Below are 72,089 nucleotides of genomic sequence, written 5' to 3' on the forward strand. Positions count from 1 at the left end.
TTAGGATATGGTCAAGAGTAGAGAATCCTCTCCTGAATCCTGCCTGCCCAGTTGCACGTATCCCTTCCCTCTCTGCCCATCTACTCAGCTGTTGCTCCAGAATGGATGCATACAACCGTTCCAGTGTGTGCCCAATCATAATAGTGCGATAATTCCCAGGCTCCATGGGGTCTCCTGATTTGAAGATAGGTACGATCGTAGATAGGCTCCAAGAGTCTGGTAGGCCCTCACACATGGCCCGGTTAAACATAACTGCTAGAAGCTCTGCTAGTAGGTCTTTGGCATGCATGAAATGCTCAGCGACTAGGCCATCATGATCATATGCTCTCCCAGTCTTCATCCTGTCAATAGCTTTCTTCACCATCTCAGCGGTGAAAAAGACACATGCGTGTGGGCATGGATCAGGGGGGTTGGGAAGGGCCGGCTGTCTAGGTACTGTGTACAAAGATGATGCGTATTGCCCCCAGGTCTCTATGGAGGAAATAGCAGGGGGGAGGGGGGGGGGGGGGGGGGGACTGCTCATGAAAGAGCCGCCACGCCTCACGTGAGTCCTGACTCAAGAACAGCTGATATAGATCCCTGATCGGCGGCTATGTTCAGGCTGGGTGTGTGGGTATGCTTCTGCTGCTGCCTCACGTAATGTGTGTGTTAGTATAGTAGTTAGCTCTTCCAGAGGTCGCCCCGGATCCTCAGTGCATAGGCGTCTGTAGATTCCGTCCATGTATACAGAATCCGTCTCCCATGTGAATGTGTAGCGAGTAGGGGTTGCTACTCGTGGCCTGTGTGCTACCCTGAACTGGAAGGAGATGGTCATCGACACCAGAGCATGATCCACTGCCACCCCGATCGGTCTGGGCTCACCTGTGAGATCCTGGATACTAGAGATGAGATTCGGTTGTGCCATGACATAGTCTACTGTGCTGGCTCCATGTCTGTGTGGGAAGCATGTAAAACCTCCCGAAGCAAGAAATCTTTGTAGGCCGTTCAAGATGGCCAATCCATGTGCAGTTCCCATGTCTATCAAGTGTCGCCCATACTCAGTACATTCCACATCGTGTGATAGTCTGGAAAGGCCCGTCTCTACCACATCTAGCTCTCTTAGCATCTCCTCTGAAGTATCATAAAACACTACCTGGTGATGGGCAGTCCTGGCATTGAAGTCCCCTAGGATGATGATGTCACCGTCCCTAGAGAATTCCCATATGTCATCATCTAAAATAGAGAAAGGGGACTGTCCTCTAGGTGATGCATAAACTGATGTACTCGAGGGAAAGTAGCAAATAGCTAGATAGAGGTATCTGCCTATCTCTGCTTTCAGTCTCACCCACATGTACCTAGCCTGCTCGTCCCTGCGGGCTATGTGTATCAGTGGCTGCAGATCCTCTCTAAATAACACTGCCACTTCTCTCGAGCCCTGCCCTCTGTGCTCTGAGCGTGTCTCCTGTCTGTAGGCTGTCTCCCACATGTATCCACTGATGTGAGGCATGGATTTCCCTGGGGCCTGGTGTGTCTCAGAGTAAAAGATGATGTCTCTTCTAGTAAAGCCATCCTCAAAGGCACCCACATCAAGACGCATAGATCCATTGCAGTTCCAGGCAGCTACTTTGAGTTTGGTCCCATAAGTCTCGCACCGTCATGTGGAGCGTCGTTCTAGTATTACCACTTTTCTGTCTCGGTAAAAAGCGATCTTGCCTTTTTCCCTTGCCGCTCTAATCTCTGGCATTACTTCCTGCATATGAGCGATCTACGAGAGGGTGAGATCATCCCCGAGAAAGATGTCAATCTCTTTAAGAGTTGGTCTTTTCTTCAAGAATGACTTCTTTGCTTCCATGGAGGGAAAACGGAGGATGAGTGCTCTTTCTTTTGAGGTTTCTCCACTGCTTCCAGTTTTCTTTATGTTGCCCACTCTCCATGCCCTTGTGTGCGTCAGCTCATGAATCCCCATCAAGGCTGTGAGTTCTTTTACTTCTTCGTCGACATTGCCTTTGTCTTTAAGACTGCAGATTCTCACATGTAAAGCGCGCACCCTTCTCCTCTGCTGCTCCTCTAGTGTCAGATTAATGATGTTGTTGGGTGTGGGCGTGGGCGTTATCTCCTTGCCTTTTCCTTTCTTGGCCACCTTGATCCATTTCTCGGCTTCGTCCGCCTTTTGTTGAGTTTTGGTAAGAACATCCACCCAAGAGGTCGTCATTTCTTAATGCTGCTCTTCTCCTTCTTTGATGGCCCGTACTTGCTCCTTGATCATGTTGATTTCTTTGATTATCGAGGGTTGCAGTTCGCTCTCTTCTAGTGTGTTTCTTGCTCGTGCTTCAGCGAGCTCTTTCTTGAGTGACGCGATCTCTTCCTCTTGGGTCGTCACTCGGCCTCCCAACGTGCTTATCTTGCTCTCTTGGATCAGCACGCGTCCTTCGAGTATGTTTATTGTGCCCCAGAGGTTACGGTTCATCTTGGTCATGATTTTCGTCATCTCCTCTTTGCATTTTTGAATGGCATCCTCTAGAGGGTCGGCTTTATCGTTCATCTTCCTCATGCTTGATTGTCGTCCGCAAGGGAGTTAGGTGTACGTGTGCACCCACCCTAGCAGCGGACGCGGCGGCTGAGAGTCACTGGATGTACGTGTGCACCCACACTGACGGCGATCGCAACGAGTGGTGGAGCGTGAGGCGGTGTGGCCAAGTGCCCTCAATGGAAAAAACGTGATACGAGTGCGGACGAGAAGAGAGAGAGAGAGAGGAGAGAGAGAGAGGGGGGGGGGGGGGGGGGGGGGGGGGGGGGGGGTGGCGGGGGGGAACAGCGCGTGGGGTAGGGGGGAGAGAGAGAGAGAGAGAGAGGGGCAGTATGATAGATAGACTTAAAAAGACTTAAATTTAACAAGCGATAGACTTAACAAAAATGGGGGGTTAAAAGGTTAGTGCGTTAAGAAAATTAAAAGCGCGATAGATAAAGAGAGAGAGAGCGAGAGACATCGCGATAGTCATATGAGAGAGAGAGAGAGAGAGAGAGAGAGAGAGAGAGAGAGATGAAATGAAATGAAATGTTATAATCTTCAAAAGGCCAAAATGACCTATGAGATCAAAAAGTTACAATTGGTGAATCTGATATCATGTATGAGAGAGAGAGAAATGAAATGAAATGAAATGAAATGTTATATTAACGTCTTCAAAAGGCCAAAATGACCTATGAGAGAGAGAGAGAGAGAGAGAGAGAGAGAGAGAGAGAAGTGGCCAATGCAGCCCCATTTAACCAAAAATAGTACATACAATGAAAATCTCTCATATGAGGTTTAGGAAGACTAGCCTAAAGCAAAAAGCCCACAACCAACATAAATTCCTCGCATATGAAGAGACGTGTCTCAATCTAGAGAGCAATGACAAAAGCCGCTGCCTTTATCCTAATCCCAAAAAATAAGGGCAACAAAAAACATGGGAGAAGCTCAAAGCCAATCCACTCTTCATAGACTCCTCACAAGCCGCAAGTTTCTGCATAGCAAAAACTGTGGCTGGAATATCAAAACTGGCTTCCATCAGCAACAAAGCAGAACTTGGTCTCCCTTCACCTTGAATATTTGCAATCCTCTCCCAACGACAGCAACCCGGTAATTCCTCCTGCACTTGATAAACTAAAATTAGCATCTTGGGGGATTGACATGAGCCAACCTATCAGCATGAATCTGTTCACGATTAGAACTTGTCAAATACATAGAATGACTATAATAAAGAGTCATATTGCCCATAATATATACATATCTTTATGTATGTATACATGTATAAATAAATAAATATTCGTGTATATATGTGTGTTGCTATATGTGTATGTACGTATATATCTAAATGAACATACAAAAAGCTGAAGTGCGAGTTATAGACTCACATCCATGAGATTAAAACCATGATCTCCAACATGCATAGCATTGACTAGTACTTGGTATCCTACACAAACAAGCAAAAAGGTCTGCCCACCCAAGTAAACGCTCCGCATGTATCGCTGCAGGTTCCGGAACGTTCATTACAGTTTGACAACACTCAACAAGGGAGGAAGACTGCTTTGAAACTTCGAGTTTCCAAACCCTAAGTCGCTGGTCCAACCCTGTAGTGAAAACAAAAAACCCATCTGTCCAGACACCTGCCATACACAACCAGCAACTATAAGTCAATAGTAACATGATCGCATGATTGAAAGGGAATGCGAGTGCCTGTGTTACCTTTTATGGCTGAGCTATGAGCAGATACTATTGACATTTCAGATACACCAACTGTGTTTGCTCTTGTATTTGTTGAGATGCAATCTGTCTCCATAGTTTTGAAGATGGCTACATGGAGTGCTTGGTCATCACCACCACTCACTACCACCCACAATCGATCATTTTGTTGCATGTGTTCTTCATCCTTCAATGTGCTAACAGACAGCGAATTCACGCCAGACTGATGAGCACATGGCAGTACAAGTTCGGGTTTTAAGACAAGAGGATAAATGAATGCTTGATCAGCAGCCTGCATTGTCTCCACATGAGAATGGCAATCAACGTTGTTCGAAACCTCCTCGCAATGTTTGCTTATATCAGTCTTCGTGCTATGTTCGCCACTGGAAACCTGCTTTTGATCAATATCATGATGTCTCGACAGTTTCCAACGCCTACCACCCTGACTGCCACGCCCACTGGGAGGACGGAACATCCTTTGATTGCCTTGTCCCAACTGCTTGTGACAAAACTCCAAAACAGTGTCTGTCACATCCCAGATTGCAATACTGCCATCCGTTGCTCCACTGAACACCATGAACTTGTCAAGCTCCTCACCTGCACCCATCCCCAAAACCTCACTCACAAATTTTTCGTTGAGCAGAAAGTGTGTCTGGCTCTGATATCTCTTACCTCCACAGTGAGGAATAACCAAATGCTGCAATGTTAGCACGGGAGCTTTATGATAGTTCAGAAAGGACAATTCCACCCTGAAGAAATGTGTAACACGGGTCACAAGTGCAAATTTGGACACAGCAAGAAACACTTACATTATACGTTTACAGCAATCCTAAACCAAACCCCACCATTCTCCTGCAGAGATTTGAAAAGCGTGAAGTAGAACAGTTGCATTTGAGCTTGCTGTGGTAGCAAAGTAAGTCTGAAGCCTGCACCAACGAGGACAATGCTAGATTAGTACTAATATAGATTCACGGGTTTATCACGAATATAGAAAGCGAGAACAATTACACAAAAGACCTTCACACCCAGAAGCTAAAACACTACAAGCATTGAAGGTATTCTACAGTGAACATTGTCACATGTCTTCTCTGGCTTGCTTGACGCTGTTTGATAGAAGCCAACAGCCACTGATGGAACCTGTTTCCAAGTTTCATCCTTACAAGAAGTAAACCCAGTAAGGGAAAACCGAGAAGAAGACAGACAACCCCTGTATTAATGCAATCACTTTTCTGCAAGCAATGTTATCCATGAGGGTTCTTGTATGCACAATTTGAGCAGAGGTTCATCATCTCACGCTGTCACAGGACAGGGGAAAGCAGGATGGATGCAAAAAGAGAGCATGCGCTTCCCTCATAACAAGGTTCACAAAGAATTCCCATCCATGTGACCCACTTTTGGGGAAAAGACAACAAGAGAGAAATTTCTGCAGGAATGTATGTCAAGCATCAGAAAAGCTCAAGAAAAATAATGATCTAGAACGTTGGCTCATGTGACTGCTGTAACTAATACAGACAAAGGATGTTGTGAAACCTACAACTCGCAATTTCAAACACCATGTAGACCTCTTTGCAAAGACTCTCAAGGGGAGAGATTATGGTTTTTAGGCACATTATCCTGACAAACACAGGCAGACCTGATCAGAAAGATCACCTATGACTTTGTGGGTTGGGGAGAGAAGAAGTTTGAACCCCCTGCTTACCTGGAGTCGACCAAAAAGCATATATTCCAAAGGCTCATCCTTGCCCGACTCTGCCAACTAGGATAAACCTTCGTATTGTCTGTGCCGATTGGCATATGCTTCCACAAAGCATATGCAGCAATGCCTGACATTAGGTTCTTGCAGCCCAGCCTGGTCTGGCAGCAACATGTAACAGCAGCCTTACATGGTCATCAAGGCCTAGAGGATAAGTGGACCACAGGCAAAAAAAAGGACAAAAATGTTAAAACTGTTGCACACTAATTGCTTTAGATTGCACAAAGTCTGGGTACAATGATTCTAGCACTCTTTTTGCACAAAGCATCTCAGCATCTAGAATTAGGTGTGTTTTTCAAGTTGCCTTCTCTAAATATGTACTACATATTTTTATTTATTTTATTTTTACTTGTTTTCCCCAGAACCCTTGGAAAGGTGCAAGTGGACATTGCATGGCTAGTGTGAAACGGCTACGGCCGAACAAGTTTCTCACATTGGAAGTCTAGGTCGGTTAGTCTGGGACTGGTCGGGCCAACTAGCATTGAATTCTGATGAAAATGGAAGCCTATGTGCACCAAATGAAATTTGGGCCACTCGGAAAGTCGCTCACAACTTTATAAGTTGGTGGGAACTAGGGAATTAACTGCAAACTGAACACTTGGCAGAAGGAGAGCCACCTACAAGACACCTCAGCAAGAGGGGGCGCCCATTTTGAACTAGGGGCTGATTTTTGCTCCATAAGCGACTTAGTGTGTGTGTGTGTGTGTGTGTGTGTGTGTGTGTGTGTGTGTGAGTAGTGGGTGCAGGTTCACAGCTTTAATGGAAAGCTTGCCTTCTCCTTTGTCCCATGTAGCGCAATAATTTGCTCTCATGCATCTCTCTATCCCCTTTGCACACATGGTAATGCCCCACTAGTTGGGCTACTTAAATGAATATGTACAGTTTTGAGGGCAAGAGCCTTTTGAGTAGGAACCGGATTAGCTAATTGCTAATCCCCCACAGATATGCACAGTTCCATCGCAAATTTGGAGAGTTTTCTTGCGTGAACTATCCCATTGCGTGCGAGAGCCTTTGGGACACGCGTAGGCGTGTTCGCTCCGCTAAAAACGATCCAAAACAGAGAATTACAACCTGTTGTGTTTTTCTGCAGGTTTAGGGCTTCACACCTAAACTGCAAAGGAACACCAAGGGAGCCTTGGGATGCGTGTACAAGATTTTGGGCACCCAACAATGGAAAATTGGGGAATACAGCACGCTGAATTTCTGTTACAGCTCACCAAATAGCTTCTAAATTGCGAGGGAATCCATCCTAAACAGGTACTTTTGACCTACATGGATTCTAGCCTTGTTATGCTGGCAAAATTAAGTCAAAAACCTGCGTTTTCAGCCCTCGCCAGGTTTGGACAGCTTTGTGAGAGTGTGATCTAAGTGTGGGGATCGTCTAATTTCAATTAAATAAAGAAATCCCAAAAGGGGCGCAAGTCTTTGGGGCCTACACGGTGTCAAGTCTCGTATGCGCAATGACATTATGGTCGCTGGACGCAATCTGTATTCTCTTCTCTTCACAGTGCTTTGTGTAAAGTTAGCAAGTAATTGAAATAGTATCGCCCTCTACTATGTACAGGCCGGTTATATGGTTCCATCAACGGGATAGTCACTTTTTCTTCAAAAAGTGCAGCGTGGACTGTTGTGGTGAAAGCAACACAGAGCTTAACGTTATGGCAGAGAAGAGAGACCAAGTACCTGAAGAGGGATCTTTCTCACATGGCACAGAGAAAGTTCCTTCAACTCTTCAAGAAGAGGACAGGTTGTTTAGAGCTCAACTACGTAGCTACATGGAATGTTTCAACAGTTGGCTAGCAACCCAAGGATGCAGAAGTTTTTACAGGCTCCTACACAGGCATTTTAGGCTTCACCACAGGGTTTTCAGCCTCCGACACGGGGCATGACTGAGCCGTTGCAGGAAAAGTCCAATGGTCCAAGGCAATTTGCTTTAGTTGGACAGGAACCGTTTGTGAATAGTCAAGGGAGTAATGAGTAGGCTATGCGTCAGAACTTTCCCTTGCCTACTTCATGCCCTGATTATTTTGGAGGTGGTTCAATGTTCCAAGCTATGCTTCCACAGGTTACATGTCAGGGAATGTGTTTGGATCCAACTAGGTTTTCAGGGTGCCTATGGTCAATTTAGAGTGCCTGGAACACAATTTGGTATGGCTAATTTTTCACAGCCATACGCCCAAAATGCAGATATGACAGGTAAAACAAATGATGCGAGTGCTGGAATGGACAATCACGGAGCACCACTTTTGCGGACACCTATTTATGACAATGTGACTCCTTTGAGTCAGCCTAAAGATTACAAGGAAGGTGGGGTGGGGAGAGAAGTTTGAGACTTTTAGGGAAACTAAGGATCAACTGAAGGCTTTGACCTTCATACAGCAGTTCAATGCAGCTATGCTGTCGGAAACTTCAGAGTCTTCGAAGATACGTAAGGCTGCCACTTTCTTAAAAGGGAATGCGCTTCAATGGTGGACCGCATTGTTGAACCAGGGTCAAGCCCCAACAACATGGATCCAATTCAAATAGCTTTTTGCACCTGCATGGCTTACAAACACTTTTGAAGTGGATGTGATGACAGAATGGCACGAGTTGAATGCTAAACAGTGTGCGAATCTGGAAGAGTACAATAAACAGTTTTGGGCCGCACTGTTGCCAGTAACCTCCCATAGGTTTGTGCCATTGTCAGAACAGATTGAGAAGTATTGTTGCAGATTGCCCAAGAAAATCAAGGACTATCCGCTAAAAACGATCCAAAACAGAGAATTACAGCCTACTGTGTCTTTCTACAGGTTTAGGGTTTTGCACCTAAACTGCAAAGGAACACCAGGGGAGCCTTGGGATGCATGTGCAGGGTTTTGGGCACCCAATAGTGGAAAAACGGGGAATTACAGCACGCTGGATTTCTGTTACAGCTCACCAGAAAGCTTCTGAATTGCAAGGGAATCTGTCCTAGACAGGTACTTTTGACCTACAGGGGTTCTGGCGCTGTTATGCTGCCGAAATCAGGTCGGAAACCTGTGTTTTCAGCCCTCGCCAGGTTTGGACAGCTTTGTGAGAGTGTGATCTAAGTGTGCGGATCGTCTAATTTCAATTGAATAAAGAAATACCGAAAGGGGCACCAGTCTTTGGGGCCTACACAATGTCGGTCTCGTGTGCGCAGTGACATTCTAGTCACTGGACGCAATCTGTATTCTCTTCTCTTCAAAGTGCTCTGTGTCTTGAAATAGTACCGCCCTCTACTGTGTAGAGGCCGGTTATAATTGTACCCAGACTTTGTGCAATCTAAAGCAAATACCTCTCTAGTAATAGAGAGGGGTTTGGGACCCCATCTAGTGTCAATCTTCTCTCTCTATCTCTATCACTCACATCACTTTTCTCTCGCAATTTTCCACTCTCTTTTGTTTTGGTCATTGCACAATCTCTCATGAAGTAGAAAGGGGGGGGCTCTCTCTCCCCTTCAGTAAAAGGAACCTTGAGCACACATTGATCACTCATCCTGAGCATACACCATCATTCACTTTCGCTGCACATTACATTGGTATATGACTTCTTCATCCGAACTCCGATTTGGGTGATCTATAGCCTCAATCGAAGAGCACGACGCTCTCTACGCATTGATGTAAAAAAAGAAATTTTCAGAGTTAAAAGGCTTTTCTACAGCAACATTTCTCAAGTGAACAGGTTCAGAGAAGTTGACTCTCGTCTCTTATTTTACATACAATGTCTTTTGGAACTCGCAAGGTGTCACGGACGGGCACCACATGCCAACGGAAAAGAGCAAACTGAACAAACTTTTAGCACTTCAAATAACACTGAATTGAAAGAGGAAAAAATGAAAAGAAATGAAATGTACCAACGGAGAGCAAACGGGCGTCTGGATCTGCCAAGCTCAGTGGCTCAGTCAAGCAGCGTACCTCTAGTATGAGTAGGCTCTGAGATCTGCTATAATGGCTACTCTGTTGGCTCTCCTCCGGTTGGTGTAAAGAAATCTGTGGTCCGTCTCTGAGACTGTCTTTCCCCTGATGTCCTCAGCAAGCTCTCCCTAAGTCTGCGCAGCTCTAGCAGGAACAATCCGAGACACCTTTGATCCTTGTATCTTATGACTCTAGAAACAGGTCCGAAACCTTCTCTGAACAGGCAGTGGAAGCGGCCGCATATCTCATAGTATGCGGGGCAGTGACATCTGTAGTGCAGCTCTGTCTCTGGCTCTAAGTTACATAGGTGACATATCCTGGTCCCTGCTGGCACCCCTCAAAATCGGTCAGTCTCGATCTGGAGCTGATGTGAGGATGTGTGTATCTGTCCAATAGCGCATCTTATCCCATGAGATAAGTGTGTATCCATGTATACAAGCCTAGTCACAAGTCGCCCTCCGTGAGTTGGAGAAGATGCTCTCTGTAGAAGGCAATCTTCGTGCCCAACTCCTGTGAGAGACGGGGAGTGGCGGAGTTCCGTCCTAAGAGAGCACTTGCCCCAAAACCTTGGCGCCCCTTTCGGTATTTCTTTATATTGCTTGAACTCGATCGTCGGTACTCCATCCTCTGCACCTCACGCGGAGCATGCCAAAGAATGAGCCCTTGGCTCATATTTAAAGGCCCTTGGCCTATGGAAAACAATTTACATGAAAAACTATAAACAAGCGGGTGGCCAAAAGCTGTCAGCGCGTTTTGCGGAAATCCGTACAGATACCACGTGGCAATGTCAACGCGAATTGCGGAATTGTTCGTACAGTTTGCCAAGTCAGCATATGAGTGCGTTTTGCAGGAGTTCCGTACAGCAGCCACATCATCATCTTCACACTTTGTGTGTGTTGGCCCCGCTTTAATTTTAGTGCCTTTAGGTCCCTTGGCCCCAATCGAACGGGGTCCCATAAGTTGGTAGGACTTCTTCTTCTTCTTCTCTTGTTGCTTCGTCTTAGGGTTTAGGCCCCCCCTTCTTGAAAGAAAGTAATCGTCCGCGATTACAGCATATCTGCAAACCAACTCAAGTTAGCTCAAAATTTTCCGAGGGTCCTTCCAAGGGATAATTAGTTTTCTCATTCCAAATCGGAGCTCTTGATATTCTGGGTCGTTGGTTTCCAAGAAGTATCTCATCCAATAAAGAGTCTCATTCCAGATCGGAACTCTTGATATCCTAGGTCGTTGACTTCCCAGAAGCATTTCATCCAATAAGGAATATTCAGTGGTTGACACATCACAATGCAACACAAATGCTCACATATGCATGTTACAAGACATAGACGCATAAAGCCGCCGATGAACACTCCCCCCGTAAATAACCATCTTGGTCCGGGCCATGAGCTGTTCAACGACTCCCTCATCACTCCTCCCGCAAATAACCTAAAAAGATCCAGGCCATGAGATATAGAGGCCTTTTACAACCAAATGCCCCCGATTCCGCAGCCTGCGTCGTTTGGAGGTACTGAGAGTAACCATTGTTCAAACTTCTTAATACTCCCCCTGTAAATAACCATCCATGTCCGGGCCATGAGTAACAACAACAATACTCCCCCCGTAAATAACCACAAGGGTTCGGTCCAGTAAAAACAACACTTTTCAAACATTCAATACTTCCCGCACAAATAACCACAAGGGTCTGGGCCATGAGTATGAACAAGCATTCTCGAACATCATTTCTCAATACTCCACCCGGGAGTAAAATCACTAATCATTGAAACCAGTATTAAAACCAGCGTCAATGTAACAAACTGCTGACGTGTCAAAGCCTAAAGAATGGAGCCAACTTACAGATGCCGGCTGAGGGGCCTAAACCCTAAGAAGCAGTAGAAGAAGTGTCACAGAGTGAGGACGTGGTAACCCTAATTGCTGAAACCCTAATTCTGGAAACCCTAACCCTAAAACCTGCAAACCCTAATTTTTGCCAAAAACCCTAACTGCTGAACCCTAATTCTGGAAACCCTAACCCTAAAACCTGCAAACCCTAATTCTAGAAACCCTAAGAAGAACAAGCAACAGAAGAAGAAGTCCTACCAACTTATGGGGATCCCGTCCGATGGGGTCCCAAGTGGCATAAAGGCATTAAAAATAAAGAAGAACACACTCAAAAGACTTTGCACATCAAAATATGATGATGTGGCACCTGTACGGATATCCCGGAATTCGCGGCGGATTTTTAGGGAAATCCCGAAATTTTAGGAACGTGATTTTTTGGGGTCAGCTTTTCATATTTGATGCTTTAGGCTTTGGGCATTTAAATATGAGCCTTGGGAGCCCTCTCTGGCACTCTTCAGCGCGCAGATTGCAGAGGAGGTGCTCCTCGGCTGTTGTACTTTGCGAATCAGCAGTAAAATAAAGAAATACCGAAAGGGGCGCCAAGGTTTGGGGCCAATACTCTCTGGGGTGGAATTTCGCCACTCCGTGTCGCGTGTCGTCTCTCTCTCTCTCTCTCTCTCTCTCTCTCTCTCTCTCTCTCTCTCTCTCTCTCTCTCTCTCTCTCTCTCTCTCTCTCTCTCTCTCTCAGTTCAGTTGTTATTGAAGTGCTAAAAGTCTGTTCAGTCTGTTCTTTTCTATTGGCACATGGTGCTCGCCTTGTGACAGTGGTATCAGAGCATCAGGCGTGTGCTTTTCTGAAAGCATACCGGTCCTACAAAAGAGCAGACAGAGCTATTGGAATTGAATTATATTTGAGGTATCAGCCACTCCCACCCTTACTTCATCGCGCATCGAGCGCACTCCCGTCTTCACCGCTCATGTCTAACAGGGCATAAGCCAATAAAGATCCCTTGCAAGCGAAGGATCCAGATTTGTTTCAAGTCACTGATTTTCTCAGAAGCAGTGTCATGCAGATGTTGATGTCTATAGCTACCAAGCAGCATACTCCAAGTACTTGGCAAGCTTTCAAGAAAATTTTTGCCCGAAGTTATATGGTTTCTGACATCTTCCTTCGGAGTGCAACTTCTGGCAGAGTGGGGTATCCTGAAATGCTTGCCATGGAACCCTAGCAGATTATAAATTGAAATTTCTCGACATCTCTCAGTAGATGTCTCTTCACGAGCAGATGACCTTGGAGGTTCAGTGTGATTGCTATCTCTTGGGACTACCATCGCCGCCAAAGAAACACTGTCTGTCCAAGAGCTGATGGACCATGTTGTGCTCGGCTACGACCTCATGGAAGGAACCTAACTCTAATTTTTGGTGCAGGTTTCAAGATGGAAAGTCAGTCGACTTTTCGAGCTCGATTGATGTCGAGATTGCTTTCTAAGTTTAAGTTCTGTTTGATCTTGTTTGGTGATCCTGTTTGGAATTTGTTTGAAATGGATGATATCTGTTTTGAACCTGTTTTGGTGCCGATTTGAATTGTTTGACTCTGGTTTGATACTGGTTTCAATGATTGGTGATTTTACTCCTGGGTGGAGAAGTGAGAAATACTGTTTTGGTATTGTTTGAACCTCGGAACGACGTAGGCCAAAGCTTGGGGAGCGTTTCGTTGTATGTTTGAAAACCTCCGAACGACGCAGGCCGATGCCTGGGGAGCGTTTGGTTGTATGCTTGTAAAATAATTGTTGGTGTGACTCCCAACCCGGACCTGGATGGTTATGCGGGAGGAGTATTAAGAAGTCTGAGCAGTGGTTACTCTCAGCACCTCCAAACCACGCAGGCTGCAGTCTGAGGGGCGTTTGGTTGTAAAAGGCCTCTATATCTCCCGGCCCGGACCTTTTTAGGTTATGCGGGAGGAGTGATGAGGGAGTCGTTGAATATCTCCCGGCCCGGACCTTGTTAGGTTATGCGGGAGGAGTGTTCATCGGCGGCTTTATGTTTCTATGTCTTGTAACATGCATATGTGAGCATTTGTGTTGCATTGTGATGTGCCAACCACTGAATATTCCTAATTGGATGAGATTGCATGGGTATGTAATTCTAGTGCATCAAGACACCCGAGGAAGATCAGTACGGTCTGGGTGTGATGGCTAATTTTACTACGCCAGAATATCAAGAGTTCCGATCTGGACGAAAGGAGAAGCTAACTCCTTGATCAAAACAGCCGATAGGAGCAGCTAACTCCTTGATCAAAAGAGCAGAAAGAAGAAGCTAACTCCTTAATAAAAAGAGCAAATTGATTGTCCCTCGGAATGTCCCTCGGAAATTTTTTGAGCTAACTTGAGTTGTTTTGCAGATATGCTGTAATCGCGGACGATTACTCTCTTTCAAGAAGGGGAGATGTAACAAACTGCTGACGTGTCAAAGCCTAAAGAATGGAGCCAACTTACAGATGCCGGCCGAGGGGCCTAAACCCTAAGAAGCAGTAGAAGAAGTGTCACAGAGTGAGGACGTGGTAACCCTAATTGCTGAAACCCTAATTCTGGAAACCCTAACCCTAAAACCTGCAAACCCTAATTTTTGCCAGAATCCCTAACTGCTGAACCCTAATTCTGGAAACCCTAACCCTAAAACCTGCAAACCCTAATTCTGGAAACCCTAACTCTAAAACCTGCAAACCCTAATTCTAGAAACCCTAAGAAGAACAAGCAACAGAAGAAGAAGTCCTACCAACTCATGGGGACCCCGTCCGATGGGGCCACAAGTGACATAAAGGCATTAAAAATAAAGCAGAACACACTCAAAAGACTTTGCACATCAAAATATGATGATGTGGCACCTGTACGGACGTCCCGGAATTCGCGGCGGATTTTTAGGGAAATCCCGAAATTTTAGGAAAGTGATTTTTTGGGGTCAGCTTTTCATATTTGATGCTTTTAGGCTTTGGCCCTTTAAATATGAGCCTTGGGGGCTCTCTCTAGCACTCTTCAGCGCGCAGATTGCAGAGGGGGTGCTCCCCGACTGTTGTACTTTGCGAATCAGCAGTAATATAAAGAAATACCGAAAGGGGCGCCAAGGTTTGGGGCCAATACTCTCTAGGGTGGAATTCCGCCACTCCGTGTCGCGTGTCGTCTCTCTCTCTTACAATTCAGTTGTTATTGACGTGCTAAAAGTCTGTTCAGTCTGTTCTTTTCTATTGGCACGTGGTGCCCGTCGGTGCGATTCGGTGATTCGGTGCGATTGCTATCTTGGGACTACCATCGCCGCCAAAGAAACACTGTCTGTCCAAGAGCTGATGGACCATGTTGTGCTCGGCTACGGCCTTACGGAATGAACCTAACCCTAATTTTTGGTGCAGGTTCCAGGATGGAAAGTCCGTCGACTTTTCGAGCTCGACTGATGTCGAGATTGCGTTTTTAAGTTTGAAATCTGTTTGAGAACTTGTTTGGTGATCCTGTTTGAAATTTGTTTGAAATGGATGGTATCTGTTTTGAACCTGTCTTGGTGCCGATTTGAATTGTTTGACTCTGGTTGGATACTGGTTTCAATGATTGGTGATTTTCCTCCTGGGTGGAGAAGTGAGAAATATTGTTTTGGTATTGTTTGAACCTCGGAACGACGCAGGCCGATGCCTGGGGAGCGTTTCGTTGTATGTTTGAAAACCTCCGAACGACGCAGGCCGATGCCTGGGGAGCGTTTGGTTGTATGCTTGTAAAATAATTGTTGGTGTGACTCCCAACCCGGACCTAGATGGTTATGCGGGAGGAGTATTAAGAAGTCTGAGCAGTGGTTACTCTCAGCACCTCCAAACGACGCAGGCTGCGGTCTGGGGGGCGTTTGGTTGTAAAAGGCCTCTATATCTCCCGGCCCGGACCTTTTTAGGTTATGCGGAAGGAGTGATGAGGGAGTCATTGAATATCTCCCGGCCCGGACCTTGTTAGGTTATGCGGGAGGAGTGTTCATCGGCGGCTTTATGTTTCTATGTCTTGTAACATGCATATGTGAGCATTTGTGTTGCATTGTGATGTGCCAACCACTGAATATTCCTAATTGGATGAGATTGCCTGGGTATGTAATTCTAGTGCATCAAGACACCCGAGGAAGATCAGTACGGTCTGGGTGTGATGGCTAATTTTACTACGCCAGAATATCAAGAGTTCCGATCTGGACAAAAGGAGAAGCTAACTCCTTGATCAAAACAGCCGATAGGAGCAGCTAACTCCTTGATCAAAAGAGCAGAAAGGAGAAGCTAACTCCTTAATAAAAAGAGCAAATTGATTGTCCCTCGGAATGTCCCTCCGAATGTCCCTCGGAAATTTTTTGAGCTAACTTGAGTTTTTTTGCAGATATGCTGTAATCGCGGACGATTACTCTCTTTCAAGAAGGGGAGATGTAACAAACTGCTGGCGTGTCAAAGCCTAAAGAATGGAGCCAACTTACACATGCCGGCCGAGGGGCCTAAACCCTAAGAAGCAGTAGAAGAAGTGTCACAGAGTGAGGACGTGGTAACCCTAATTGCTGAAACCCTAATTCTGGAAACCCTAACCCTAAAACCTGCAAACCCTAATTTTTGCCAAAAACCCTAACTACTGAACCCTAATTCTGGAAACCCTAACCCTAAAACCTGCAAACCCTAATTCTAGAAACCCTAAGAAGAACAAGCAACAGAAGAAGAAGTCCTACCGACTTATGGGGATCCCGTCCGATGGGGTCCCAAGTGGCATAAAGGCATTAAAAATAAAGCAGAACACACTCAAAAGACTTTGCACATCAAAATATGATGATGTGGCACCTGTACGGACATCCCGGAATTCGCGGCGGATTTTTAGGGAAATCCCGAAATTTTAGGAACGTGATTTTTTGGGGTCAGCTTTTCATATTTGATGCTTTTAGGCTTTGGGCCTTTAAATATGAGCCTTGGGAGCCCTCTCTGGCACTCTTCGGCACGCAGATTGCAGAGGAGGTGCTCCCCGGCTGTTGTACTTTGCGAATCAGCAGTAAAATAAAGAAATACCGAAAGGGGCGCCAAGGTTTGGGGCCAATACTCTCTGGGGTGGAATTTCGCCACTCCGTGTCGCGTGTCGTCTCTCTCTCTCTCTCTCTCTCTCTCTCTCTCTCTCTCTCTCTCTCTCTCTCTCTCTCTCTCTCTCTCAGTTCAGTTGTTATTGAACAGTTGTTATTGAAGTGCTAAAAGTCTGTTCTTTTCTATTGGCACGTGGTGCCTGCCTTGTGACAGTCAAACAATTCAAATCGGCACCAAGACAGGTTCAAAACAAATCCTATCCATTTCAAACAAATTCCAAATACGATCACCAAACAAGTTCTCAAACAGAACTCAAACTTAGAAAGCAATCTCGACATCAGTCGAGCTCCAAAAAACAATTGGCTTTCCATCCTGAAACCTGCACCAAGATTAGGATTAAATTTTTTCATAAGGTTGTCATAGACCGCAGCACGGTCCATAAGCTCTTGAATAGTCAAAATAATCCTCAACAGACAATGTTCCTATGGTGGTGATACTTGCCCAAAGCTATAGCAATCACACTAGACCTCCAAGGTTATCAACTCGAGAAGAGACACTTGGTGAGAGATGTCGAGAAATTTCAAGTTATAATCTGCTAGGGCTTCTAAGTTCTGGGGCAAGCCTTTCAGGATACCCCACTCTTGCCAGAAGTTGCAATCTGAAGGAAGATGTTTGAAGGCATGCAACTTCAGGCAAAAAATTTCTTGAAAGCTTGCCAAGTCCTTGAAGTGTACGGCTTGGTAGCTATAGACATCCACCACTGCCTCGCATTGCCTCTGAGAAAAGCAGCGGCTTGAGAAAAAATTGATCCTTCTCTTGCAAGTGATCTTTATGGCTTATGCCCTGTAAGGCACAGCGATGAAGACGGGTGCGCGCCCAAAGCGCCGATGCGCGATGAAGTAAGGGTGGGAGTGGCTAATAATTCCGGGGTCAGGCCACGAAGATTCCTTAATAAAATTTCCACAAAACTTTGGAAGCGCCACCTTGCTCTGTCTGCTCTTTGGTAGGACCGGTATGCTTTTAGAAAAGCACACGCCTGAAGGTTTGATACCACTGTCACGGGACGGGCACCACGTGCCAACGGAAAAGAGCAGACTGAACAAACTTTTAGCACTTCAAATAACACTGAATTGAGAGAGAGAGAGAGAGAGAGAGAGAGAGAGAGAGAGCATGGCACACGAGACGAGGAGTGGCGGAGTTTCACGCCGAGAGAGCACTGGCCCCAAACCTTGGCGCCCCTTTCGGTATTTCTTTATATTGCTTGAACTCAGTACATCACCGTTACGCCATCCTCTGCACCTCACACTGAGCATGCCAAAGAATGAGCCCTTGGCTCATATTTAAAGGCTCTTGGCCTATGAAAAGCATTTACATGAAAAACTATAAACTCAAAAGCATCTGGTCCAAAAGCGAGTGGCCAAAATCTGTCAGCACGTTCTGCGGAAATCCATGCAGCTGCCACGTGGCCTTGTCAGTACGAATTGCAGGACTGTCCGTACAGTTTGCCACATCAGCATGTCAACGCATTTTGCGAGAGTTCTGTACAGCAGCCACGTGGCCCTATCAGAACGAATTGCGGGACTGTCCATACAGTTTGCCACGTCAGCATGTCAACGCGTTTTGCGAAAGTTCCGTACAACAACCACGTCATCATCTTCTACGCTTTGTGTGTGTTGGCACGCGTGCACATCCATACCTCCATGCATCCACTCATCCATCCATCCACTAACTATCCCACTAATGTCATCAATGCCTTAACGTGTGCATATAACTACTATCAATATATCAGAATTGCAGATGCCAGATACCTTGTTTGTGGACACAATATCGAAAAAGATGTTACAGCCAAGTAGCGCAGATCGTCCTCGCCTCCAGTTTCAAGAGCCAAAGCATTGTGTCTTTCTGTTCCACCACCCTGCACGAGAGTGGTCACATCCAGGTCTGTGATTTTCTTTGAGTTCCTATTTCTCACACACCTCTTCGTACTTAGCCACCTGGAAGACATAATTTGTGTTGATTGACCTCTCCTATCTAAGCCTGTTTCCCATTCTAACAACCAGCAAGTCAAAACTTCCTTGGCTCCCACTGATATAAGAATACAAGAAGGTTCTGCCATAACTTTTCCATCTTGTAATGGGCAATGCCCATTACACAAAGAAGATCCTGTAACTAATGTTACTGCCCTTACAGCTGATCCACCAACATGCTCTCCAAGAACTTCAGAGACATCAAAATGCTCAATAGTGTCTTCATTGAACCTGCACAGAGCCCCACTTTGTCAACTCAAAAGTGTCAATGGTGCTAACAGTTTTATCCTTAGCTCTTACCTTAAAATTCGAACAACCCCATCTTCACCACCTGTGGTTATCCAGCTGGTAGAGAATTTGTGGTCCTCAGAAACTAGTGCGTTTGTAATAAACTTCACAGAATGTACCTCTCTTCCATGAAACTGAGGCTGCAGAAAAAGGGAAGATAAAAGTACCCTCCTGTTTGCCATTGGAAGGGACAAAAGGGGAGATGAGACTTTTGGGACCTCAAACCATTTCCGAAGAACGTGTATCATCCCATCCTGTCGCAGATAAATTCAGGTCTAGTGAAATAAATGAGGTAAGATCATCATCACAAGCAAAAATTCATAAACACTAAGCATCATACCTTCACAAAGACCAAACAATGTTGGATCTCAGGAAAAACTCCAATCAGATAAGAATGGGGTCTGCGCCAACCTCCACAAGAAACTCGTGCAATCTGGAAAATCATACAACTACACTTGTCAAATTAATTATGAAAGCATTCCTTCTAGACTCTAGTGAAAAATGGTGGACCTGCAGACTGCACGGATCTGACAGCTATACCTCACAATCATTCTGCTGATCATATATAAGAAAATCCTCTGCTAAAAAACCAGCTACTATTGTTCGCATAGATGCACCGCTGGTTATCCCATTACAAAGTGCACAGCTTTCAACTAATGTGACTGCAGATAATTTCTCAACCCGCAAGCAAAAAAGCCTGGCACCAGATTTTTCCAGAGCAAAAGTACAAATGCAACCATCTCTGCCAGTCTGCAGTTAACCCAAAACGTCCTCATTCTGTCACAAAAGAAAACTCCATTTGTTTCACAACTGCCAGAACAAGGCAAAACCAAACCTCACCGAGCAAATTTTGATCTGCTCCTCATTTCTCTTTCCAATGACACGAACACTTGCAACTGCAGATATGCCATGGGCACCTTTGAAGCTAGCAAGAGGAGAAGATTGCATATTTTGAGGGAGCAATACCATCGAAAGATTGAAAACAGTAAGGTTGCCCCTTTGATCGCCACATACAAGAAACTGTCGTTGCAATTCAAACACCTATTAGACAATTTAGATCTAATGTGATAAGAATTTCAAGTTTCTTATCTTATTATAAAGTTCAAGACTAAAATAATATTACCTCTTCTTCTGGACAGGTATCCAAGCATACAATGCGTGCTTTGAAAGAAGACTGGTAACGAACTGCCAAAGAAGACTCAAACTTGATGGGGCTGTCAGCAGATATGGGAGCGTGTTGAACTCCATTGAATGTAAATTTTCCCTCCAATTTTCTCACTACATTGTGCCTTAAACTCCACATAGATAACGCTCCACATGTATCTGCTGTGAATACAGAACTGAACAGTTTTATCAATGGTATGTATCGACTAATCTGCTAGCTATGACTTGATTTTCTGTATGAAAGATACAAAGCTACCTGAATCCTGACTGGTGTGACCAAAACACACCCAGAAGTTTCCTTTCACCCTCAGCTGGCCAGCTCAAAACAAGGTTTTGGTGAAAGCAATCATCAATCCAGCTCCCACACAATACTGTTACATAACCCTTGCTGTCACCCATTGCAATCCAATCTTCAGAAGCATCAAGACTATCGTTCATCTGCAGCTTTTTCTGTATTTGCAGTGTATCCAGGCATATTATTGGTTCAGGGTTGAAGTTTCTGAATAATTCAAACCAAGTCTCTTCACCTCCTTTCTTGAAATGAGCACATCTAAGGACCCCTTGGTTTGTTGCAACATACACACATGTTGGCCCAACCAATGATAAGCAACGAATGTATTCACTCTTGCTGAGCATTAAAAAAGGGGTAAGATTGATAAACAAGGGTCTTGTAAACTCTCAGAACCAATTCAATGCATTGATTGCTGGCAATGACACTAAAAAAATACTACCTATCCAATTGCTCCACTCTTTTGCTGTAGCTGTCGGCTTCTTGAGATCCCAGACAGAAAACTTCTAATGATGGGGAAGGCTTTGGTACCGTATCTTCACCTTTTTCAACTTCATCGGTGCCTGATAACCAATTTCCCAGCAAGTGTGCTTTTATGGATGAATCGGCTCCGGCAGTAAATAAAACGGCATTTGCTGAATCAAATGCACAGCGCCAAATACCGCGACCCCTTGACCAATCAATATGCAATCACAATTCAGTTACTTGCATTAACTTCATCAATACAGCAAGGTGCTAGCCTTAATACCAACTTACAAATGAGCAGCTTTCTTGATAAGAGGCTTGCCATCAATGGTCCAAATGCGATATGTGCAATCCTCACTGACTGTAATCAGGAACTGTTCAAAAAGGCCAGGTAAAGCAAACATATTTAGAGCTTGTTGCTGGCATTAAACCTTCTCAAAGTACTGCATGTATGGACAAATGGCCCATTACATCTTGTAGACCTTGGAATCAAGGTGGCAATCCCATATGCGAGCTGTATGACCGTACATTCGAGAAACCAACTGAAAACCGTCTGTCTGTATACTGGTAGACACCAACGGAACATCACAGGGCTCCTTCTGGATGTTCCAAACCATCACGCTTACAGACACAGACATAATCATATGATCAGAATATCATTAAGTTAAAGACTGACAGCTTGTTATCTGGCACAGATGTCCTTCACAAGTCAAAAGACAATTACAATCATAAGACGCACACAATTAGTTCATCAAAACCTGCGGTCATCTGAAACAGAAGCAAGTCTCTTTCCATCCTGTGACCATGAAATCTGAAAAATCGATCCCTCATGGCCTTTCAATCTCCCTTTGGGAGAAACTACATAAGTGGACTCCTTAAAAGAGTCGGAAATTTCCGAAACGCCATCCTCAGATTTGCCGCTTGAGAGTTGAAAGCCCAAATCCCAGATGACTATCTAATAAAAAGAGAGATATTAATATCCATTTACTTTATTCAAAATGTCAAAGCATGTCCATGTGGCTTAATACCTCATTGAAAATTGTGCCTGCTGCAATCAGAAGATTTTTCATGTCATCACCCCAGAAACGCAAAGAATAAAGAAGGCATCTTTCTGTAAAGTTTCGATTAGCAGCATTGACTGATAAGAAAACTTCTCCACAGCAAGAAATCCAAAAGATAGCAAAACGATACAGGCATGTCAGTAAACCAGCATTACCTGCACATTTAACATGAAGGAGGAAGTAACAATTTCTCATACTCCACACAGAAACAGAATTATCAGTAGTACCAACAGCAAGCAACTGTTCACTACCAACTCCGCCTCTGTAGCATAGCTCCTGTAAGGAAAAACACAACAGTAACTCACAATGGAACACAGGAGTAAAATAAAATAAAATAATCTGACAAATTTCACCTTCACCTTTAAAAATCGCACGTCTAGTACCCAATGGTTGCATCTTGGAAGAGTTTTTGACAAAGACAATATTACTGGACAGCTGCTATGTTGCCAGTCGGAAAGCCCATCCTCCAAAATTAGATTGTATAGTTTTACAGTCCGCTCTCCATGCACAGCAAGTGTCGTCAAGACTCCAGATGTTTGCCAAGGCACCCATTGCCCAAGAGATTGATCCCGTACTTCGATACCATGTACCCGTACCCCTTCAAACACATTTTGTGACAAAAGCAGCTCAAACGATCCTGTATCAAACAGGAGAATCTGCGGTCCTGTGCCTGAATAAAGGAAGCCACCCATTTGAATTCTATACAAGTTCAGACCTTTTAGACAGGAACCCAGCATGCATCAGGTAAATAAAGTGTGATACTAATGCCACTAGCGCATGATTTGAAATTACACTGTAACTGCTGTCTACATAACCAACATAAACTTCTGAGAAGTTGCTTGGTTTCATTGAGGAGCATTTGATATCCTCCAACTATTTGACATCCAGACAACACGACATGGAAACTTTTTGAATTATTAGTAATCTAGTCATTGTCGAAGATGAGTTGCATGAAAGGGGACCACAAAACAATGTTGCACCTGCCTCAAAGTACAAGGCCAAGATTGAGAGAGAGGGATACATGCCGCTCCACAGGCTGGAGACATCTACTCTCCACTGACTGTGCCACCTCATGAGGGAACGCGTCCATGGTGAGATCACCCTGATGTGGGGCAGGCGAGGTGCCTCTGCAAGTCCAAACTGTGATAGGACTGCACTCCCAGTGAGCCGCTAAAAGACCACTGTTACTGCTGCCTAAAATCGCAGAGGCTATCCACTCTCTCAGGGCTTCCCTACGACGCCCTTAGGGAATTTCTCTGAGGACTTCAGATGGAACCTGTAAGGGTATGGCATGAAAAAAAGGGAAACGGGGCCGAGGCCACACGGAGACACACCCAAGAGCAAGGGAACAAGGACGCTTGTATTGGGCTAGCCTTTGCTCAAGGCTCTGGAGGACTGGCATGTAATCACCTAGTCTAAAGTTGGCAGGAGGTAGCATAGAATCTGAGAGCCAACTCCAGAGAGTTCAAGCAATATAAAGAAATACCGAAAGGGGCGCCAAGGTTTGGGGCCAGACTCCATTGCTCTCTGGGGTGGAACTTCGCCACTCCCCGTCTCGTGTCATGCATTTGTTTCAGTTCAGTTGTTATTTGAAGTGCTTAAAGTTGTTCAGGCTATTCTTTTCTATTGGCACATGGTGCCCGCCCCGTGGCAGTGGTATCAAAGCTTCACGTGTGTGCTTTTCTCAAAGCATACCGGTCCTACCAAAGAGCAGACAGAGCACACTCTGGAAATTTTATTTGAAGAATCTTCGTGCCCCGAATCCGGACTTATCATCCACTCCCACCCTTACTTCATCGCGCATCGAGCGCGCTCCCGTCTTCATCGCTTTGTCTTACAGGGCATAAGCCATTAAGATCACTTGCAAGAGAAAGATCAAGGATTTGTTTCGAGCTGCTGTTTTTCTCAAAGGCAATGCCATACAGAGGTTGCTGTCTATAGCTACCAAGCCGCACACTCCAAGGACTTGGCAAGCTTTCAAGAAAAAAAATTCCCAAGCTATATGGTTTCTGGCAGCTTCTGGCAGAGTGGGTTATCCTCAAATGCTTGCTGCGAAAACCCTAGCAGATTACAACTTGCAGTCTTTAGACATCTCTGAGCAAGTGTCTATTGTTGATAACCTTGGAGGTCAAGTGTGATTGCTGTCTTGGGACTACCATCGCCGCCAAAGGAGCACTATCTGTCCAAGAGCTGATGGACCATGTTGTGGTCGGCTTACGACCTTATGGAAGGAACCTAACCCTAATTTTTGGTGCAGGTTTCAGGATGGAAAGTGTAACAGACTTGGACACTCCCAAGTCAAGATTCTACCGCAACACAGCAGAGATTCACTTCAAAACAGTTCACAGTTCACAATTGATTCGACACGGCCCGACGGAGTTCCGTGCCTAGAGGTATTGGCCCCAAAGACTGGCGCCCCTTTCGATATTTCTTTTTATATTAATCTTCGAGCAAAGTACAACTCCTGCGGGTGCTCTCTCTCAAACTCTGCGTCCAAATGCTTTGCAGAGGAAGTCCCCCTTGGGTTTCTTATAAAGGTTACAAGGGTTGCTAAAAGCAGAGCCCCAAAAGCTTCAAAATCAAAAGCTTCCACTTAAAAGCATTTAAAAAGAAAGCAACTTGACTCAAAAGCTGCCAAAATTCAGCCACGCAATTTCAGCCCTACTTTTGCGTCGAAAAAGCAGGTCCATACAGCTCAGCCACGTCAACACTGCAGCGCCGCAAATTACGGGTCCGTATAGCATGCCACATCAACAGATTTCCACAATTTCCGAGAGGTGCCACGTCAACAATTGTTCCGCGTTTCACGGGGTTGTCTTGTTGCACATTCTAGGGGTGTATCGGGTCATGCCACGTCACCAGTTTGTGACATACCCCCCTCTTGAAAGCATTGTAATCGCCCTCGATTACACCTGCAAAACAGACAGAGGCCATAAACTGTCTTAGTAGACACTGACTGTTAGTACCGACGCTTAGGAAAACACATCTAGCACATGTACCAATAGACAGTCACATCACAGGACATCACAGGACATCTCATGACAAATCACATTCAAAATTCATTCGGATCTCAAACCATGATTAATCGGCAACGTATTTAGCAATCGCATCTAGATCCACTCGGGACCTCATAGATGCCCGATTAACTAATCCTTATTGCAATCACGTCTATCAAGATCTTTCAAACCGAAATGCTGCAGTCATTTCGTCTATCAGTTCTTACACTTAAACAAGTCAAGAACAAGTCAGTATCGGGAACTCCAGTTCATAAAGTCATACGGCAGAATTCTGTCAGCTCACAGTATCTCTGAAACTCAAAAAAGACATCAGTGACTTTAGTATAAAAATCGGGGCAATTTGTTGACAAAGGAGTGGAGCGACTCCCCTCTTGTGCATACCCACTGCACCAAATTCCGCCCAACTAAGTTCGGGGTTCAATTTTGGAATAGACTATGCTAAACCAATTGCTTCAAGGTAAAGGTTCACAATGAGGAGTATCTGTCAAGTCCTCCTGCTCCATCCACTTCGCATCCAATGCAGGATAGTTCTTGAATTTAACCGAGAACCACCTTATCATTTTACCTTTTACCTTTCCTTCTTTATGTGCCAAAATCTGTTCTGGAACGAGTATCTCCTCATTTTCCTCCACTTTGGGTTGCTCATCAGGCTCCCCACATCAGGCACATCGCCTTTAAAAGGCTTCATGAGACTCACATGAAAAGAATTGTGAATCCTCCAAGTATTGAGCAGCTTCAGTCAAAAGGAGACATCATTTATCTTTTCGGAAATCTCGAAAGGTCCATAGTATCTCATGCTAAGCTTTAAAAAAAGCCGCTCCTTTCCCTTTTTTCTTTCTTGGGCATGCCTTCTCAAAACGTAAGAGCACCCAATCGTTCTCCCATAATTTCAAATCGCGACGATATAGATATGCTACCTTTTTCAGTCTTTCCTAAGATTTCTCCAAAGCCTTCCGAACCAAGTCCAAGTCCCTCGTAAACTGGTCGGCTTCAAAAGAAAATCTTATCTTTCGAGCTAAGGAAGGGTGGAACCTTCGTAGCAAATTCAATATTCTCAAATGGCACCTTCCCCACCATAGAGTTGATCGTGTTATTGTAGGTATAGTCCACCAAAGGTAAAATCTTTTGTCATGTAGTCTTCTGATCCAACGAAGAAGACTTCAACAAATCTAATACCATTGAATTAGCTATCTTTGATTGCCCGTCAGTCTGCGGGTAGAACGATGACGAGAACTGCAACCGTGTGCCAATGTTCTCCCAAATAGCCTTCCAAAACAAACTCGTGACTCGTGAATCTGGGGTCTCTGTCGGAGACAATCGTCTCATGCATACCATGTAATCTGAAGATCTGGGCCACAAACAATCTCGCTAAGTGATCCGGCTCGATTGTTTTCTTCGCTGGAATGAAATGAGCTTGCTTGCTAAATCTGTCAATAACAGTCCAGATACCATCGTGCCCACTCTGTGTTCTCGGGAGATCAAAAATGAAATCCATTGCAATACTTTCCCAGGGGCGGGGCGGTATAGGTAAAGGCTGTAACAATCCCTATGCTTTATGCTTGTCAAACTTGACCTTCTGGCATACCAAGCAACTGCGTACAAAATCGTCCACGTCCTTCTTGAGTCCCGACCAAAAGGGGTATCTCTCCACACCTTTCAAGGTGGTAGCAATTCCACGGTGACCCGTAAAATGTAGACAGTGACATTCGGTTAAAACCTTTTCCCTCAACGGCTGTGTAACGCACAACATCGTTCTCTTCATCAAGTAGCCAACTCGAATGGAATATCCTGCTACTACCTCCCCATTCCGTATCTGAGTGAAAATATCTACAAAATCTGTATCTGTGGCATACTGATCGACCATATCCTCGAAGCTCCTATGATGTATCACGCAAATAGCTAGAACCAACGGCTTTCAAGACAAAGCATCTACCACCAAGTTCTTCTGTCCTTGCACATGGACAATCTGGAAGTGAAATTGTGACAAGATGTTCGTCCACCGCATCTGCTTTTCCGATAGCTGCTTCTGTGACAAGAAGTAGCGTAAACTCTGATGGTCTGTGAAGACAGTAAAATCCGCTCCGAGTAGGTAATGTCGCCACTGAGTAAGAGCATGGATAACCGCCAAAAGCTCTTTCTCATAAATCTGTGCTGTCAATTCCGACCTTGAGAACAATCGACTCTCGTAGGCAATGACATGGCCTTCTTGCATTAAGACCGCACCCAAACTACGACCACAAGCATCACAATATACTTCGAATGACTTCTGCAAATCCGGCAAAGTCAAAACTGGTCCTATAGTCAAATTCTGTTTCAATTTCTGAAAGGTAAGCAACCTCTGCAAACTTTTTGATGAACCGCCGGTAGTAAGAACATAAGGCCAAGAAGCTTTGAACTTCATGGACATTCTTCAAATCGGGCCAATCACAAATAGTCTCTATCTTGGCCGGGTCCATTTGCACTCCTGCTGCTGCTGAGACAATGTGTCCCAAAAAGTGTATCTCTGGGCATGGCTCACACGGTAAGGTGGCCGGTTCGGTGGTGTGCTTCCAAGTATCAAATCAATGGTATGATCCTCGGGACGAGCTAATGGCAACTCGCCTGGCAGGCCCTCTGAAAAGCAATCAGCATGAGTGTGGAGAAAATCTTGGCGTTCTTTTTCGAGGTCAAAACATATTAGACCTTCAATCATCATTCAGTTCTCTCCAGAACATGAAGTAAAGAAACTAAATTTCATCGAGTACAATGGATGTGCCTTTCATTTGTCAAAGTTGCTTTCTCGGCCCAATAGTCAACCACGGCGTTGTTCTTGTGGTACCAAGGGATTTCGAAGAGGACGTCACAACCTCCCAAGGAATTTACGTAGAAGTCCTCATGCCCTAAACACCCCTTACATTGCAAACGAAGTTTGCCAATAATCGGTGTAATGGCAACATCCCGTCCGGGTACCCCTAGAACTACCTCTTCCTGTGGCCTCCGCCTGTCGAGCGTAATCCCAAATCGAGCCGCCCATTCAAGTGAAAAGAAGTGGGTCTTGGCTCCTCCATCAAAGAAAAATGAGGGCTTCCTAATCTTTCACTTTGCCCTAAATGCACCAAAGTTTTGCACGTTCATTCATCTGATTTCGATTCAGGCCCCACTCAATGTGGTACCAGTTCTGCTTTCATCTGCATTTTCTGCCACGTTCCTCAGTTGCTTTCAAACTCTCTGGCCTTTCTTCATCCTATTCTTTCGGTGCCTTTTTAGGGCACTTCGCGGAGATGTGTCCTATTTCCCCGCATCCAAAACACTTCCCCTCATTGATGTAGCTGGCTCTTTCCCAAGGAGTGAGCCGGGGTCGTGCATCCTTATCTTTCTGATCTTGGGGGCTCTTCTTCTTTCTACTTCCATTTTTAGAAGTCTGTTTTGTTTTCTGCATCATGATCTCATCTGTGGGGTAAATCAAACTGCCTGAGTGTATGGCAAAGCCCCGTTTCGTCCGACTCGTCTGTTCTTGAATAGAATCTGACTTTTGCCTGGTAGAAAAGAGCTCCAAATCTCTCACAATAAGCGTCCAATGTATCCTTCTTGGTCATCCGAAGATGGTTTCAAGCAGTTCGTATGTCGTGTTCGTACTCCCGAGTCAACCAAGAAGAAATAAAAAGCCTTTTAAATTTCAACCATTTAATTGGCGCTTTCTTGTTCAATAGAAGAGTGGACCACCATGTTCGAGCATTACCCTTGAAGTAAGAGGTAGCCCTCCGAATCTTGGAGTGCTCTGAGTAATGCCCTCTAGAGAGCTATATCAAACTGCTGTCGAAAGGCCAAGGCCTTCGAAGCATCTCGAAATCCAGAAAACGTGTCAAATTTAATTGATTGTCCACCTTCTTTAAACTCTCGGACTTTCTTGCTTTTATCCTCCAAAAAGTCATATTGGTTGACTTTATAGAAATTCTTCTTCTTTACATAGAATCTGTAATCATCGGAGTCCGAACTGTTTGAAGACGAGTCCTCTGTAGAACTGTCAGAAACTAGGCGAAATCTAGGCTTCTTTACCGTTTTCTTGCCCTTTCCGAAGCTTTGCTTTTTGCTTCGCTTTTTCCCTTTTCTGTCTTCTTCGCTCGAGTTTGAAGAGCTACAAGGACTGTCAGAAGAAGAACTGGATACTCCTTCAAATCTGACAAGCTTTTTCTACTTTCTTGCCAAGGCAAAAGCAGACTGACGACCCAAATAACCTGGGAAGTCAGTTCCTTTCTTCTGCTTTTTTTCGTGCTTTTCAGCGCGTCAAAAAGCTGAGAAATCTGTGTATCAACCACCTCTTCTAATTCTTGCTCTGTAAACATCCTTGGAGTAGGAGGTTTCTTGAGTGCCGGTTTGAGGGGTGGTTCTGTGGTTTGCCGCCATTGTGAGTGCACCTCGTCGAAGGAGGTCTGGGTCATAAATTTTGCAAATTTCACGTCCTTCGCAAAATTTATCATTATCTTTGCTGCATTGTCAATCAATCGTCGACGCTCCATCTCTTCAATCTCCGCCTGAGCAGGCCGAGGCGGGCCATACTCCTCGTGAGAATCTTCTTCGTGATCTCTTTCCGCATCCCCAGATGTAGAAAAAGTCGACTAATCTCTGTTTGAATCCATAAGTGTCACGAGAAAAGAATCGGATTTCCCGGTAGAAGAGAAATTGGCCGCGCTTTGATACCACTGTAATAGACTTGGACACTCCAAGTCAAGATTCTACCGCAACTGTGACAGACTTGGACACTCCAAGTCAAGAATCAATCACAACAGCACCAAATAGCCACTTCAAAAACACTTCACAGTTCACAATAGATTTGCATTGGCCCGGCGGAGTTCCGTGCCTAGAGATATTGGCCCCTAAGACTGGCGCCCCTTATTTCTTTATGTATTAATCAGTTCAAAGTACAAGAGAGTGGTTAGGGTTTCACTCTCAGACTCTGCGTCCAAATGCTCTGCAGAGTGTGTGCCCAAACCACTTATTTAAAGTTTACAAGGGTTGCCAAAAGCAGAGCCCCAAAAGCTTCAGATCCAAAAGCCTAAAAGCAAAAACTCTTTTTCTCTCTCAAACTCTCTTTAGTTTTAAAATAAAGCAATCCAATTCTTTCTCTCTCTCTCTCTCTCTCTCTCTCTCTCTCTCTCTCTCTCCTGGCAATTGCGTAGAGAAAATAAAGCAACAAGATTCTCTCTCTCTATTCTCCAATTGCGTAGGAAATTGCGTAGAAAAAAGCTGACGCCAAAAGCTGAAAATCGCCGCACTTTACGGAAATTCTGCCACGTCATCATCACGGAAAATCAGCTCTGCTGATCTTTTAGGGTTAGGGTTAGGGTTATGGTTAGGGTTAGGGTTTTTGTTGTTTTTAGGGTTTTTGGCAAATTTTAGGGTTTGCAGGTTTTAGGGTTAGGGTTTCCAGAATATGGGTTTTCAACAGTAGTCACGATTCCCGCATGCTCTCGAGCAGACACGTCATCACTTCGTGGCATACCCCCCTCTTGAAAGCATTGTAATCGCCCTCGATTACGCCTGCAAAAGAGACAGAGGCCATAAACCGTCTTAGTAGACACTGACTGTTAGTACCTACGTACTAGGAACACACATCTAGCACATGTACTAATCGACAGTCACATCACTAGACATCACATGACATTCAACATTCATTCGGATCCTAGACCATGATTTATCGGCAATGTAGCTAGCAATCGCATCTAGATCCAATCGGGACCTCATCAATGTCTAATTGACTAACCCCTATTGCAACCATGTCTATTCGAGATCAATCGGACCAAAATGCTGCAATCATTTCGTCTATCAGTTCCTGCACTTAAAAGAAGTCAAGAACAAATCAGTATCATAATCAGGAATTCCATTTCAAAACAGTTCACAGTTCACAATAGATTTGCACTCGCCCAGCGGAGTTCCATGCCTAGAGATATTGGCCCCAAAGATTGGCGCCCCTTATTTCTTAATCAGTTTAAAGTACAAGAGAGTGGTTAGGGTTTCACTCTCAGACTCTGCGTCCAGATGCTCTGCAGAGTGTGTGCCCAAACCACTTATTTAAAGTTTACAAGGGTTGCCAAAAGCAGAGCCCCAAAAGCTTCAGATCCAAAAGCCTAAAAGCAAAAACTCTTTTTCTCTCTCAAACTCTCTTGAGTTTTAAAATAAAGCAATCCAATTCTCTCTCTCTCTCTCTCCTTGCAATTGCGTAGAGAAAATAAAGCAACAAGATTCTCTCTCTCTATTCTCCAATTGCGTAGGAAAAAGCTGATGTCAAAAGCTGAAAATCCGCCGCACTTTACGGAAATTCTGCCACATCATCATCACGGAAAATCAGCTCTGCTGATCTTTTAGGGTTAGGGTTAGGTTTTTTGCTGCTTTTAGGGTTTTTGGCAGATTTTAGGGTTTGTAGGTTTTAGGGTTAGGGTTTCCACAATCTGGGTTTTCAACAAAAGTCAAGGTTCCCGCATGCTCTTGGGCAGACACGTCATCACTTTGTGACAACAACATTCACTTCAAAACAGTTCACAATTCACAATTGATTCGACACGGCCCGACAGAGTTCCGTGCCTAGAGTATTGGCCCCAAAGACCGGCGCCCCTTTCGGTATTTATTTTTATATTAATCTTCGAGCAAAGTACAACTCCCACGGGTGCTCTCTCTCAGACTCTGCGTCCATATGCTCTGTAGAGGGAGCCCCTTTGGGTTTCTTATAAAGGCTACAAGGGTTGCTAAAAGCAGAGCCCCAAAAGCTTCAAAATCAAAAGCTTCCACTTAAAAACATTTAAAAATAAAGCAACTTGACTCAACAGCTGCCAAAATTCAGCCCCGCAATTTCAGCCTTGCTTTTGCGGAGAAAAAGCAGGTACGTACAGCTTAGCCACGTCAACATTGCAACGTCGCAAATTACGGGTCCGTACAGCATGCCACGTCATCAGATTTTTGCAATTTTCGAGAGGTGCCACGTCAACAATTGTTCCGCGTTTCACGGGGCTGTCCTACTGCACATTCTATTGCACATTCTAAGGGTGTATCAGGTCATGCCACGTCACCGGTTTGTGACAGAAAGTTAGTCGACTTTTCGAGCTCAACTAATGTCGAGATTGCTTTTTAAGTTTGAGTTCTGTTTGAGAACTTGTTTTGTGATCCTGTTTGAAATTTGTTTGAAATGGATGGTATCTATTTTGAACCTGTCTTGGTGCCGATTTGAATTGTTTGACTGTGGTTTTAATACTGGTTTCAATGATTGGTGATTTTACTCCCAAGTGGAGTACTAAGAAATGATGTTTAAATATGCTTGTTCATACTCATGACCCGGACCTAGATGGTTATTTACGAGGGGAGTATTAAGAAGTCCGAGCAGTGGTTACTCTCAGCACCTCCAAACGACGCAGGCTGCGGTCTGGGGGGGCGTTTGGTTGTAAAAGGCCTCAAAATCTCCCGGCCCGGACTTTTTTAGGTTATGCGGGAGGAGTGATGAAAGAGTCGTTGAATATCTCCCGGCCCGGACCTTGTTAGGTTACGCGGGAGGAGTGTTCATCGACGGCTTTATGTTTCTATGTCTTGTAACATGCATATGTGAGCATTTGTGTTGCATTGTGATGTGCCAACCACTGAATATTCCTTATTGGATGAGATACTTCTCAGAAGTCAACGACCCAAGATATCAAGAGTTCCGATCTAAATGAGACTCCTTAGTATTCACTTGAGGGGTAGTGTCAGAAGATGAAGCAGTAGAGGTTTCCTTTTTTGTTTCTTTCTTAGGACAACCTTTTCCATGTGACCTACGACTGAACAATGGAAACACCCACGTTCTTTTGCATACAATGCTTGTTCTTCTCTGGTTAATTGACTACTTAAATATCCTTGAGCCATCTTTTCATCAGGTGTGAGTTAAGACTTATCAGATTTTCCTTTACCCTTATCCTTAGATTTATCGCTCTTTGATTGAGATTGAGATGGAGAATTAGATGAGAAGAAGAACTAAGAGAGTTCTTTTTATGGTTACCATTCCCATTAGAATTCTTGTCCTTAGACGAGTCATGAGAGGAAGAGTTACCATTACCTGAGGCCGTCTTGAGCTTACCCTTGTTGTGCTTCATCTCTTGGAGTTGAGCCAAGTGTATAGCGTCATGCAATGTCTTTGGATCACCGGCCTCCACATCAAACTTGATCGAGTGGTCCAATCCAAAGAGAAAGGCCTCTTAACCTTTCCTCATCCGATTTCCACAATTGTCCACCTAGCTGTGATATACGTTTAACATACAACATCACAGGTTTACCTTGTTGAGACAAAGCCCCAAAATCCTCTTTCAATCCCTTCGGGTACTATGAAGGTCGGAAGCGAGTCTTTAGATCCTCCTCGAACTCCTCCCAACTAAGCTCGAGAGGGGGAACGAGGAGAGACTCGGAATGGGCAGCCATGTGGGCCTCTTGCTTCTTCTCCATCCACTCATCCTTCCAAATGATGGCATCACCCGTGAGATGCATGGAAGCCAAGAGAACCTTGTTATTGTTAGACTTTTTCACAACCGCAAAATAAGATGTAAATTGATGCAACCACGGTAAATGACAATAGTACATCATCAGTACTCCATCCTCTGCACCTCCAGCAGAGCATGCTAGAGAATGAGCCCTTGGATCACATCTAAAGGCCCTTGGCCATAAAGAGCAGTTACATGAAAATCTTTTAAACTCAAAAGCAACTGGCCCAAAAGCAGGTGCTCAAAAACTTGCGCAGTGTAAATTACGGAAATCCATACAGTGCCATGCCTGCACATGTCAGCGCCGAACGCGGAAATCCGTACACTGCCACGTCAACACCCGTCAGCACGAAATCCAAGCATCCGTATAGTTGTCTTGTCATCATGTCAGCGTAAAATGCGGGATTCCATACAGTTATGCCACGTCATCAATCTTTACGCAATTTTGTGTGTTGGTGAAACTTCTTCTGCTGCTTTTGCTTCTAGGGTTTAGGCCCCTTGGCCGAGATTTGCAAGTCGGCTCCGTTCTTCGGTGGCTTCACACGTCAGCAATTTGTGATATGCGACAACGGCCACCAAGCTAGAGATTCGACATGGAGGCTACTTTGACCGCCGCCACATGTGAAATACGGATCTCCCTCGTACTTGTCAAGTTTGCCTTTGCCTTGTCCTTTATCAAGCTCTTGAATTTGCCTTGGGATTTGCAATTCGAGACAAATTGATCTTCATCTCCCTTGGAGACTCTAGGTGTGCCGAGACGGTCAACTGAGTACTACTTCATGCACTATCCATAGCCATGTTAATAATTGTCACAAACTGATGACGTTGCTCAAGATGAGTGCTCCAAACTATGCTCAAGGGTTCCTTTTACTTTCGGAAGGGAGAGCCTTTCATTTTCTTTAGAGAAAGAGTGCAATAATCACAAACAAAGTGAATGCTACTGTGAATGAAAGCGTTGAGACTGAGAGAGAGAGAGAGAGAGAGATGACACTAGACAGTTCTCAAACCCTCCTCCAAGGGCCCCACTCTCTATGGCAAGAGAGGTCTATGCTATAGATTGCACAAAACTGGTACAATGGTCTAAATGCACTGGACTTGCCGATGATGTCGACCACAGTGATGACGACGATGAGGACGGGCTGAAAACTGAAAAACGCTAGGGCTGAAAAGCTGAAATCTGTAAAACGCTGACTCTCTGCTGAATACTGACACTGTGTCGGCGAGGACGGCGGTGACGACAACTCGACGACGATGCGCTGAAAACACAAATGAAGAAATCTGAAAACAGTGGGCTGAAACTGTAAACGCTGGCTGGCTCGGCGGTACGGCGAGGATCTACTATGGGTAGGTGAGATCTGTGAGGCTATGGCTAAGTCTGCAAATGTAGAGGGCTGAAAACTGAAAACGTTGATCAATCTGCAAGTCTAAAAAACGCTAGGGCTGATCTGCAAAGTTTGCAAAACGCCAGGCTGATCTGCTAATTGCAAAAACGCCAGGCTGATCTGCAAGTTGGAAAAATGATGGGTCCTGTTGGCTAAAAACGTTGGGTTTCCTACCGGTCTTGCTGAGAAGATGCACTGCAAATCACCTTAGCTCCTTCTGCTGCTTCTACTGAGTGATCACTGCGTTTCTTCTATGTTGCCTTAGCAATTTGCCCTACTTACTTTTCCAACAAAAGTCACTTATTAATAAATAAGTCAAAAATGTGTATTTTGGGAAAAAAGGGTTCTATGCTCTGTAAAATGCTCATGATGGGTTTAAATGTCATGCTAATGATCACGTTGTGTGCAATCAGAGGATATGCAACTAATCTAAGTGCCTGGACATGCACGGCCTACGCACAGGCTCACAAGGTGCAAGACACTTCCTAGGCTAGCCTAAACCCTAGACCTGAGATAGCTTGTCCACATGCACATAGGGTTAAATGTGCACGTGACATCAAGTGAAAAGAAGTTGGTCTTGGCTTCTCCATCAAAGAAAATGAGGGCTTCCTGATCTTTCACTTTGCCCCAAGTACGGCAAAGTGTACTTTCGTTTATCTGATTCGAGTCGGGCCCCATGCAATGTGGTACCAGTTATGCTTTCATCTTTTCTTTTCTTCCGCACTCGGCTGCTGCTCTGTAACTCTCAAATTTATCTTTGGTGGTCCTTTGGTTCACCTTCTTTTCAAGAGTTCTTGTCGATCTCTTTCTACGAGTACAGGTTCTACTTTTCTGCACTCCTCTCTCCTTTCGGGTTTCCTCCTTACCTGAGAGGAGAAGCAATGGCCACGCCATCTCGAGTAAATCTTATCAATCGGGTAATTCTTCACGTGTTTCGCAAGTCTCAGGTCTATGGAGTACTTGACAGATGTGTCAACCTGCAGTTGATGTTTGTACTCCGATCTAGCAAAATTTTCCACCAAGAATCTGTCCAAATCTTCATTCTTTTCTTCATTTCCCGCGGCGGCTTTCAACTTTTCTTTTGCCTACCCACTGAAAGGTGTTATTTTGTCAGATTCTCCACAATAACCCATGTGTAATCTGGGATTCTTTATGGCTTTATGCCCTGTAAGACAAAGCGATGAAGACGGGAGCGCGCCCGATGCGCGATGTATGACGGGTGGGAGTGGCTAATAAGTCCGGGGTCGGGACACAAAAATTCTTTCAGAAAAACTAATAAGTCCGGGGTCGAGACTCGAAGATTCTTTCACAAAAACTATGTGTGCTGCAAAAAGGATTGGATCCTCCGTAGAAGAAGAATCTTTTTGTGCTCTGATACCACTGTAACCGGCTTGGACACTCCAAGAGAGAAATCAATAGCAACATATGAACAGAAACTTCATAATCACTGAACTTTAATGGAGAGAGAGAGAGAGAGAGAGAGAGAGAGAGAGAGAGTGGACACGGCCCGATGGAGTTCCGTGCCTAGAGGTATTGGCCCCAATGTCACAAGACGAGCACCATGTGCCAATAGAAAAGAACACACTAAACAGACTTTTAGCACTTCAATAACAACTGAACTGAAATGGAGAGACAACACTTGACACGGAGTGGCGGAATTCCACCCCAAAGAGTATTGGCCCCAAACCTTGGCGCCCCTTTCAGTATTTCTTCATATTGCATCATCAAAGTACAAGCCGGTACTCCATCCTCTGCACCTCCGTCCAAAAGCATGCCAAACAATGAGTCCATGGCCTCATATTTAAAAGCCCTAGGCCCAAAAGCAGTTTACATGAAAAGCCTTCAAACTCAAAAGCATCTGGTGCAAAAGCAACTGGTCCAAAAAGCTGGCGTTGGAAATCACCCTCCGTAAATCACGAAAATCCGTACAAGCTGCCATGTCATCATTGTCAACGTGAAACGTGGAAATCCGTACAATTTTGCCATGTCAGCATATGTCAGCGAAAAAACCCGGAATCCCGTACAGTTCTGCCACGTTAGCATGTCAGCACAAAACCCGGAATTCCGTACAAGATGCCACGTCATCAATCAACGTGAACTGCGGGATTCCGTACATCTGTTGCTTCTGCTTCTTCACTTAGGGTTTAGACCCCTTGACCGGGATCTGCAAGTTGGCTTAGGTCTTCAGTGGCTTGACACGTCAGCAATTTGTGGCATCCCCCCCTTCTTGAAAGTGAGTAATCGTCCACGATTACAGCATATCTGCAAAACAACTCAGGTTAGCTGAAAAAAAATTCGAGGGACATTTAGAGGGACAATCAGTTTGCTCTTTTTTTGTTCTTCTCCTTGCGGCTCTTTTGATCAAGGAGTTGGCTTCTCCTTTCGTCCAGATCGGGACTTTTTGATATTCCGACGTAGTAAAATTCGCCATCACACCCAAACCGCACTGATCTTCGACGGGTGTCTTGATGCACTAAAATTACATATCCAGGCAATCTCATCCAATTAGGAATATTCAGTGGTTGGCACATCACAATGCAACACAAATGCTCACATATGCATGTTACAAGACATAGAAACATAAAGTCGCCGATGAACACTCCCCCCGCAAATAACCATCCAGGACCAGGCCATGAGATGTTCAACGACTCCCTCATCCACTCTCCGAGCCATGAGACCAAACATCCTGTGTTGTTTGGAGGTGTTGAGAGTATCGATTGCTCAGACTTCTTAATACCCCCCCCGTAAATAACCACAAGGGTCCAGGCCATGAGCAAAAACAACAATACGCCCCCCGTAAATAACCACAAGGGTCGGAGCCATGAGTAAAAACAGCACTTCTCAAACATTTCAATACTCCCCCACAAATAACCATAAGGGTCCGAGCCATGAGTATGAACAAGCATTATCAAACATCATTTCTCAGTACTCCACCCGGGAGTAAAATCACCAATCATTGAAATCAGTATTAAAACCAGAATCAAACATTTCAAATCGGCACCAAGACAGGTTCAAAACAGATATCATCCATTTCAAACAAATTCCAAACAGGATCACCAAACAAGTTCTCAAACAGATTTCAAACTTAAAAAGCAATCTCGACATCAGTCAAGCTCGAAAAGTCGATTGACTTTCCATCATGAAAACTGCACCAAAAATTAGGGTTAGGTACCTTCCATAAGGTCGTAGCCGACCGCAGCATGATCCACAAACTCTTGAATAGTCGAAACAAGCCTCAACAAGCAATGTTCTTGTGGCAGTGATGGTAGTCTCAAAACCTGGCAATCACACTGGACCTCCAAGGTTATCAACAAAAGACACTTGCTGAGAGACGTCTAAAGACTGCAAGTTGTAATTTGCTAGGGTTTTCGTGGCAAGCATTTCAGGATACCCAACTCTGCCAGAAACCATATAACTTCGGGCAAAAATTTTCTTGAAAGCTTGCCAAGTCCTTGGAGTGAGCGGCTTGGTAGCTACAGACATCCACCATTGCATCTGAGAAAAACAGTAGCTCGAAACAAATCTTGATCCTTCTATTGCAAGTGATCTTAATGGCTTATGCCCTGTAAGACATGAGCGGTGAAGACGGGAGCCCGCCTGATGCGCAATGAAGAAGGGTAGAGTGGCTAATAAGCCGCGTAACAGGGAATGGCCATTTTCAGGTCCCCGTTCCCATTCCATTTTTTCATTCCGGATTCCCGTTCCTTGTTTCAAACGTGAGTACCCGAAACAGGGAATGGCACTTCATGCATGTTGCCGTTCCCTGTTCCCCGTTCCGGGTAACTCAGCTAATAAGTCCGGGGTCGGAGCACGAAGATAAAATTCCCGATGAGCTTTGGAAGTGCGATCTTTCTCTGTCTACTCTTTGGAAGGACCGGTATGCTTTCAGAAAAGCACACCCCTGATGCTCGGATACCACTGTCACAAGACGGGCACCACGTGCCAATAAAAAAGAACAGACTGAACAGATTTTTAGCACTTCAATAACAACTGAGTTGAAAGAGAGACAACACGTGACACGGAGTGGCGGAATTCCACCCCAAAGAGTATTGGCCCCAAACCTTGGCGCCCCTTTCGGTATTTCTTTATATTGCATCATCAAAGTACAAGCTGGTACTCCATCCTCTGCACCTCCGTCCAGAAGTATGCAAGAGAATGAGCCCATGGCCTCATATTAAAGGCCCTAGGCCCAAAAGCAATTTACATGAAAAGCCTTCAAACTCAAAAGCAATGGGTGCAAAAGCAACTGGTCCAAAAGGTTGGTGCTGGAAATCAATCTCCATAAATCACGAAAATCCCTACAGGCTGCCATGTCATCACTGTCAACGTGAAACACAAAAATCCGTACAGTTCTGCCACGTAAGCATGTCAACGAAAAACCCGGAATTCCGTAGATCCTGCCTCTCAATTTTTGTTAGGGGACAGATGTTCATGGAGGCTAGCGTGATTTGCAAAAATCCGTACATCCTGCCACGTCAGCAACTGTTAGTGCAAAACGCGGAAATCTATAATGTATGCCACGTCAACATGCCATCGCAAATTCTGCCACGTCATCAGTCCAACAGTCTGTCAGCGTGTGTGTGTGCGACAGTGCACCCCAAGTCTAGATTCTGTCACGACACGAGAGATTCACTTAAAATACTTCACAACTTTAAAATCACAATTCAATTTGGTCGACACGGCCCGGCGAAGTTCCGTGCCCAAAGAGATTGGCCCCAAAGACAGGCGCCCCTTACGGTATTTCTTTTCTATTAATCTTTGAGCAAAGTAAAACTCCCGCAGGGTCCTCCGCTCTCAGACTTTGCGTCCAGATCCTCTGAGAAGTGAGGCCCTTAGGGCTCTTTTATTCTTACAAGGGAAACCAAAACCAGAGCCCCAAAAGTAGTTAAACTCCAAAAACAACTTGATCCCAAAAGCTTTAAAACTTAAAAGTAAAAGCTCCAAAAGCAATCAACGCAAATTATGGAAATTCCGTACAATTTGTCAGCGCAAAATCCGGAATTGTCTGTACACTTTGCCACGTCAGCATGTTAGCGCGGAATCCGAAAATCCGTATTGTTGCCACGTCATTGCATCCGTACAATTCTGTCGGGTCATCTTTCCCGCCCAAGTTATCATGCCACGTCATCAGTCTGGGTGGTTCTGCCACGTCATCACTTGGTGACATTGCCTCTCTCTTCACTGCCCGCTGCATTGATGGGGCCCTCCTTGCTTGCAAGAAAATGCCACCTTAAAGCACAGTGCGTATCAAAACGTCATTGCCATAAAATGCCGATGGTCCGCTTCTCCCTATAGCCCTGCGTTTTAAGATACCATGTCAAAGTCCAAGATGCAGAAGCGTACACTGAGAGAGAGACAGAGAGAGAGAGAGAGAGAGAGGTTTCTCAACCAACCAAATGGGCAATGAGTTAGATATATTACAATGGGGGCTCATGGTGCACTTATATACTAACCTCAGGGCCTTATGACATATGTACCCCCCTCAACAGATTTTGCCCTACCAAGAATCGTGTCAAATAAGTAAAATAAATACCTAAAGACAAAAAATTCACTAGGATCGCATTGGGTCATTCACTTCAGATGATTAAACTTTGGCATACTAATGGGGAGGTGCCCACCAATCCCCCCCCTCTTAACAAAAATGCCCAACCCACGTCAAATAAATGGGAATATGAAGGGTCAAAAAGCATAGAAATAAGGCGCCCGTCAAAAAGGCCACAAGTGGCACATAAGACAAACTCTGGGCCACGATCCCTAGACTCTAGAAAAGCCTCTAGACCACGCATAGCCACAAAGAAGCATTCACTCACAAGCAGGGTTGACATGTACAATCACGTACGACGGTACACGTACGAAGACGTGCGGTACTAATCGAACTAAAAAAAATGAGACGTTCGTTGACGTAACATACGATGCAAAAAAAATTCATACGCCTTACACACTAGAAGAGGAACTAAACAAGTTAGAACATGATAGATCATATGAGTTATGACATAGACCTTAGTACTTAGTACTAAGTACTTGCTGACGGCCATAGTAGATCCGCTACTCGAGCCTCGTTGCACATTGGTCACGGTTGTTTGAGCCAATGCAGTGATTGGGCTCTTGGTCAAATGCAATCGAAATTGCGAAACAATCCCACCTCACAAATCACCGCCAAAAAAAAAAAACAAACAAACAAAAAACAAAACCAAAAACAAAAAAAACAAGTAATGTACGGAACGTACGAGTCGTGCGGTACGGTACGGAACGTACGACTCGTTTTGTACGTCGTACGAGGACAACTCTGCTCACAAGATCTAGACAGGAAAACCCAAGAGATGGACCCCAAAACTTCACCCACTTTCCACACTGTAAGGGAGGGGCACCATGTGCCAACTGAAAGAGCAAACTGGAACAAACTTTTAGCACTTCAAACACAATTGAATAAAGAGAGAGAGTGTCACAAACTGCTAGTGTGTCAAAGCCCTGAAGAAGGAAGCCAACTTGCAAATGTTGGCCGAGGGGCCTAAACCCTAAGAAGAACAAGTAACAGAAGAAGAAGTCCTACCAACTTATGGGGACCCCATCCAATGGGGCCCCAAGTGACAAAGGATTAAAATAAAGCAGGACCCACACACACACAGAAAGTCTTGCGTGGCAGCTAATGACGTGGCAATTGTAGGGAAATTTCGGAAATTGCGCTGACATGATGACGTGGCAAACTGTATGACGTTTTGCGTTGATTGCTGTACGGAATTCCGTGATTTATGCTGGTAACTTTTTGGACCAGAAGCTTTTGAGTTTGAAGGCTTTTCATGTAACTGCTTTTCATAAGCCACGGGCCTTTAAATATGTGCTAAGGGCTCATTCTCTGGCATGATTCCGAGAGAAGGTGTAGAGTCTGGAGTACCGGCTTGTACTGAGTTGATGCAATATAAAGAAATACCGAAAGGGGCGCCAAGGTTTGGGGCCAATACTCTCTGGGGTGGAATTCCGCCACTCCGTGTCACATGTTGTCTCTCTCTTTCAGTTCAGTTGTTATTGAAGTGCTAAAAGTCTGTTCAGTCTGTTCTTTTCTATTGTCACGTGGTGCCCGTCTTGTGACAGTGGTATCAGAGCATCAGGCGTGTGCTTTTCTGAAAGCATACCAGTCCTACAAAAGAGCAGACAGAGCTATTGGAATTTTACTTGAATTATTTTCGGATTCCCAATCCCAGACTTATTAGCCAATTCCACCCTTCTTCATCGCGCATCGGGCGCGCTCCCGTCTTCATCGCTCTGTCTTACAAGGCATAAGCCATAAAGAACCCAAGACATGGAATTCATGGATTCAGCAAAATATTTGCAAATTCTGCTCAACGAGCTTCATGACATTCTTTCGCGGCATCCTCGGCAGAATCTTCCAATGCTGCAAAGTTTTTAACAATTTTTGAACTACATGTTACCCCCTCTGATGCCCCAGGTGGTACCTCCTCCTCCGGTATCAGAAAGTACGAGAGCTTCCAACCGACAACCTTCTTAGCCGTCTATTCCGATCGAGGGAGTTTTCAAGAACATGGTGCAGCCATCTGACCCTGATCCAGTACAACCGCCATTACCCCCACCTCCACCACCACCACCGCCACCGGCCTACAATGGTTGGAGCCCATATGGATACCCCTGTTATCCATACCCGGGATATGCGCCTTACCAACCCAAAGATTTCAAAGATGGCGGCACGACAGTCAAATTTTTCACTTTTTCTGGGGTGAAAGATCGCAAGAAAGCATTGCAGTTCCTACAGCAATTCGACAACATCTATGCTTTAAGGAACTATATAGAAGAATCCAAGATTTCTCGAGCAGCAGAATTCTTAAAGATAATGCTATGCAATGGTGGAGTTGTCACAAAGTGAAGACGTGGCGGACAACAGAAACCCTAATTTCTGCCAGAAACCCGAAAATTCCTGCAAACCCTAATTTTTGCCAAAAACCCTAATTTCCGAAAATCGCGGAGGCTGAAATTTTTTTATTTTTTTTTAAAAAAAATTTGGAAAATGATGAGCGACGCAAATTTCGCTTTTTCTCTACTTAAATGAGAAAGAGAGAGAGAATGCTTTTGCTTTCATGTTTTGACTCTCTGTGAGAGAGAGAGAGAGAGCAATTGTTTTTTATTTGAAGCTTTTGGGGCTCTGCTTTTGGGCATCCCTTGTAACCTTTAAATTAGTGGTGAGGGCCTCACTTCTCAGAGCATCTGGACGCAGAGTCTGAGAGTGAAACCCTAACCACTCTCTTGTACTTTGATGATTGATTAATATAAAAAGAAATACCAAAAGGGGCGCCAGTCTTTGGCGCCAATATCTCTAGGCATGGAACTCCGCCGGGCCAGTGCAAATCTATTGTGATTTGTGAATTGTTTTGAAGTGGTTATATGGTGCTGTCGCGGTTGATTCTTGACTTGGAGTGTCCAAGTCTGTTACAGTGGTATCAGAGCACGGCCGATTTCTCTTCTACGGGAAATCTGATCCCCGAATTTTTTTTCCGCGGCACCTATGGCTTCAGGCAATGATCAGTCGACTCCCTCTGCATCTGGAGATGCGGGCTTGGATCACAAAGAAGATTCAGGCAGAGAGTATGGCCCGCCTTGGCCTACTTAGGCAGAGCGGCGAGAGATAGAGCGTCGCCAGTTGATCAGCGATGCAACAAAGATGATGCTCAATTTTGCCAAGGACCCGAAGATGGCAAAATATATGAACCAGACTGCTTTGGAAGAGGTACAAACGGAGTGGCAGAGAACCACAACAACACTCCCGAAACCCGCTCTCAAGAAACCTTCTGCCTCCAAGAAATATACGAAGAAGGAACTGGAGAACGTGGTTGATGCACGGATTGCTCAGCTTTTTGACACGCAAAAGAAAGCCAAAAAGCACGGCAAAAAGCAGAAGAAAGGCACTGACTTCCCGGGATATTTGAGTCGTCGGTCAACATTTGACAAGGCAAAGAAATTGAAGAAGCGCGTCAAGTTTGAAGACCTACCCAGTTCTTCTTCTTCTTCTTCTTCTTCTTCTTCTTCTGACAGTTCTTCTAGCTCCTCGGATTCGAGCGAAGAAGACAGAAAAGGTAAAAAGCGAAGCAAGAAGCAACGCTTTGGAAAGGGCAAGAGAAAGGCAAAGAAGGCTAAATCTCGCCCAGAGACTGACAGTTCTACTGAGGACTCGTCTACAGACAGCTCAGATTCCGATGACGGAAAGTTTTATGCGAACAAGAAGAATTTTTACAAAGCCAACCAATATGACTTTCTCGAAAATAAAGGAAAGAAAGTCCGAGAGTTTAAGGAAGGTGGCCACTCGATCAAGTTTGATACTTTTCAGGATATTCAGATGCTTCGAAGGCTTTGTCTTTTATACAGCAATTTGACATCGCTTTCGCGGGAGGACGCTATTCAGAGCACTCCAAGATTCGGAGAGCTGCCTCTTACTTTAAGGGGAATGCTCGTACTTGGTGGTCCACGCTTCTATTAAGCAAGACTGTGCCAGTTACATGGCTGAAATTCAAGAGGCTTTTTATTTCTTCTTGGTTGACTCAAGAGTTTGAGCGAGATATACGAGCTGCTTGGAACCATCTCCGGATGACCAAGAGCGATACAGTGAATTCTTATTGTGAAAGATTCTGGAGCTCTTTTCTACCCGCCTCTTCATTCAAGAAGATCTCGTTCAGAGAACAGATTGAGCGGTTTACCTTGGGTCTACCTACAGAAATCCGAAATCACTGCTTGGAACAGAAGTCAGCTTCTTTTCAGGAGTTGATGAGTCATGCGAAGCGGGGCTTTGCCATTCACTCTGGCAGTTTGACCTACCCCACAGATGAGGCCATGACACAACGAGCCGAACAGACTTCTGGGAATGAAAGTAGAATGAAAAAGAGCAACCAAGGAAAAAAAAAAAGGATGCACGACCCAAGCTTACTCCTGAGGAGAGAGCTCGCTTCATCAGAGAGGGGAAGTGCTTTGGATGCGGGGAACATGGACATATTTCCGCAAAGTGCCCTGATAAGGCACAGAAAGAACAAAATGATAAAGACGACGACAGATCTGAGAGTTCGAGAGCAGCTAAGGAATGTGGCAGAAAAGGCAGATAGAAAAGCAGAACTTGTACCACATGGCGTGGGACCTGCACCGAATCTAATGAATGAAAGTACAAACTTTGCCGCTTTCGGGGCAAAGTGAAGGATCAGGAAGCTCTTTTGAAGGAGCCAAGGCCAACTTCTTTTCACTTGGAATTGGCGGCTCAATTTGGAACTACGCCCGACAGACTGACGCCACAGGCGGAGGTAGTTCGACTGGCACCCGGATGGGATGTTGCCATTACACCGAGCATTGGCAAACTTCGTTTGCAATGACAGGGGTGTTCAGGGCACGCGAGTGACGTTCTACTCGGGATCCCTTGGTACCACAAGAACTACGCCGTGGTTGACTACCGGGCCGAGAAAGCGACTTTGATAAATGAAGGGCTTAGAGATTGTACTTGATGAACTTCAGTTTTCTTACTCATTCTTTTGGGAGAACTGAACGATGGATAAAAGTTGAATATGTTTTGACCTGAAGAAAAGAACGCCAAGATTTTTTTCTCCACGCTCATGCTGATTGCTTTTGAGAGGGCCTGAAGATCATACCATTGATCTGATATCTGGAAGCACGCCACCGAATCGGCCACCTTATCGTGTGAGCCGAGTACAGAATGAAAAGATTATGAACTCAGTGAAAGACCTCTTGGAAAAGGGTATTGTCCAGCCTAGTACTTCACCGTATTGCTCTCCAGTGTTGTTCGTTTTGAAGAAAGACGGATCTTGGCGCAATGGCATCGATTCTAGCACTCTCAACGAAATCACCATCAAGAACAGATTTCCAATTCCTAGGATCGATGATATACTCGACAGGTTACAGGGATCCTCGTGCTCTAGCAGGATTGACTTGAAGAGTGGATATCATCAGATCAGGATAGCGCCAGGAGATGTCTACAAGACAGCTTTTCGGACAACTTTTGGGTTATTTGAGTTTTTGGTGATGCCTTTTGGCTTAACCAATGCTCCTGCGACATTTAACCGGATGATGGATAGGATTTTTCGAGAGTACAGGCTATTTGTTGGCACTTTCTTTGACGACATCATTGTTTTCTCCAAGAATGAGGCAGAACACAGAGATCATCTGCTTCAAGTCTTTCAGGCATTACGAGATCACACATTAGTGATTAATGCTACGAAAAGTGAATTTTTCCTACCAGAGATACCTTTTTTGGGACACATTGTGTCAACAGCAGGAGTGCAAATGAACCCGGCCAAGATAGAGACTATTCGTGATTGGCCCGATTTGAGGAATGTCCATGAAGTTAGAAGCTTCTTGGGACTGTGTTCGTACTACAGGCGGTTCATACGAAAGTTTGCAGAGGTTGCTTCCCCTTTGCATACCTTGACACAGAAAGGAGTACCTTTTTCGTGGGGACCCACAGAGGTGACTGCCTTTCAGACATTGAAAGAGAAATTCACTACAGGACAAGATTTGACTTTGCCGGACTTGCAGAAGTCATTTGAAGTATTTTGTGATGCTTGTGGTCGTAGTCTGGGTACGGTCTTGATGCAAGAAGGCCATGTCATAGCTTACGAGAGCCGTTTGTTCTCTAGGCCGGAGATGACAGCACAGATCTATGGGAAAGAGCTTTTGGCGGTTATCCACGCTCTTACTCAGTGGCGGCATTACCTACTCGGAGCGGATTTTACTGTCTTTACAGACCATCAGAGTTTGCGCTACTTCTGGTCACAGAAGCAGCTTTCGGAAAAGCAGATGCGGTGGGTGAACATCTTGTCACAGTTCCACTTCCAGATTGTCCATGTGCAGGGACAGAAGAATGTGGTGGCAGATGCTTTGTCTCGAAAACCGTTGGTTCTGGCTATTTCCGCGATACATCATAGGAGCTTCGAGGATATGGTCGATCAGTGTGCCACAGATACAGATTTTGCAGATATTTTCACACGGATACGAGATGGGGAGACAGTAGCTGGATACTCCCTTCGGGAAGGCTACTTGATGAAAAAGACTATGTTGTGCGTTACACAGCCGTTGAGGGAAAAGGTTATGACTGATTGCCACTGTCCACCTTTTACGGGTCACCGCGGCATTGCTACCACCATGAAAGAGGTAGAGAGAGATTTCTTTTGGCGGAGACTGAAGAAGGATGTGGAAGAGTTTGTGCGCAGTTGCTTGGTATGCCAGAAGGTCAAGTTTGACAGGCATAAGGCACAGGGATTGTTACAGCCTTTACCCATACCCACCCGCCCCTGGGAAAATATTGAAATGGATTTCATTTTTTTTTATCTCCTGAGAATACAGAATGATCACGATGATTTTCCGATTACATGGCACGCCTGAGACGATTGTCTCCGACATAGACCCCAGATTTATGAGTTTGTTTTGGAAGGCAATTTGGGAGAACATTGGCACGCGGTTGCAGTTCTCGTCATCGTTCCACTTGCAGACTGACGGGCAATCTGAGATTGCCAATTCAGTGATTTTAGATTTATTGAAGTCTTGTATCTCGCATCAGAAGACTCAATGGGAAAAGAACTTACCTTTGGTGGAATTTGCCTACAATAACACGATACACTCTTCGACGGGGAAGATGCCATGTGAGATTGTTGAAACTGCTGCGAAGGTTCCATCCTTCCTAAGCACGAAAGATTAGAAATTTGAAGCGGATGAATATTCGCGAGATTTGGATACGGCTTTTGCCAAGGTTCGCGATACTTTGCAGGAGTCTCAAGAACGACAGAAAAAGGCAGCGGATCGCCATCATCGCGACTGGAAACTGAAGGAGGATGATTGGGTGCTCTTACTTTTGAGAAGGCACGCCTAAGAAAGAAAAAGGGAAAGGAGAGGCTTTTTCCAAAGCTTAGTATGTGATACTACGGACCTTTCCAGATTACTGACAAGATAAATGATGTCTCCTTTCGATTGAAACTGCCAGATACTTGGAGGATTCACAATGCATTGCATGTGAGTCTCTTGAAACCTGTTAAGGGTGATGTGCCAGATGATGGGGAGCCTGATGAGCAACCCAAAGTGGAAGAAAACGAGGAGATCCTTGTTCCTAAACAGATTTTGGCACATAATGATACGAAGAAAGGTAAAGTCCGAAGGCGGTTCTTGGTTAAGTTCAAGAACTTTCCTACATTTGATGCGAAGTGGATGGAGGAGGAGGACCTAGCAGATACTCCTCGGATTGTGAAACTTTACCTCGATGTTTTGGTTTAGCATAGTCTACTCCAAACGAAACCCAGAATTCAGCTTGGCCGGAGATTTAGTGCAGTGGGATGCACAAGAGGGGAGTCACTCCACTCCTTTGTCAACAGATGCCTCGATTTTGATACTAAAGTCACTGATGTCTCTTTGAGCTTCAGGGATACTGAGAGCTGACAGTATTCTGCTGGATGACTTTATGAAATGGAATTCTTGATTATGATACTGATTTGTTCTTGACTTCTTGTTAGTGCAGGAACTGATAGACGAAATGACTGCAGCATTTTGGTCTGATTGATCTCGAATAGACATGGTTGCAATAGGGGTTAGTCAATCGGACATCGTTGAGGTCCCGATTGGACCTAAATGTGATTGCTAGCTACATTGCCGATAAATCATGGTCTAAGATCCGAATGAATGTTGAATGTCATGTGATGTCCTGTGATGTCTGGTGATGTCCTGTGATGTGACTGTCGATTTTGTACATGTGCTAGATGTGTGTTCCTAGTACGTAGGTACTAACAGTAAGTGTCTGCTAAGACGGTTTATGGCTTTTGTCGGTTTTGCAGGCGTAATCGCAGTCGATTACAATGCTTTCAAGAGGGGGGTATGTCACAAAGTGATGACGTGGCGGACAGTAGAAACCCTAAAATTCTTGCAAACCCTAATTTTTGCCAAAAACCCTAATTTTTGAAAATCGCGGAGGCTAAAATTTTTATTTTTTTTTTAAAAAAATTTTGGAAAATGATGAGCGACGCAAATTTCGCTTTTTCTCTACTTAAATGAGAAAGAGAGAGAGAATGCTTTTGCTTTCATGTTTTGACTCTCTGTGAGAGAGAGAGAGCAATTGTTTTTGATTTGAAGCTTTTGGGGCTCTGCTTTTGGGCATCCCTTGTAACCTTTAAATTAGTGGTGAGGGCCTCACTTCTCAGAGCATCTGGACGCAGAGTCTGAGAGTGAAACCCTAACCGCTCTCTTGTACTTTGATGATTGATTAATATAAAAAGAAATACCGAAAGGGGCGCCAGTCTTTGGGGCCAATATCTCTAGGCACGGAACTCCGCCGGGCCAGTGCAAATCTATTGTGATCTGTGAATTGTTTTGAAGTGGTTATTTGGTGCTGTCGCGGTTGATTCTTGACTTGGAGTGTCCAAATCTGTTACAGGAGTTCAATCGCGACACAACCGCATGCTCCAAGGACCTAGCAAGCTTTCAAGACAGTTTTTGCATGTAGTTACATGACTTCTATGTTTGAAGTCCAGATTTTGGCAGAGTGGGGCAACTTGAAAATGCTTGCCTCCGAAACCATGGACGAATATAACCAAAGGTTTCTCGACGTGTACCGTCCGGTGTCCAGATGTTCTTGTCGTTGCTTGGACCACTTCTTCAAGAACATTCATAAGATTGGTTTGGTTGCAAAAAAGCTTGAAAATGCAACATAAGTTGTCATATTTGTGACAAGAAAATCGACTAAGTTGGCATTGTTTCAATAGCTTAGCAAGAAGGATTTGTAAAGCCGGCTGCCCAACAATTTGAGTGCTACTATAATACGTTGGCCAATCTTGTGAATGAGAAACAAGATGCAAGATGGTGTGGAATGGTGAGAAACTTTTGGGGCTTGCACACCCACATTACAAGCTCTTGCTTTAAGAGTGCTTGAGTGCTTTCTCGAGGGACATGCCTCACCATGTGAGAAATTGGAGCACTTTCTCTCTCATTCACACAAAGAGAAGAAATACACAACTCCCGTCTCATTCAGAGAAGCTACTATACACACACACCAACTTGAGGCTCACATCCAAAATAAAAGAACGTAGAAAGAATCAACACAATATCAACTCGTTGTAACTCGAGGACCAAAACTTTGCAAGGTAAAGTCTGCATCTCCACTATACGACTAAAACATATGTCTTGATGAATCTAGAATAAGCCCAGATTCACCTTTAAAGGAAAGTGAAATGTATAGAATCATGGTAGCCACCCATAAGGCAATATAACCATTAGCTCCATCATGCATAGTGTTGACAAAATACTATGACATTCCCACTAACATCATCACTACCCAATTATGGGTGTAGGACTTGGTACCAATATATGCTCACACACGTGTGAGCTTACATCAATACAAAGATCTATGTGCTGAGTTTTTGTCTTAACTCTAGAGATGCAGGGCAAGTTCAGCCATAATGAAGCCCAGCCCTAAAAGACGCATTAAAGTTCTTCTTCTTCTTCATCTATTGAATCTTCTTTGTCGGTGTTATGCTCACGTTCTTCTTCTATAGATGAGTGTGCTGCTTGTAATTTTCTTGCAAGTCTAGTCTTAGGTGCTTCCGGTGCCGGTGGAAGGTTGTCAGACATTCGCCATAACTTGCACGAAAACTTCACCATGTTAAGTCTCCATGTCCGCTATTCAACTGAAAAATCTATCTGGATGATTCTGGGATAAGCCGAAATTCACCTTTGAAGGGAAGTGCAAGGTATAGACTCATGGAAGTCATCCAGAAGTCAATAGAAAAACAGTTCCAGCAGGCAATACACTATTGCACTTGTGTTTTGCCCAACAATGTAAAGCAAATTCATGGCATTGTGCTTGGCATTTACTCGGATGCATTACAACATTTATACTATTCATAACATAAGAGTTACCAATTTTATAGTGTATGGCTTTTGGAGCGAGCAGGGTGGAGTCTCGCCTACGCATGATTTGTCAAGCAGCCCTGCAAGAAAATGGTGATCACTTTCTTGCTAGCAGGATACTTGAGCTGGGAAAACCTCCAAAAGATTACCAGCAAAAAAGGTCTTTTATTTTCTTGCATAATAAGAACCCCAAAGTTCAAACAAGTTGCACACATGGCAAGGTTTGTGCATCATAGCCAAAGGTGATCCATTAAAATCCCATTTTGGGTTTTTCTTGGACAAGGTGACATGCATGATAACTTTGGAGGGCAACTACTTTCAATGTATCAATGAACAACTAACATCCCTATTACATCAAGGTTTCACAACCTCACATATGGGCATCATCGTCAACAATGGGTGGTTCATCATCGCACATTACATTGGGGTACCAACTCTTGCCCGTCCGTACATGGTCATGCCCTACCACAACAATAGCATATGTACTGGCATCTCCCCCTGCTCAGTGCCACTGTGTATGACACCTCTAGAAGCTGAAACCCCTGATGATGCATTTCTGATGATTTTGGTGAAGCTCGCGTGGCGTCAGCACCTATCCTTGTCGGGCATGTGACGGGGAAGAAGTTAGTGATCGTGCCGGACACAAACATAAAGAACTCAAACGCCCTTTTTTTCCCTGCCAAAAGAACGCACTGCACTGTGGGAACTTACCTGCGAGCAGGAAGGGGTAACGCTGCTGCCCAGGTGCTGTGAGAAGGCGGAGCGCAGATATGTCTCCCTTGTATGGACCTGTGTGTATGCGCCCGAGCGGCTCCATGGGCAAAGTTGGAAAGTGGAGCGGCTGGTCTGCAACTAGAGTGCTTCATGAAGGACAAGTTAAGTTAAAATTTAAACTACATACGAGGGGTACATAGGCTGGGTTCACATCAAGTTGGGCCAATCAAAGTCTCCATTTGGCAACTTCTATTCACAAAGGGCGGTGGAAATCTGAAAAGTTTCTTCCACGTCACGGCAGAAAGGGGTGCTTCTCTTCCACCCCCCCAAATTTTTGTGCCGACCCCCCCCCCTGCCCTAACTTCTCTTCCGCTCTGACACGGTAGCCTGCAGCCAATCTTAAGTCTCCACACAGGAATTTTTCCCTCTCTCTACCACCGCTCTGTGTGAACGGCTGCAGAGTGGAATCCATGGCTATGTACAAGTTCCGCCTGGAAGCTGCTGAAAAGCTCCCTTTCTTTCGCCGCGCAGTCTGAATTGGGCCATACTTCCCCTCGCTCTCTCTTTCAAAAAATACCATTAATACTTTAAAGATGTCAGATTCCCTCAAGCCTGTGTATCCTCCTCTGCCTTCGGATGCACCTCGGTCCTCTTGCCCCTTGTCCTCGCCATATTCCTCCTCAGCCTTTGTAAGCATGCTACACCTCCCCCAAGCCCTAGGTCTTCCTCCTCATCCACGGACAAACAGAGGGAGAACCGTAAAACATATTAACAACTACTCAAGATCTACTCAACCACCTCAACCTGCATCGCATGCATCTATGCCAGATTTTACACCTTCGTCATCACGGGCAAAACACACACACATACGTGGATTGGCATGCAACTAGGCTTCGGTTTGCAACTGAGAGAAAGACTGAGAGATTCTTTGTAAACGTCATCCACTCAACCACGCTGTTATTCTTTTACCTCTTCAACTGGAAGAATCTGTTTTCATTCTCATCTTCATTTTCTTTTTTTTAAATCGTAGGCACATACTAGTCCTTTTTTTTTCAATTGCTCAGTTGAGCTGGATTTGTAGTAATCACAGAAAGTTACAAAGAGCCCTGGCATATCCTTTGCACAGGGTTATCCCAAAAAAGAATACATCATCGAGGAGAACCCCCTAGATAATCTTACTTGTGTCGCTTGCAATTCTGGTTCCGGAAACAATGGAGCTTCCACCAACAGATTCCAGTAAAACATTTGTGTCAAGAGGATCACACTTCTTCTGAAAAAGTAACTCATTTATGGAGTCCACATAGCCCTTAAAATAGTGTCTCTTACTATGCATGTTAGTCAAAAGATCCGGATTGTCAATGTGCCTAGAGCACATAGCAAGGTCACGTCTAAAGAAGGGAGGCTTGAGTGTATATGTGGCTTTGCTACATTTTCTATAAACTTCCTAGTAAATCCACCTAATTGAGCCTCCACACTGGAGGGGGGGGGAGCAGTCTGTTTTGTATATTGAGATTTGACCAAAAACCACCTTAGATCTTATGTGGGCTTCTATAACCATTTCCTTAGCCATAGCAGCCTAGCTCTCATCTACAATGGCGAGGGTGCAGAAGAATTTTGTGTGTAATGCGAGGTCATGAGTGATGGGGTCAAGGATGCTAAGCCCTCCCTGAGCTTTTGATTTAGCAATAGACGCCCATTTACCCCATTTCCACGTCTACCAGTAGTCAATTTATTTCTCCACAAAACTCCTTGACTGGTTTCAGGATCGAATTCCAATTTCTGCGGGACAATTGCAAGAATGGCGATATGAAGGCTATATACAGAATGAAGAAGGTTTTGATAATCGTACCTCTACAGTGGAAGGGAATCAGGGTGAATTCCCAACGTTTCATTTTCCTTTTTAATATATTCTTGGACCCAATCAAACGCTGTCTTGTGAATAATTCCTTCCCCAACAGGCACCCCTAGGTGACGGAAGATGTTCCCTCTCTTCACAACCTCTCTAGTCTAGCCTGCAGAATCAAAATTATCCTCTTTTGACAAAGAGATAATTCTTGATTTTTCTATGTTGCATTGAGAACCCAAAGCTATATCAAATACCTGGACAATCTCCAAGGATTGTCTAACATTGTACCCATCTGCTTGGAGGAAGAGCAGTGAGTCATCTGCAAACATCTTGACAAACAGTTGTTGGCCATACTGGATTTGCAACCCTTGAATCTCTCCTTTTGTTGCCACTTGTTCCAACATTGTAATAAGAGGGTGGGAGCAGGCGGCAAACCAAAGCGGTGCTAGGGGCGTTTTGGATTTGCAACCCTTGAATCTCTCCTTTTGTCACCGCGTGTTCTAAGATTGTAATAAGAGGGTGGGTGCAGGCGGCAAACCAAAATAAACTAGTCTTGCTTGGTGGGTGTTGCTATAGAACAACTATAGAACATAACAGGACATACGCAAATTGACATCAAGCATCTAGCACTGAAGTAAATAAGTACAAAGTGCATCAACAAATTTTACAAATTAAATTGCACAACCGACTTGATAATCGTATATGGGTGTCGTCCAAATTATATAATCCGGAGGACAATGTTTGTGCCAAGCTATCAAAGAGCAATGTGAATAGTTTAAAAAAATTGTCTTGCAATCGGGTTCAAAGTAAAAATGCTAATATATAGTGCATGTCATGCAAAAGTGCCATACAAAAGTATGGTGGAGAGTTGGCAATGTGGCCTCTCTAGAAATTATAAGAAACGGAAGTCGTGCCCTACCCTGTAGGCTTTTTTTGTGGACTAAGCAAATGCAGAGGCATAGGGAATTGGATGCAAATAACGGACCTTGCAGTGTTGTCGAGTTGGAGTCGTGGTTGTGTAGTGGTAACGCCCATTGTTGTGAGTATATGTGCTTTTTGTGACACACATAACAGGAGTTAACACAAATAGAAAAGATGTGGGAGATAGATTTAAGTTAAAGAGAAGTAGAGGTAAGATTATTTTCTACGTCATAGATGGTGTAGGGTTCACTCTAGTGATGAGTTCTCACTAGAGTGAGAACTCATCACTAGAAAGCCCATTATAATCTCCACAAAGCATCCACGATCCATGACATGAGAAATCCTATCTCATTAAACATTGAACAACGCAAGTTCCTGTGGTTGATGCCCTTTTGAAGAGCACCGTTGCCTCTATGTTGTTGCTCTTCTTTCACCTTAAGCTTCTTTTGCAGATCGTTGATTCTCCCTCTGTCATCAAGGACAAAAATCCAAGAGAAGCTTGAGGAAAAAAGTGGAACAAAGAATCTACTTAGGAGATAGACTTTGTAGAGTGTTCAATACAAAGACTTATCCTCTGTTGTGTATGAAAAGAGTACAACGCCATATCAAGGGGAGGCCGTCATTCACTATCTACGTGGTGCAGTGAGGTATGGAGCAGTGTATGTAGACAACAATTGTGTACATCGTTGGCTACATTATGTTACTCTCAAAAACATAGGCTCTGAAAAGCCTTGGACGATGGATGTAAGCTTCTATGTGTGATGCAAGTTGTGTGTGACGACACACGCTGCTTAAGTTTGTCTTAGGCCTTACTTGATGTAGCTTACGCTGCTCTCAAAAAAATCATAGGCTCTAAAAAGCCTTGGGCAATGCAGGCAATGCATGAACCTTAGTCGGGGTGGGCAACAGCTCTGCTGTGAATCAGAGCATCTCAAGCGTCCGAAGCTTTGTAGAAGCCAATGGTTTTGATTGAGCTCCGTGGACGAGTGTGAGGGCTTGTTTCAATAAAAACCAAATTAGGCTTACCAAGTAAATAAGAAATATATTGTGGTGTGTGCAATTAGGTCTCCCCAATCTCAGAAAGATAAAAATTCTTTCAAAACGCATTAAATGCCTAAGTGAAGGGTGAATTTAGGAAATGAAAAGATACCAGCTGAAATTAATTCAAATAAAAGAAGAATAAACTGGAGATGCTCTCAAGTGCTCTCTCTCTCTCTCTCTCTCTCTCTCTCTCTCTCTCTCTCTCTATGCGGAGGAGATGCAATGTCACCTGGATGCTTTGCATCGGTTTGCCCACGACAGTGGTTTGTCTGTCAACCTTGGTAAGACCAAGGTGATGGTGTTTAACACCACCCCACAATCGATTAGGAGATCAACACCCGCATTCAAATTTGGCCATGAGATAGTGGAGTATACAGATGCTTACACCTACCTTAGGGTGGTCTTTAGTGGACCGACATTTTCATCGAGGAGAGCAACAGAGACTAGACTGAGTAGAGCCTATGGAGCATTGGGTGGATTAGAGAGGATGTGTTCATAGATTCAGTTTCAGGAGCCTCGAACGAAGCTCTGGCTTTTTCACACTGTGGTGGTTTCCACATTGCTCTATTGAGTTCAGATATGGGGGCCTTCATTGGACCATCATGGGAGGTCGGGTCACACTAATGGATGGGGAGACATGGAAAACCCTCGAGTCTCTATGATCTCACGGATTATTAAAGGCGAGGCTTCAGTACCACATGACATTATTCGAGCATAGCTAGTTGCCCCCCCCCACCCCCCCCCCCCCCCCCCCCCCCCCCCTCCCCCATTTGTGGTTGAGGCGCTCACTAGATCAATCTCCTTTGTACACGAGATAGATAAGCTCGCCTAGCACTTGAGTCCTCTCGACAGTTAGCTATGCAGGGAGATACAACATGCTGGTATGGGGAGATGGCATCATGGTTTTAGTAACATGGGTTTGGCATGGATAGATTTCCCCCTGTACTCAGTGGATGCACCCTCTCTGACTCTTAGTCCAAAATCATCAGGCTCATCCGCCAAGACCTAACTCAGCTGGATACTAGGAGGACTTGGATATAGCCAGCATAGGAGATGGGCAAGAAGATGGCTTTCTATAGAGAGCATCTTCTTCGGCTTACTAAGGATGGTTTTGTGACGAGGCTCAGATTACGCTTAGACACATGGACACCAACTTGTTTCATATGGGATACAATGTGCTATTGGGCAGATACATGCATCTTCACACCAGCTTCAAGTGGAGACTAGTAGTACAATGGAGTACCATTAGAGGCTAGAACATGTCCCCTATGTCACATGGAGCCTGAGAAGAGTTGCACTACACATGCCACTACCCAATTTTCTATGAGATACGAGGTCACTTTCACTGCTTGTTCAGAGAGGGCTTTGGACCACTCTCTACAATCATGGGGTATGAGGACCAGAGATGTCTAGGACTGTTTTTGCTCGAGCTACACATACACATAGAGAGCCTGATAAGAAGAGAGGCTAACCAGTCTCAAAGACGGATCACAAACTTCTTTAGAGCGGACACTAAGCAATCGGAGGAGTAACTACCACAATAGAGGTCACATTCTCCTCACACCATAGGCACACTGATCGATTGAGCGATTGAGCTAGGGAGATCCAGATGCCCACGAATGTGAAGGACTACACAACATCGATGGAGGCTTTATTAGAGGATTCGAATCACTTTGGCATGACATGCACGATGCTCGATCATACTACTAACCATGGAGGAGATTGATGAGATCTACCAGCGATCGATGATGGATCTCCTATGATTTAGCTCTTTTAGGATTGTACATCCTACTCATCTTGTATAGACCTTTGTATCAGTATCAATCTTTGTATCAACTCTTACCCATTATATCCCCACACACCCACACCCACATTGTGCTGTATTAGCCCCCCCCATTTACTACTTTCACCCCCCTACTCATATCCTACAAAGTTCCAGCTAGCTGATTAGTTCACATCTAGCAGTTTAAGATTATAGTACCCCTTTTTTTAGTACCTTTTTTTATTTTTTGTACTCAAACACTTGTCAAATTCATCGCATTGTAACTTTTTGGTCTCATAGGTCATTTTGGCCTTTTGAAGACGTTAATATAACATTTCATTTCATTCTCTCTCTCTCTCTCTCTCTCTCTCTCTCTCTCTCTCTCTCTCTCTCTCTCTCTCTCTCTCTCTCTCTCTCTCTCTCTCTCTCTCTCATGATTATCAAGAGACAAAAGAGGCTTGAAAAATCAATCGAGGTAAGTACAAGTTTTGATGTAATTGAAGAAGATGTGCCAATGCAAGCGAAAGAGACGGTTTTGAAAGTGGATGAACTAGTTTTGGATGAGCTTGTGATAGGTATATAGGAGATGAACCTTAAATTAAAATCTATCAAGCTTGAGGATAAGGGTTTAGCATTGGGATCAAAGAAAAGAGGTCTTGAGAAGGGTAGCAAGAATTTCAACTACATGTCATGTGGTAGCCTCAATCACATAAGGAACGGCTATAAGGAATTTGAAGAAGGGAACAACAAAGATCTAGTTTTTTGGAGGATAATAGAGTTCACTTGAGGGAAACATGCCTACCCCTTAAGATCAAATTTGGGCGAGGAGGAATGAAGACAAGTATGGAGGAGATGTTGCAAGACTATAATGTAAGTATTGGTAGAGCACTGACCTATGGCTTTGCAAGTGGAGGGTAGATTTTAGGATAATCTACCAAAGCATCTCATGGAAATGGATTTTTTTGGTTGTATGCCATGACAACAACAAAGAAGGAGAAAGTTGCCCATCAACAATTATGCCAGGTACGTAATTGCATTAGGACAACTAGGTGGGAAGATCTAGTTGACTTTCTTTGGTTGTATGCACATACAACCAGGTCTAAAAACAATGAAGCTATTAAGGAAAAGTGGAAGACGGAAGAGGATATGGTAGAAACCTCTAAAAGGACAACGAGATCGTAAGTCAAGAGGAAGGAAAGTCCAATCCAAGTGTGCCTCTAATTTCGCCAAAGGAGTGCCAGAGTTTCCAATAGAGGAGATCAAAAAGGAGAAAAAGCAAGGTAAGCCACGAGGTTCATCCTATAAATTGAAATTTACATTGAGTCGACTACTAATGTGAAGAAGGTGCTTGAGGAGCGAATTCTCAAGAGGAGGGTGAAGTTCACTGTGGGTGACATTTTAGGGATTGCAAAGCAAAAGTTACATGACACTATCATTGATATCATGAAGAGGAAGCCCCATATACTCTATGGACCCAAGAATGAGCAGGTAAGGACATAGGGAGCTCAAAGCATTTCTGAGCGGGTTGAAGCTCTCATAAATGCAATTGACGAGAAGGGATTTGGTGATGAAGAATGGAGAACTATTGTGGATAATGGTGGTGAGCTTCTTAAACATGTAAAGCATGTCAAATTCCATGAGAAAGATCACACAAATGTCATACCAAGCAGTCATTTTGTTGGAATTAGGGTTGTAGAGAAATGCACAAAGCTTGGAGAAGATGAAGGAAGCGCAAGGCACACAATAGAGAGTGTGTTACTTAGTGTGCAATGGAAAGATAGATAGCCCTAAAATGGATGGGTGTATATACAATGCACGGGGGGAAAACCTCTTAAAGAGGGAAAAAATGCCCCGGCGGTCCTAGTCTTTTCACACACATTGTCAGGACACCGGCAAGGCCAGACTAGATAAGGCAGGGCCAGACTAGGTGGTGTGGAACGGGGAGTCCAACTAGGGCAAAGGACCAAGGGCATGCCTATATAAGGGTGGTTGGGTGGAGGACTCTCAGGCTCTAGTCACCCTTGTCTTACATTGGTATCAGAGCAACTCTAATTTTGGACAAGAGGGCGTGGAGCTTTTGCATGCTCCTCTCTTTGTGGGCGTGAAGAGCCGCTTGCTAAGGGGGACGGCGAGGTCGACCATGGGAGAAGCGCTGCTTGTGCCTGGAGGGAGGCAACCTCGACCTCCGCCATACACTGCGTGGCTTAGCCCGACGGATGCGCGCTGCGAAGGGGGACAGTTTACTTCACTGGGGCGACGCCCAGAACACAACGCACGGGGAGTTCTCTCTCTCCCTCGCCCTCGCGGCACTGCTATGGTCGCCATAGCCGACTGTAGAGGTTTTATTTCACATACAAGGCGCCCAAAGGCTTTGGCCTTGGGCAATTCATTAAAAAAAACCTCAAGCTAGGGGGCGTGCCCACCCGGGCACACACCCCATACCCAAGCTAGGGTGTTCGAAGGTTGTTGGCAAGGCCAAGATCCGACACAAGCATAGGCAAGGGGCCACCAAATTCTAGGCAAACTGTTCGAATTACAGAAATTGAAGAAGTTGATCGAAGTTAAAGTTTGACAGAGTTGAAGTTTCTACTGCAATTTCTTCCTTTGAGAAGATTCAGTCATCAACGACGTTTCAAGCAGTACAAATTTTTGTCGGCATCGTCAAGCATAGTTGATTCAACAAATCAAGAGCTTGCGGAGTTCCATATATGGCGGACTACCATCGATTTCGACGGAGTTATGTGCGTGTATGTCGCACGTGTCAATGCAAGGAGCTTGCCGATTCACCGTGTGCGAGCCACAAATGGCTCCAAGCACACAACAAGCCTAAACTAGTAAGCTCAAAGAAGGCGATGGTGTGTCACTCACCGCTCTACGCTTGCTTCGTGGAGGATTCCTCGCCGCGAAGAAGAAGAAGAAGCTGCAGTCGTGCCGCGCTCAACCGTTTCACCGCCATCGTGCCTTCGTAATGCTCGATCGCCCACACTCTCTCTCTCTCTCTCACACACACACACACATACACACACACACAAGGAGGTGAAGAAGAAGAAGATGGAGATGGAGATGGAGATGGAGCAAGAGCACTCTTGTATTGCACAAATGAGAGAATGCGTGAATTTTAGGTTTAGTTGACTTTTATATGAGCTCGCCCCATTCACACTTGGGCGCCCATGCTTAGCCAACTAATCCCTTGAATGTTCCAGTTAGAGTGCGCCTCTCATCGGCGATCACTCTTACCCTTTTCCTATTGGACCAACAAGCCCGGTACCTGACTCTACCAAATAAATAATACAATGTCCGCCGTAGGTTAGAACGTCCGTCGTAGGTGATAGGGTTTTCGTGAGCCGTGAGGGTTAACATGCCCCCCTTCCTGATGTAGATTCCGTCCTCGGAAGCTATTGAGTTGAAGCTCGTTCGTCGAGGTGGAAGAGCATTTGAGATGAATGTCCTTAGCCTTCTTCAGTCACTGCAAAATCAAACAACATTGGCACAGTAATTGCATTCTCATAAGTGATTAAAAAGCATATGCAGTTTTAGGCAGACAAATTGATTGGTAACAGAAGTTTAAACAATTTGTCAGCAATAAACATTAAATTGCAATATAATCAAATGCATAAACAGATGTAAAGGTAAAAAATTAAACAAGTCTGGGGTTGCTAATTTAACGATCGAAAGGCACTAGAGATCGACTATTAATACCATGGGTAAGCTTCTTAATTTTCTCTGGTCAATTAAGTTGTTTAATCGCGAGAGCCAAGTATTTCATGTTCGAGGGCTGACTAGAGGCTATACCTAAAAGACCTTGTAGTTAAGCTACGATAAAAGGAATTTCTGATGAAATCATCGCCTGACTGATTACCTTTTCTTTGACCCCCCAAAGTCTTTTCACAGTGATTCAATTTTGATGTGTGTGCTTATTTTGTATGCCTTGGGTTTTATGCTTTTCAAGGAAAAGCGCCCACACTGGGAACCTCTAGGGCTCTAGTACCATAGGCGATACATGTGAGTGAAGTACCCAATCAAGCTGAGATTTCTCTTCCAGCTTAAGATTTTACAATGTGGCACTTTGATTTTCTGTTTGTTCATTTTCAGCATTTTAATTTTGTAACTTTGGGGGGTCATATAACACTTATACACCTCCCCAGGCTCATCACACTAGTAAACTCCCTTTATAATACTTAAGCTAAAGGTCAATAGGGTCAAGCCCACTAGAAAGCCCTAGTACATTTCACACAATGCTACCTAAATCGGATTAAGAACCTAAGTAACCATTGATTATTAGGAAGGCATTCCCCATGGTATTAAGAGAAGATTCCTAACACCTAGCTTGGTCAAACTAGCTTAGTCGGACTGCTTGATTTTTAAACCTAGACAAGTTATTATGACAAAAAATCACATTGAATTTAATGCTTGATACTAAGCAAATGCACTGAATATTATGCTACCAATCACAATCAAAGCAGACAAACATATATGCAAAAAAGATAAGGGGCAATGTTAATGGACAAGAAACACCTGTTTGTGTCGATGGTCGCGCTTGATTTGAAGTGTGAACGAGAGAAAGATTCCATGAAGGTCCAAATCCTAACCACAAAAACACGTTCCTATACACACTAAGAAACACAAAGAATACCTCTAGGAGGCACATCAATGGAAAATAGGAACTTTGCTAATCACTCAACTCTAAAACAGAAACACTCCTATCATACTAATCTTACCTACCCTCCATCACACGAATGATGAGGATCAAAGGTGTTTTATGGCATAGGTTTCTGTTTCAGTGTACTGGATGCGAATGTGTAGGTCTGGGTCAATGTTTTGACTTTTATTGTGCATACTCATTTGCTAATTGCTCTTGCTCTTTATTATTTTTGTCTTGTTTTTGTGAGTATAAGGCTTTATATGTACATTCCCTAAGATTGGGAGATTGAGAGGTCAAGGAGGAAGGTTGAGAGGAAAGCAAGTGAATGATGGATGTCAACAAACACTCCCCCCTTCCTTGGGCAGATCATACCTTTTGGAATGATGTCGTCACCTTTTGAAACCAATTGTTCCAAGTTGTTATGGGTGAAGGCTTTAACCAATAGTTTCATCTAGTTGCAAGGGTGGTAAGGTACTCTCCCATGATTTTATTTGCAACATTGTTGTAGGTGGTGAACCTACAACAGGAGGTGCAAACTCTTTCTTGCTTGTATGGATATGTACAATGGTAGGTGGAGGTTGTGTCGAATCTTCTATTTCCGTATAGGAACTACATGAAGAGCAAGAAGCTTCATTTGCTTTCCCTGTTCTTGAGCTAGGTGGAACAAATCGTTCTTTCTTTGGTACCCAAACTAGCTCTGGAGCAGGTGTGTCGCATTCCGTGATTTTTTCCTTTCCACGATTTTCAATTTGTTTTGAAGCCACAGGATTGGGTTTACATGGGCCAGGTGACAGGTAAGAGTACAATTTACGTTTGGGCACCCAAATTTGATCATTTCCTTGATAGTAGCCTTGGGCTTCCAATAGTCGTTTAGGAATCCAACGCCACGTTTTCTTACTTTTCTTGGAGCGAGTGGTACGTTTCCTACAAGGCTTTTGTTTTTTAGCATCCGCCATGGTCGCTAAAGAAGCTTTAGGGACCCACTTGTATGTTTTTTTCATTATATTAGGATGAGTCTTGCCAGGAGCTATATGCATTGCTTGTAGCATGTTTAAGGGTACATGCATTTCATCCCCCTCATGTGTTACCCAAGTCGTCCCCCTATTCCCCCAAGTTTCTATGGTTGCTGCTAGGTGGACCCAATCCACATTGTTCGACTCAGTCATCCCAGGTAGTACATCCATATAAGGAGAATCTTCCTCAACATTAGTGTCCGCTTTACACGTGTAACAATATTGCAACGGGGTCGAGTGAACTGTGGTGTCAGATCTATGATCAATTATAAACCTGTTTCCTGGAGGATGTGCTCGACCCGTCACAAGATCCACTCGAATGACAGAATCTTGAAACTGCAGGTAGACATGGTTTTTAGACCAGTCATGCACCATTTTTGCTTCCCTCATGAAAGGACGTCCTAAGATCATCTCCGACGCCATAGTGTGTTTGGAGAAATCCATAACAATAAAGGTAATCCTTATTTTATGTCCAAAGACCTTGATCTTGAGATCTTCTAGCATCCCAATAGGTTTAACAATAGACCCATTGGCCATCTTCACTACTATGGTTGTGGTCGCGAGGTGAGGTCTTCCCATAGTTTCCCAACAATTTTTAGTCACAATGCTAACCCCAGCGCCACCATCAAGGATTCCCTTCACAGTTAATCCCTTAGCAGTGATTGGTATGGTCGCATTAGATTCATCACCCTCAAAGTATTGTCCCAAATTGTTAACAGGTATTTCTATAACAAGGTTCTCATCTAGGTTGGGTTGTGGATCTAAGTGTTCCTCCTCTATTGGCATCTCCCCAGCTCCATCTATTTGTGCAAATTGTGGTAGCCCAAACTTTAGTTCTCCATTGAGGAAGGCTCGAAGAGCTGAGACTAGCTTGGGGTCTTTATATAGTTTGGACATGATGGTGGTTCTAACTTCTGAAGACATGAAATCCATCAATTTGGCAATGTTTAACGGCACCTTTTGGCCTTGAGTCCCTTGACGTGGGGAAGTACGCCCACTTTCCCATGACTTTAAGTCACTTTCTTCTTGGATGACACTGGGTATGTCCAAGGGTCTATGGACTTGGTGAGGTTGTTGTTGCGTAGGGAACACGGTGTCTGTAATCTGGATCTTCCTAGGTGCTGGTTCTAGATCCCTTTGGGTATCTTCTATCAAACTCCTTAATTGCTTGACTCACTCAATCTCCTCTGTAGGGTTTGGGTAAGTTCCTATCTTCTTTTTGGATCCTGGCCATTGTGGCTCATGAAGATCTTCCTTGTTGGTTTCTATGTTAGTGGTCGTTTTCGTCTCCATGGTTTCACCTGAATCAGAATCTTCTTCAGCGTCGTTCATATATACGGGGTCGTCACCAGTCCCTATGTTGGTCTTTGAATTGGGGTCTGACTTCGCTGCTTTTTGCTATCTCTTTCTTCGTGTTTTCTTCTTTTTCTGAGATTGAGAAATTGATGCCGTGTCTCTTTCCTCAAGAATATAATTTTATTTTTGGAGCATCGATCGTGTGAGTACGTTTACTGGTACCACGGGTGTACTTGGTGATGGCTCCTCAGTAACTTCAATCAAGTTTAATGGCATGATCTTCAGTGCATTTGGATTATTTGGACATTGGGCAATCAAATGATCTATGCCACATCGATTACACATGAGTATCGGCATTGTAGACATGCTCGCTTGATTGGTTTGCATTAGTGTGGCGTTCTTTTGTAGCCTAATAGGACACTCGGCTACACAATGTGGACCTCCACACTCATAGCATTGAAGAGGTGGTCTCTTAGCAGTGTAATTGATATTTTGGCCTCTTGCCGCAAGACCAGCTACTTGATATACAGGTTTGACTTGTCCCCAATAGTCCTCCATGTAGTATTGTGGACTTTCTTCAAGCACATCCATCCCATAGGCAATATTAGGATCTATATCTTCCTCACAACCTTCCAAACAAGAAATAAATGACTCACAACCCACTTGATTCACAGAAGTGATTCTCGGATGTGGTGGTTGCGGTCCTAGCACTGGAGGTGGTAAGGGTGTTGTTTGAACAACATTTTGGGCCCTAGGGACCATGTGTTGTGTTGTTTGTTCAAGAGGTGGGGCCGGCATCAATGCAGGCACTAGAGGTGTTACTGTCCAAGCTAAGGTCTGTCTATTGGCCATCGCACGCTTAAATACTATGCAATCCTTAGCTTGATGACCATACCTCCCACAGGCATTGCAGTTCCCATTGAATTTTACTCTAAAAGTAGGGCATTCACTAGTACTATGCGGTCCATAGCATACTGAGCACCATTGCTGCTCCCTTCTTGGATACATATGATTGTTTTGCAGAGCACAATTGTCTCTAAGACTCTCTTGAATAACCTTGGTGAGATCTGCTAAAGTCATCTCAGATATCTTTGGCTCCTTAGCAATAGGCTTTAGGGTCATTGGCTGATGCCCTGATGCTTGCGAGCTAATAGATTTAGGCTCAACAGACACTCTTTCTCCTTGAATCATTAAATTATCCTCCAATTGGATCGCATTAGTGGTGACTGCTTCCCAAGTGGTGATACCTCTAATGACTAGGCCATTGTAGATATGCTCATGTCGTAACCCCCTAATGAATCTATCAAGCAATTGGTTATTGTTGAAGCGCTCATTTGGATTACAACGAGAATTCAAATGCTTCAAGCGACTTATAAAGTGTCTCACCGACTCTCCTTCCTCTCGTTGGGCTTTCTGGAGCTGAGAGGCTACACCCCAAAGCACTCCCTCTCGTATGTATTCCTTTGAAAACAGTCTCCTAAGAGTAGGGTAAATCGTTTTTTCTTCCACCCTTAGGGTTCTATACCAATCCCCAGCCTTTCCACTTAACATTAGGTTTAAAGCATTGCTCTTATGTAGGTCATTGTGTTCTCCTAGAGAATCGCATATTTGTTCAAACACTTCGATATGCTTCCTCACATCCCCGTCTCCACTAAATTTTCGTGTGAGCTTGGCTATTTGTACTGCCTTACTTCTAGGCTCTCTATCAGGCGTGTTACGCATATTCTCAGCAATAGATCGACCAATAGCTCGAGCAAATGTTGCCAAGTCACCTAAGTGAGTAGGCACCGTGGGTGAAGGCGCTTCAGAGACTACATGTGGAGTAGGTATTGGCATTGGGCTTGGCGCATAGGAAGCCCTTGGGTTCCACGTTGGGTACGATGTTGTGCCATGTGTTGGTTCATAGTTCATATGAGTGGCCCTAGGCATAGCAGATGTCGGATGTGACATGCTAATGCTAGCCGGTATAGTCCCATGGAAATAAGAACTTGTGTATTGTGGTTGTGGTGCATAGGTAGTTGAAACAATGGGAGGGGTAGGGACTACATGAGTGTGAGCCATAGGTGCATACGATTGGTACACACTTGTAGGTACTATTGCAGGCATTGAGCTACCATGTAGCGGTGCTTTACTAACAAACGAGGTCCATGGTGTGTTTCTTGGCATACCCATTATTGGGGTAGGCATGGTAGCCGTGGTGTCATCAAGGTAAAGATGAGCTAGACTTGGAAAAGTAAAGCTATCACTTGTGGGCTCAGATTACATTGAGACCCCTGGCGAAACAACATATGGGGGATCTATGGGACTCACTGGGGGAGTCTCCATTTGTGATAGAGTGGGTTGTTTCCCTTTGCCCGTGTCTAAAAATCGCATAGGACCCGTCGAAGGTATGTTTATTCCTTGATTTTGCCTCTCGGACTGGATAATCCTATGGATGACATTGCAGATCATGTGTTGTTGTTCCTCTAGACTAATGGCACTAGATGTGGATTGTACAACTTCTAACCAACCCACATGGTATGTGTAGCCCATGTATAGGTCGGTCAAAGTCTCCGTGTGTAGGTCATATTCCCAATTTTCATTGAGAAATACCCCGTCCAAACTTGGTGTACTAGAGGGTTGCCGTGAGGTGGATGCACTGTTGCTTCCCGTGTTTTGGCTTTTAGTCACCGCTACCTTAGAGGCGAATTCGGAAGGTGGTAGCTCTGTAGGGCCCTCATTGAATGAGGTAGGTAGAATGTCCACGTGGACACTCTGAGGGAGTGTGGGGTCTACAGGAGATGTGAATGGTGATTCTACTTCCCCACCCCCTTCGTTTACTTCACTAGCCGTAGGTTCAAAGTGCGTAGCTCTACTAAAAGTTTCCATCAAACGGCTAAAAACACTAGTTCCAGGTTGTTGGGCCCATCTAGGTACGGTTTCATTTGTTCCCCCGGGGCTTTGTGTAAGATGCTCTTCCATAATATCGTAGTCAGAGGAAGAGTCGCTAGCTGCTATATTTGGGTCTTGGGTTGCACTACCTTGGGTCCCCGCCGAGAGCGTAGACCCTAGAGTGGAAGGATAGTGAGTACCCCCGTAAATCGAAGCACTAGCTAGTTGTTCGGACTCTAGCACACGACCAGAGCATAGATACATGTGCTTTGGGTGCCCTACAAGTGTCGGCAAGTACCCTCAAAGGTTACTTGCTTTGTTTTGTGGGTGTTTTGCACCCCGTTTTCTACTTGATTTTTTCTTGTTTTTGATGTTTTTTGAATGTTTTTTAATGTTTGATTTTTTTGATTGGAGTGTGTGTGAGCTCAAAACGAGCGTATCACTTAAAGGGTCGCTGTGTGCTTTACAACACAATTTTCGGGCATCTGACGTTCCGTTGGTCCTCAAAAATCAATTTTTAGCTACGTGTGAAGCTAAAATTCGTTTTTTTAAAAGGCGACTGATTTAAAAGGCGACTGAGGCCTAGGCCTGAGCGTGAGCTTCGGTTTGGGTCTAGGCTTGTGTCTGGGAGATATTCCCGATCTCGGTCCTACCTTTAATTTTTTTTTAATTTTTTTAAATTTTTAATTTTTAATTTTTTAAGGATAAGGTCGTCGCGGCCTGCGCGAGAGCACACACACACTCTATCTACCTACTTTTAACTAATATACCTACTCTTACACACTAGCACACTCTATTAACTCTCACTAATCTACTTCCTACTTACTGTACACAGAAAACTAACTACCTTAATACACAGAGAATAAACACAGAACCTTTGAAATCTCTATTAACAAAGAAAACTAACTACCTTAATACACATAGAATAAACACAGAACCTTTAAAAACTCCATTAATAAAAAAAACACACAGTATAACACCAAATCCCTCTTCTCAACACACATACACTCCTTCTCTACCTTTCCTATAATTGAAATTGCGCCACGGAGAAGCACAGAGTGCTACTCGAGCTTCATGTATGGCATTCCCCGGAAATGGCGCCAAAAATGTGCGCATATGTTGCACGTGTCAATGCAAGGAACTTGCCGATACACCGTGTGCAAGCCACAAATGGCTCCAAGCACACAACAAGCCTAAACTAGTAAGCTTAAAGAAGGCGATGGTGTGTCACTCACCGCTCTACGCTTGCTTCGTGGAGGATTCCTCGCCGCGAAGAAGAAGAAGCTGCAGTCGTGCTACGCTCAACCGCTTCACTGCCGTCGTGCCTTCGTAATGCTCGATCGCCCACACACACACTCTCTCTCTCTCTCTCACATACACACACACACACACACACACACACACACACACACAAGGAGGTGAAGAAGAAGAAGATGGCGATGGAGATGGAGCAAGAGCACTCTTCTATTGCACAAATGAGAGAATGCGTGAATTTTAGGTTTAGTTGACTTTTATATGAGCTCGCCCCATTTACACTTGGGCGCCCATGCTTAGCCAACTAATCCCTTGAATATTCCAGTTAGAGTGCGCCTCTCATCGGCGATCACTCTTACCCTTTTCCTATTGGACCGATAAGCCCGGTACCTGACTCTACCAAATAAATAATACAATGTCCGCCGTAGGTTAGAACGTCCGTCGTAGATGATAGGGTGTCCGTGAGCCGTGAGGGTTAACAAGTTAGCACGACTACTCTACTTTGTGAGTGCTCCCAATATCAGGTATATTTTCTGAGTACTTCTTTCACCGCACTGTGTAGCCATGGATTCGGATATCAATATGACATTCGATTTTGAGCAAAGTACTCTTGATCCTACCAATGATGGCCCACGGTCGGATCCTCTCAAGGAGAGTAATCGTGACGCTATGGCAGGAGAAGATACTTATGAGTTGCTCGATATTCAAGAATTTCGTGCACTTTAGACACGCATGACAGTCATGGATTAAAAATTTAAAGCTTTAAATGAAAATGTTACTAAACTTTTTCCACATTAGTAATTCAATTAATGCATCAGCAGTCTAAGAGTCCTATTGACACCCACATGCATGAGCACGTTGGCACACAAGGGCAAGGCCCAATTAATGATACGTTGCATACTCTCACTGCCAAAGAGGTGGATGACTTGTTAAAGAACTTTAAACCACCAATCTTTAAAGGCGAGTTAAAGAACTTTAAACCACCAGTCTTTAAAGGCGAAGACCGAGTCCGCAATAAGGATGCAGTGAACATCTTTCTCAGCAAATGGGATGGAATTCACGCCTTAAGGCGTACTCCAGATGCAGTCAGAGCTTTGCAGACGAGCTTAACTCTGGAAGGCAAGGCCTACAAATGGTGGATGTCTCTCAAGGAGAAGAACATCATAACACATAGTTGGGCAGCCTTTGAAGCAATGTTTAGCAAGGAATTTTTGCCTACAAACGAGGCCGATCGGAATTGGACGGCTTGGGACACATGTTCCATGCGCCAATACCCATCACTCCTTGAATATATCTCTCACTATCGGGACGTTATCCTCAAGTTGGAAGGCTTGGATACCTTTCAACAAGTACGAGGGTTCATACGAGGTCTGACACCTTAGCTTAAGAAGTATGTCAAGACCCAAGACCCTAAAACACTTGAGGAAGCCATAGTGAAAGCACATATTCACGATGACCCTGATGAGAAGAAATTACATAATAGTAATGTGCCTACTACTATACATGGTAATACACGCACGCAGTATGGGCACAATAAAAGAAAATTTCTAGTTGCTAATTCAGATGCATCTAAAAAACCCAAGGGGTCCAGGGGTCCTCTTTCTCCTGAGGATTTTGATAAAGCCAAGAAAGAGAAGTTATGTTTTCAATGTTTAGGGAGAGGTCATGGAAAAAAGGATTGTCCCAAGGGAAAATCTGTTGCTCAGGGGAAGGAGAAAGTAGTGCACATGGTGCAACTACTATCTCTTGAATCTTCCTCGAAATTCTCCACAGTGGAAGTAACACATGCTGAGGTGGTGCATGAATGTTGTCTCACAGCTTCCATGTGGCAACAAACCTTTGAACCACATGATTTAGTACGTATGCACGAATATCTGCAAGGGCACAAGGTGCGCATCTTGGTAGATGACGATGCTACTCACAATTTCATTTATTATGGATTGGTGAAAAAGCTCAAACAGCCTCAAACTCCGAGTACCCACCACTACAAGGTAGCAATGATGAATGGATATGATACTGAAATATGGGATACTCAATGCCAAGCTGTTCCATTGGAAGTACAAGGGTACTCTACTTGTTTGGATTTTCAGGTTATGAACATGGAAAGGGATGATGTGGTTCTTGGTAGGGAGTGGTTGCATAGCTTAAGACCATCACTGAAGCGTAGCTATGAGCACAACAGCTTGATGTTTGAATCCCATGGCGCACATGTGTTGTTGTTAGGAGAAAAGGATATACCTTCATCACCACTAATTTGTACCACCGAGCTCATGCAGCCATTTCAGACAATGAAATAGATTAGGTTTTCTTGTGTTACTCATTGTCTCATTTTCTTTCTAACATTGAGTCTGTTGAACATTCCTCAACGCCATATGCTTCTCTCTCCTCTATTCCATCAATTGCTAATTCTAAGCAAGCAAACGCTGCTAGTCAATTACAACAATTATTAAAGGAATTCCAAGATGTATTTCCTAATGATTTGCCATCAGGATTACCGCCGACACGATCAGTACAACATAGCATTGACGTGGCTGTAGGCTGTAAACCTGTTAGTAAACCACCTTACCATATGAGTTACTCAGAGGCTGTTGAGGTGGAACGTCAGCTTGCTGACTACCTTAGAAGAGGGTTTATACAACCCAGTTCACCACGGGCTTTGCCTATCCTTTTAGTGAAGAAAAAGGACGGCAGTATGCGCATGTGCGTAGACTACCGGGGCTTAAATGCGGTTACGGTTAAGAACAAATACCCATTGCCAAGAGTAGATGAGTTATTTGATAAGCTAACTCATGCTCACATTTTTACAAAAAATTGACTTGCGGTGGATATCACCAAGTCCGTATTCGGCTTGCCGATATACCTAAGATTGCCTTCCGAACACGGTTTGGACACTACGAGTTTTTGGTGATGCCCTTTGGGTTAACCAATGCGCCCGCAACATTCATGACACTTATGGATAGTGTCTTGAAGCCATATTTGGGCAAATTTGTCATTGTTTTCCTCGATGACATCTTAGTCTATAGTGCTTCTGAAGAAGAGCACTTACATCATCTCAGGCAGGTGTTTGAGTTGTTACGTACAAACAAGTTATATGCCAAGGAATCTAAATGTGATTTTCTAAAAGATAAAATTCATTATTTAGGGCATGTTATTTCAGCTCATGGCCTATACATGGATCAATCCAAAGTAGATACCATCAGAAAATGGCCTCCTCCTAAAAATCTGGAAGAATTATAGATATTTTTAGGATTTGCAGGTTTTTACCGAAGGTTCGTTAAAAACTATGCTCAAATTGCTGTTCCTATGACGGATCAACTTAAAGGCAAAGGAAAAGCTCTTCAGTGGGGATCCGCTCAACAACACAGTTTTGGTACGCTCAAGGATGCATTAGCTACAACTCCTATATTGGCTATTGTAGATCCTTTGAAACCATTCATTTTGGAAACGGATGCCAGTGATTGTGCTATTGGAGCAGTCCTATTACAAGATGGATGGCCGATTGCATTTGAAAGTAAGAAGCTTGATGTAGCTCAAAAGAACTATTCTGCTTACGAACGCGAGCTCTATGCAATATTGTCTACCTTAAAGACATGGCGGCATTATCTATATGGTGCTCAGTTTGAGATTATGTTTGACCATGAAAGCTTCAAATGGTTTACACAACAAACATATTTAAAGGGTCGAAAAGCCAGGTGGGCCGAGATCCTTCAGGAATATGACGCTAAGTTAAGGTATCGCAAAGGCTGATACAATATAGTGGCAGACGCTCTAAGTAGAATGCCAGAGATTAATTTGCTCTTGTTCACGGAACTTCGTAGTGAATTTTTAGATTCTCTCAAGGGCAAATATGAGCATGATGAAGCATATTCCAAAGTGTGGAGCCATGTTCAAAAGAGGGATCCTTCTCACTCCAACGACGGTAGTGTACA

General features: G+C 44.4%; 1 protein-coding gene across 2 annotated transcripts; it reads right to left on the bottom strand.

The window, feature by feature from the left end:
• Positions 1–3,211: 3,211 nt before the first annotated feature.
• LOC147431157 (Transducin family protein / WD-40 repeat family protein) lies at positions 3,212–51,670 on the bottom strand. Of its 2 annotated transcripts, XM_086493809.1 has the most exons (21): positions 51,512–51,670; positions 22,405–22,715; positions 22,201–22,321; positions 22,013–22,095; positions 21,743–21,939; positions 21,467–21,605; positions 21,276–21,358; positions 20,962–21,189; positions 20,487–20,858; positions 20,190–20,406; positions 19,907–20,086; positions 19,607–19,816; positions 19,407–19,499; positions 19,079–19,320; positions 18,560–19,009; positions 5,044–5,124; positions 4,871–4,947; positions 4,202–4,795; positions 3,960–4,122; positions 3,557–3,605; positions 3,212–3,479 (listed from the first exon to the last, which is right to left on the bottom strand). In XM_086493809.1, the coding sequence occupies exons 1-21, from the start codon at positions 51,615–51,617 to the stop codon at positions 3,387–3,389; spliced, it is 4,089 nt and encodes a 1,362-aa protein (XP_086349935.1). In that variant the 5' UTR covers positions 51,618–51,670; the 3' UTR covers positions 3,212–3,386. The 2 variants fall into 2 exon arrangements, with proteins under 2 accessions (XP_086349935.1, XP_086349934.1); XM_086493808.1 differs by having other exon boundaries at positions 3,212–3,605; positions 19,907–20,107.
• Positions 51,671–72,089: the final 20,419 nt, after the last annotated feature.

The sequence above is a fragment of the Adiantum capillus-veneris genome, chromosome 21 (genome assembly GCF_014529385.1).
Source record: "Adiantum capillus-veneris isolate H3 chromosome 21, ASM1452938v2, whole genome shotgun sequence".
NCBI lineage: Eukaryota > Viridiplantae > Streptophyta > Polypodiopsida > Polypodiales > Pteridaceae > Adiantum > Adiantum capillus-veneris.

Bases quoted from the DNA above. Each gene is read 5' to 3' on its own strand.
- LOC147431157 (XM_086493809.1), bottom strand. From the start codon at position 51,617: ATGGAGCCGCTCGGGCGCATACACACAGGTCCATACAAGGGAGACATA. The intron at 22,716-51,511 runs GTAAGTTCCCAC...TCCTTTATTCAG, and splicing joins TTACCCCTTCCTGCTCGCAG to GCACAGGACCGCAGATTCTC. The intron at 3,480-3,556 runs GTGAAGGGAGAC...TTTGCTATGCAG, and splicing joins GAGGATTGCAAATATTCAAG to AAACTTGCGGCTTGTGAGGA.